The sequence below is a fragment of the Hibiscus syriacus genome, unplaced genomic scaffold (genome assembly GCF_006381635.1).
Source record: "Hibiscus syriacus cultivar Baekdansim isolate YM2019G1 unplaced genomic scaffold, ASM638163v2 tig00112496_pilon, whole genome shotgun sequence".
NCBI lineage: Eukaryota > Viridiplantae > Streptophyta > Magnoliopsida > Malvales > Malvaceae > Hibiscus > Hibiscus syriacus.
This window is the reverse complement of record NW_024063346.1, coordinates 402,246-474,334: the sequence shown is the minus strand read 5'-3', so window position 1 is coordinate 474,334 and position 72,089 is coordinate 402,246. Positions and strand designations below refer to the sequence as shown.

Here is a 72,089-nt window from a genome sequence, read left to right as displayed (position 1 = left end):
TCGTATGACCAAGCAAACACATCTTTGTATTCTTGAAGCAATTCTATCAAATCATATCGACCTCTAACTGACAGAGTGGTACCAATCTTTACTTCTCTCTTATCCTCATCTGTCCCAAAATTCAAAATCTCAGTAGACTCTTTATGAGGCAAAATCTGCTTATCTTCATTCTCCACCATTTTCAGCAATTCAGAAGGTAGTTCACATCCCTCATCATCATCACAATCCTTGATTTCTCCTTGACATATAGGCTTCTCGAAATCAATCTCCGGGTCAGAGTCATTGGCATTCATATTATTGATATCTGAGCTCCTGAAAAAATAATGAAAGAGAATATATATATACATATATACATATGGGAGGATATTTTCCCATATAAATAAATAGAAAGAAATAAATACATACATACATATATACAACATAGAATGAATGAATGAAATGCATGGGAAAATGTTTGCCATTTGGAACTAACAGAATGCATCTTTTATTGAAAGCAAGAAAAAACAAACAGCTTAACCCTTTACATAAAATCACCTATTGCCCCAGGGTATGAACAACAGGGGAAAAGTTCCAGTGCATTACTCTGTAAAAGATTTGTAAACTACAGGCAGTTCTTCCGCGGTCCAATTGTTCAACACGAAGCCCGGTGGTGCAGGATAAATGCCCATAGCTCTCATTTCCTCGGATTCATCATCAGTTATAACATTAATGCCTAAATCTCCCAAGGCATTCTCAACCATCTTCTCAGTGTTCCTTGAATTCCCTTGAAACATATGCCCCCCAGACATGAAAATGCTACTCAACGGCGGGAAAGTCATGGGTTCCCAGCTAAGGTCTTCACCAGCCAATCTGGCCTTTCTGATTTCTTGGACCTTCTTAATTCCCCTCATCTTATCCCTCGAAGTTGGCTGATATCCCAAACCAAATCGATCTTTTTTAGTAATAGGGCATATGAGATTCACCGGTCCTTGCAACTGTCGGCCTAAACCCTTTCCAACTTTTTCTCCTCTTCCAAGAGTCAATTTAAGCCCCATCTTGGTACAGTTTGACAATCGAGGCTTTGGTATCTTCTTGCCTTCGACCATAAACGTAGCATTGACAAACTCCAACGATCTGAAAGAACACTCGACGGCTTGCTCATCAACTTCAATTTACGGAGCAGTAGTAGAAACAGAAGCAATAATGTCCTCTTCAGCATGAATACATACCAACCTTCCATCAATCACAAATTTCAGTCTCTGGTGTAATGTGGACGGAACTGCACCGGCCTGATGAATCCAAGGCCTTCCCAACAAACAATTGTATGTAGGCATAATGTCCATTACCAGAAATTCTACTTCATAAGTTGCTGGACCAATATTCAGAGGAACATCAATCTTGCCCAACACTTCTCTTTTAGTCCCATCGAAAGCTCGAACCACACTTTGACAGGTTCTCATAAGTGTACTATCTAATGGAAGCTTCTTTAGAGTCACTAAAGGCATCACATTCAAAGCTGAACCATTATCAACCAAAACCCGGGACAACACATGCCCTTTACATTTAACTGTAATGTGCAAAGCCTTCTGACTACCCATCATCCCAGAAGGGATTTCATCCTCAGAAAAAGATAAAAAATTATCAGCTTGTACATTGGAAACTAACCGGTCCAACTTTTCAATGGGCAACTCTTTCGGAACAAAAGTCTGGTTCAAAACATTTAACAGAGCATTCCTATGGGCCTCTGAACTCAAAAGTAATGATAAAACAGAAATATGGGCAGGCAACTTGTGTAATTGTTCCACAACACTGTATTCACTATGCTTCAGAAACTTCAAAAATTCTACTGCTTCACTCTCGGTTACTGGTTCATTGATAACAGGCTTATCTTCTTCTATCTGCACATCAACCTTTTTCCCTTTATCAACTGCAACCTTCTTCTCAGACTCTTTAGGTGGATTAAGAGAATAACACCTACCGCTTCTAGTAAAGCGTCCCACCTCATCTATTTCCTCATTCTCTTTTGTTACATCTCCCATCTAGCAATCATATCTCCAAGGCACTTGTTTATTATCCCGATATGGGAATGGAGATGGAGGTGTAATAACCACTTTCGGGGCTACCTTCTCAGCAACTCGATTTTTGGGAGTAATAATTAGGGGACAACTGGCATTGTATACCCCTTTAGACGATCCTTCTGAAGCGCAAACTTCCGCTTCCTCTTCTTCAACAATCTCTCTAAAGAACTCAATTTCTTTATTGTCCATCATGTCTTGTACCAAAGATAGGAAATCAGGACATTGCTGAATACTGTGTCCTTCACTGTTATGATACTGACACACCTCTCCACTGTTAAATTGTTCACCCATCAAACGGGGCTTCAACAATCCTACCTTGACCATCTGGCACCACACCCAACTCATGGGTGATACCACCTCACTAACATTCTTTACAATTCTCTTTCCTTTCTCTTCAGTAATCGCGTTAACTCCTGCCCCTGCATGGCTTGGCAACGGATTCTGAGCTATATTTGGCTGCTCACTGTCACCAAAGTTGATGACATTCCTCGTTCTCAAAGCTTGGACAACCTTCTTAAAAGCAGTACAATTCTCAATGGAATACCCAGGGTTCCCTGCATGGTACTCACACTGAGCACTAGCATCATACCATTTTGGAAAAGGAGGTTGCATTGGTGTCACGTGATATGGTGAAACCACATACCGATCATACAAAATCTGAAACAATTCCTTATAAGTCATCGGAATTGGATCAAATTGAGGCCTCTCTCTCCTCTGGTCCCTTGCCCCTTGCCTATTGGCATTTTGTGTTGATGACCCTGCTCCTTGAGGACGGGAAACAGTAATGTTATTAGAATCGTACTGCCTCACATTACTGACTTCGCTTTCCTTTTTCCTCGTTGGTGGCCTCTTACTGGACTCTCCTCCCTCGAGCTTTCCACTCTTAACAGCCATTTCAATCATTTCTCCCGCCGTAACTACATCAGCAAAACTTCGATAAGGATTACCGATAAGATGCGAGAAAAAAAGAGCCTTTAAGGTGTTGACAAAAAGCATATTTGTTTCCTCCTCTTCCAATGGCGGGTGGACTTGCACTGCTACATCTCTCCATCTTTGAGCATATTGTCTAAAACTCTCGTTAGACTTCTTTTCCATTCCTTGCAACATCATCATATTGGGCCTAACATCTTTCACATGTTTGTATTGCTCAAGAAAGGACTTAGCCAAGTCTTTCCACGATTTAATATTAGCTCTACTCAGCTGGTTATACCACCGGATTGCCGAGCCAGTTAAGCTTTCCTGAAAGCAGTGTATCAACAATTGATCGTCCCCTATGTATCCGGTCATCTTCCTACAAAACATTGTGATATGCGCAGAGGGACACCTAGTACCATCAAACTTCTCAAAGTCAGGAACTTTAAACTTTGGAGGCAAGACCAGATCAGGAACTAGACTTAACTCCTTTGCGTCAAATCCATAGACACTGGTATCTTCCTTCATGGCTCTGACCTCTCTTTCTAACTGCTTCCATTTCTCTTCCAACAGATTGTTTTGGTCCTTCTTGGCTTCTTCATCAAGGTCCGGAACTTGATGATATTGATGTTCTTCCTGATATGAACTAGATCCAGGCTGTACGTTAACAGAAGCACCGACTGGATTAATGTGCACCTTCCCGACATGAACAGGGGTCACTTGAACATTCTGAGATTGTTCTGGGGTTAACCCTGGATGATGAAGTGGGTCTTCAGTTACACCTTCTGGCATAGGGCTTTTCCCATGTTCTGGATTTCTTCCTTCCAACATACTCGCAAACTTGGCAAACATCTCCTTTTGGGCATTCATCATATCTTCTTGCATTTTCTTGATATTATCTTGTAACTCCGACTGAGCTTTCTCAATTTGGGCAAGTTTGTCTTCCATAACTTTCTTCCTGGTTCTGTAGATATGCTTGGGATTTTCCAGTATTACTCTGTCACAGAGTCATTTTGTTATCACTGATATTTATTATTGAATATGAGATATATGATTATGAATGAATAAAATGCGATGCAAAAATTAAATGCATTAAAAAATGCATATGCAAAATGCAGGGTGTTGATCCTGGAACGACTCCTTAGAACAACTCTTTATATTAGAACGACGTTCAATTACAAAGTTGAAAAACATCACAAATAAATCTGCACCATATCTCCTATTTGCTGTACATGTGCTAGCAACTCCACGATCTTTTGGTTTTCTTCAGCCTCGGGATCCAGTTCTTCAGTCACATCAGCAGCTTCCTCAGATAGAATGACCAAATATTGAGCTATCCCCCGCGCGTGGTCTAAGTAACAAGCAATAAAGTCCTCTCTTTGCTTAACTCTCGCCTGAGCTCGCTCCCATTGAAAACGCCACTGTATATCCCCCTCATAAGGAACTATCGATAACTCAGTTGCTTGCCTATGAAAATCTTGAACCACGGCTTCAAGCTCACTCACTTGTTTTTTTAGACTTTCAACCTCTCCCTGGCTCGAACTACCTTCTTTGTTTCGGTATCGTCGTAATGCAGTCTCTAAACTTGAAATTTTCTCCTTCAACTTCTCATTCTGGGCTTGACTCTTTTGTAATCGCTGCTCTAAAGAATCCTTTTCTTTCGATAAAATCTTCACTTGGTATCTGCTTTGTTTGAGCTCTTCTTGACTCTCTCCGGCTATTCTTTTGAGGCTTGCCACCTCTTGCCTCAATTCGACAGACTTACTCGAGCTAGAACCTGCCTGAGTTTTTACCATTCGCTGATAAGTTGACCCAAGATCGTCAAAATCCAGCCGAAGTTGCTTCTCCACTTTTTCAATTCGATCTGCCCTACTCTTCTGAATGTCGATCTCCAATCCCTTTTGATACATTTCATCTTCCAATTTCTGCAAAGTCATTCTCTATTGTCTCCGTTCTGCTTCAAAATCGCGCTTGGCTAACTCTAATGGAGATGGCACCACTCTCAACTGTTCTTCCACCGGCTGAATATTTTCAGGATTCACTATCGGGATGTTATCGTTTACTCGACCGCTTCTCTACTGCTCATACTCTTGAGATAACTCGAGATCATAGGTGAACAAATTCACGCGACGAGTTTGCTTCCAGGCCTCAGCAACCCCTTTAACTTTACCCTTATACTGATCTCCTTTGAATACAAAATCCGACCCTACCAAGTCCCACGTGGTTGGAATGAACTGCCTCGATCCATACTATCTGGAAACTAGTAGCGGAGCATACCCAACAGAACCCCATATACCTCGCAAAGGAACCCAATCTCGCTCTCCACATCGGTAAAGTATATCCGAAGAGGTATTCCACGAAGCTCGCCATAAAATATCTCCATCCTTGATATCCTTGAAGATGACCATCCATTTTTCTTCGGTAAAACCCCCAGGCCACTCTTTAGAAAGAAAATCCTTCAAATGTGAGAAACCGTCTAGAAATACTCGTCCTGGTGCTCTTTCAACATGTTTGAAATGACTCAAAATCCACACTAGCAGCAAAGGCGCACATCCTATAAAGCGTCCTTCTCCCTCGCGCCTACAAGAACTCAAAGACCGGAACGTCTCAGCTAGAATAGCTGGAACATGATCCACGCGCTTGTCTAATCTTTCAAACAGGTCAACAACTGATACGTCTACATATCCTAACACTTTTGGAAAAATAACAAGCCCATAAATCCCTAAATCAAACAAGTCAAGCTTCTTTCTCTTATCAGGATGATGAGCAATTACTTCTTTCAGAGCAGCCCAAGAGATGCACTCACTGTCTCCCTTCTTCTTAATGTTTCTAATTACCCAATCTTCACTCATTCCGGTCATCAATAGTAATTTCTTCTTAAATGAAGGAGTGACTGGCAGCTTGGTATATATTCTATCTATCTGGGACCTCGGACAACAGACCAATGCTTGATACTCCTCTATTGTTGGTGTCAGGTCTACTCTACCAAATGTGAAACAGCTATAAGCCGGATTCCAGAACTGCGCCAATGCTCTAAATAGATTTCGGTCAATAGGAACATCCAGAAGATAAGGAATATCGCCGTACAACTGATAAAACATCTCCTTATCGGCTGCTTCCCATCTTCCCCATATCTCCTTTAGCTCACTTAGATCATTCTGACGCACGTTGATGTGAGTATAACCAAATAACTCCGATAAGTATCCAGGCATCACGCTGTCTCCATTGGTCAATTGGGACTGTTCCGACCACCTCAGAACATCTTCATTGTCCTCAACCTCTTTCTGAACCGTTCGTTCCATATTACTGGCCTTCTATATGGACATCTACCCCAAATCAACACCATGTAATGGACAATGCAATGCAAAACAGAAAAGAAACAAGGCAAAAACAACAAAAGATCGGTTAGTAAACATGGAGCAATTAATTCAGGATAATAATTTGTTCAAAAATCCTACCCACATATGCTGACTACCCAATCATGCTTTATCAGATTCTACCCAACATGATATCTACCCCATGCCTCGTTATTCACAAAAAGAAAACCTAACCGCATGATATCTAATTCGCATGCATTTATTCGAAAAAACGAAAATAAATGACTCGAAAAAAGCTTTTCCTTGTGTACCCTCCTCACGGGATTCTTAAGGCTCGGGTTTGGCTCAACCTAAGTTCGGGCTCTATATTCACTATATGCTGGGTTCGGTTCTAAAGTAATAGGTTCTCGAATTGTCCTTGTCGGTGCCCCTTAGGCTGCCAAACCCTTAATCCTGACCCATCATAGGCTTTAGGGGATCGAGTTCAATTTCGAGGGAACACACCTCCTTATGTCCATGCGGAGGTGATTACTATCACGAGGACCATAAGCCGTGAGCTCCAGGAGCGATCCACTATCCCATGCGGAGGTGAAAACCACACGAGGGCATAGTCTCTCACTCCTACTTAAATAGGACAGAGCGGGGTTTTAGCTCATGTTATGATAATGCAATTGTGCAGTGTGTGAGGAAAAGAAAAAAAAACACAATAAAAACACTCAAAATTTCCTAAATTCACACAATTAATCTGAAACCATTAGCAAACAAATTAGTACAACTATTTAATTGTCAATCGAATTAAATTAAAGAAATCAAAATACAAATAAACAAAAATTATTAAAAACCAAACAATGGATCAAAAATCAAATTAAAACGAATTTGTAATTTTCAATTGCAAAGACAATTAATTAATCGACTATCGGCTTGACTCTCTAAAAAAAAGGTCCCCAGCGGAGTCGCCAAGCTGTCGAAACGATTTTTTTTTTTAAATTTGCAAAAGTGAGATTTTGAAAACCACATTAATTTTTAATTTACCTCTTTCAATTGAGTTTTAATTTAAAAACAAATGTGATTTGAAAACCTCTCGTTTCGAAAAATTTTGGATTTCCTTTATGATAAAAAAAATACAGTTTAAAGAGTCGCCACCAATCTTTGATTAGGGTGTGATTGGGCACCCAAAAATGCTTGTTATTTTAAATAAAAATTAATTTTAATTAAAACAACAAATTAAGGTCTGCGTTACCAAAATCTGAGTTCGGGAGTCGATTACGTGCAAGGAAGGATTAGCACCCCCACAACGCCCTAAAACGGTACCTAGTCGATTAATTGTCGTCTTTGTAATGAACTTTACAAATTCGAATTCAATTTGATTTTTGATCCCATAAAATAAAAATGTAAATTTAAAACATTCAAAAGCACTCAAATAAATTAAATTAAATTTACCGAATCGTTTTAGAAAGATAAAGAATGTTCGATTATTTACAAATATCGAGACCAGATCTTAAAAGTTATAACAACCTTTTCTCGATGAATTTAAATAAACGAACATTTCCTTTTCTTTCGTTCCCAAATTTTAGGTGACGAACCAATTTTTGGTTTCACTTTCGGGATACACTTTTATTTTAAAATCATTAAAAGCGGACCTCAAATCAATTATGACTGCCCACTTAAAATAATTTTAAATTAAAGGTATATTACCCTTAATCCAATTATGTAATATGTCGAGTTATGCAAATAAGGCTATCATGCAAATTGTGCAAAAACAATATCATGCAAAACTTAATTAAAGAAGGATATATTACATCTAATTACTAAATAATATATGGAATTATACATTTAAATAAAAAATATATGCATACTTTTAAAATAAAAATTATAAACTATACACATATTAACACAAATAACTAGATATGACTAAAATAAAAAAAACGAATCATAACACTAAAAAAAAAATTCAGAAATCAAGTAAAATGTTTAACCTAGATGCTAAATACTCCATAACAGAAATTTACCATCTTAATTATAGAAATAACAATAATTGAGATAAAACAAATATTAAACCATTTTAAGTATTGAAATAAAAAAGAAACCCTTGTTGTCCTAATGGACTAAAAACAAAATAAACCATACACATACAATTGACTAAAATTAAATGTGCATGAAACAAAGTAACAAGATTATAAACATGAAAATTTTGACCTAGGACTAAAATGTCAACTAACAAAATTACAGATTAAATACAAAAATAATGTAAAACTCAAAACAACATAAGGGCGAACCAAAATGAAAGACACATAAAATATAAAGAAACAAATAGAAGCCTGAAAAAAATTTAATCTGGGGACCAAATTGCATCAACCCGAGAACTCTAATGACTTGTATCATAGATATACCATGCAAACCGGCCACCCAAAACGCTGCCGTTTTGGCAGTGTTATACCTAAGTAAAAATCAAACCCTAACCTCATTTCTCCTTCCCTAGCTTCAGTCGCATTCTATCTCACTCTCAATGTCTCTTCCCTCGTCTTCTCAAACAGAGAGTTATGCAACTCTCTATGCCGACCACTGTAAAACAAGGACCCTCTCTCCCGTTTCAAGACCCATCGACTGAAGCTTGGCCATCAATCTCCAATGGCCTTTTCACTCTAAACCTATGCTAACTCCTACAGAAGAAACACCTAAGCTAACCCTCACAAACCATGATTCTCTGTTCCTCTTCCCTCTCACTTTTTCTTTCACCCAAGGCTCTTACTTTCAACATCGATTGGACCCCATACGACAATAAGATGGAGCCGTTGAGATTCTATCGACGTTCGCACTACTCAGGTAAATCAACCCCAAATCCTTTTCTTTATCTCTGGTTTTGTATTTATATGGAAATTACTAAAACGAAGGAAGAAAAATGAAACTGCAAATGATAAATGGAGAAAAAAAAACCTTTGCAAGAATTCGATTTCCTTTGCACTGCTTTCTCGGTTTCTTATACAATGGTAGAGTTGTGTTTTATTTCCCTCTTTTACATTGATTTTTCTCTGTAAATTCAAATGAAAGATCGACACCGCCTCCCTCTGTTACAACGAAAAGCCCCCTGTCTCTTTTTTTTGTGTTTTCTTTTGCTAGTCAATGGCTTCTGATGATTCTCCTGCTCGAAAATGGTTCTTGATGACCCCTGAATTGTTGTTCTCCTTTTTTTTTTTAATTTTTGCTCGTCCCCCCTTTCTTTGTTGTGTGATCCCGCCTCCTTTAGTTTCCTGTCTGTGCCCCACGTTCTTGGTGGTTAATGGCTAAACATAAACCGATCTTTTACGGTTTTCTTGAATGCTCAAAATATCTCTCTATTGCTAACGACCCACGTTTTTTTCTGGTTTTTAAACTTCCCAGACAAATTAAGCATCTACAATGTCGTCATCTGAATTCCCAGTGATTACTATGTCATCAACATAGACTAAAAGATATGCGCAAGAGCCATTCATGATGCGAACAAACAAGGAAGCATCCGTTCGTGAAACCGTAAAACCTAACTCAAGCATACTATTTTTAAGTTTTTCATTCCAGTTCCGCGGAGCTTGTCGAAACCCATGCAAGGCTTTATTCAGCTTACACACTAAAGAAGATCCATCACAATCAAATTGTTCAAAACCTGGGGGTTGTTGCATATAAACATCTTCAACCAAATCACCATCGAGAAAGGCGTTATCAATATCTATCTGTCTTAGGGACCAGCCCTTAGCAACCGCAACCGTAACCGCAAGAACCACATACACTATTGCAAATTTAACAACTGGACTGAACTTATCGATAAAGTCATGACCAGGGACTTGTGAAAACCCCTTAGCAACTAACCGAGCTTTATAACGATGGACAGAACCATCAACATTCCTCTTAAGTTTAAACAGCCATTTGCAACCGACAAGACCCTTATCACTTGGCATCTCAACTAGACTCCAGGTTTTGTTCTGAACCAAGGTTGAGTATTCAGCATTAACCGCTGCTGCCCAGTTGGGTGACATTAAGGCCTCATGAACATTAGTTGGAACACCATCACTAACAAAGCTGGAATATACTTTAGGCTTGTAAACTCCACATTTACTACGAGTCAACATGGTATGATGATTGTCATTAGACTCATGCGCAGACTCATTAGGTGCAACAACCTCTTATAGAGATTAGGAATTAACTTCATTATCATCAAGTGATGCAGATGAATCTTCAAGACCATTAGACGAACCAACAAAATCTTCATGATCACACACCGGAGCCTGCTGATCTCCAAGCATCTCAGGAGCTACATCACCCAACCTACGAATATCCATGACAACATCAAGAGGTCGACTAGTCATACCAAAAGACTCGTACGTACCAACGTTATTTTCAGCTGCAAAAGAAAACTGCCACTCGTCAAATTTGACATGTCAAGACACATAAACTCGGCCATTTGCCCCAAGGCACAAAAAACCTCTATGTTGAGGACTCACACCCAGAAATGTACACAAATGCGATCTAAACTCCAATTTATGACGATTAAAAGGGCGTAGATACAAAAAACATCTGCACCCAAATACTCTGAGCAAAGCATAGTCGGGTTTCTTATGAAACAACGATTCAAACGGAGACATTCCTTGCAAGACTCGAGTTGGCAGCCTGTTAATAAGATAAATTGACATTACTGCAGCATAAGCCCAAAACTTAAGAGGCATAGATGCTTGAGCAAGAAGTACGAGAGAAAGTTCAATGACATATCTATACTTTCTTTCTACGACTCCATTTTGCTCAGACGTGTGTGAGCAAGTTAACCGATGCGAAATACCAGCTGTTAGAAGCACACGAGACAGACAGCGAAACTCTCCTCCCCAATCACTCTGCACAGCTTGTATTTTCGAATATAGAAACAAGCTGCTGAAATAATTGAAACGCATAAACTGCATGTGACTTATCCTTTAGAAAGTACAACCACGTATGACGTGTGCACGCGTCTACAAAGGTCACATTGTACTTGTAACCATTTGAAACCACAGGTGACGGTCCCCATAAATCAGTGTAGATTAATTGAAATGAAACATAATAGATTGTATCTGAATCAGTAAAAGGGAGCCTATGGTTTTTGCCCATGTGACAAGCAACACATTGTTCATTCAATTTCTTATCAACAACTACATGAAGTGATATGCCATAGTTCATACAATTTATTTGAAGTAAGAACAGTATAAGCTATTGCCTGACTACTACTTGCAGCATCAACATCCACTTGAAAGAAGTAGAGACCACCTCGTTCTTCACCTTGCAACAAAAGCTCACAAGACCGTTCATCTCGAACACATAAACTTGTAGCTCGAAACTCAAAGTAAACACCGTTGTCCCTAGCAAGCTTAGACACCGATAACAAATTCTTTGTAATCTTAGGCACATGCAATAAGTCGTTTAACATAAGCGCTCGAGAATTAGAACATAAATCAGATTTACCTGTAGCATGAATCGAAAGAGGTATACCATTGCCAACTAGTAATTTACCTGGACTAGAAAAATCAGATTTGAGATCAATGGTCGATGTATCAGGTGTCACATGGTGTGACGCGCCAGAGTCAACCACCCAGGAGTCACGATGTGCAGCATGAGCTTCAGCATGTTGTTTTGTGTAGCAAGAACACGCATCACCATCTACTTGCAAAGCTTCAGCACTTGAGTAATTAACACTGCCAGTGTTGTTTCTAGCAGAACCACGACCAGAACTCCTACCTCAAAAATTCTGATCAAACCGATGCCAACAATCAACCACAAGGTGGTCATTCTTACCACATAACTGGCACTGAACCATGGGCCTGCTACGACCTCATCCTCGAGCAGCATAGCCAGAGTCATTGCGATAATTAGTCCGATTGTAAGAGCTCGCAATACTAGACTTGGAGTTATTACTCATATTAGTGACATGAGCACCATAGGAAATTGATCATCTCGAGCGTCAAAACCAACAATCTGAGTTTTGGCATCGATCAACAACGAACATAACTTATCAAGAGACAATGAGTCTTTCATTGTAGTAATGAAAGCAACATATGGTTGATACTCCCTCGAGAGACCCTTTAAGATAATCGCAACTTGTTATGCGGTGGAGATGACACTATCACACGATGCCAACGCATCACAAACTTCCTTGATCCGGGTCAAGTACGTCCGCATGTTGTTATCTCCTTTCCTGAGTGACTGAAGCTTATAATGGAGGCTAATGACTGCCGTGGTAGAGCGGTTTGCAAAGAACTGCATGATCTTGTTCCAAACAGCCACCGCAGTCTCTGCCCCAACAAATTGAGAGAACATATGCGAGCTGATTGTTGACAGCAGCCACGACCCCAATGCACTATCTTGTGCGACAAATTCATCATACAGTTCATTTGGCACCGATTCACCATTTGCACCAGCTACAAAGGCAGTCGGAGGCTGCAACGAACCAGTCAGTAACCGCTAGAGCCTATGACTGCGAACAATCAATAAAACTTGCTGCTTTCATAGTAAGAAATTCGATTCATCAAGAATGACATTCACCTTCTTGTGAGTGAAGGTCTTGGCAGCCAACGAATCCATGTCTTTCAACAACTGAAGCAGTGAAGCGAATCACCTCAAGAATAGACGGAGAATGATACCATGATGGATTACTGGTTTAAAGAAACTAACAACAATAATAAAGAAGCAATTCCATGCATTTCATTGAGGGCTTAATACCCTTTTATACAACTTGTTATCTAACAAACTCATGACAGCTCAACTAACAAACTCAACAGACGGTTATGTGTTCACACACACACACTCACTTACTCACAACACTCAACAACCTCACACACATCATAACCACTCAGTCACCATTCTAGCTTCATTCACACTCAACCTTGTTTGCTAACACCCTAGACAAAGAAAAATAAAAGATATTGAAGGTTATCAATGTTATGATCTAATTATGGTGCCTTTGCTATAAATTGTTAAAAGAGTTTGCTGAGACTACAAATGTTGTTGCTTTTCTTGTTCGAGTTCCAACAGATTAGTTTCACTTATTTCTCACCATTCAGTTAAGTCTCTCCAGCTCGTTGTACGCTTTCCAGGTTGTTTAGCAAATGATGCAAACAATTTGCTTCTCTTTTATGTACTTTGTTTTGTTCTATCTTCATTATTGTTTTCCGTCCTTTTTTCTCTTTGATCGTGGAGAGCATAGGCGGACCATAATGGGCCAGAGAAGGCCCTGGCTCCACAAATATTATGGAAAACTAGCATCTGGGCACTCGATTTTAAAGTTACTTTTAATTAAGTTCCCTTTTCAAATTAAGTTACTATTTATTTGGAACATTTAAAAAATGTAATACTCTTAATTAAGTCCCCTTTTAAATTTATCCAACTTGTCATCTTTTACTTCATAGTAGGTTTTAGTTAATTCTTTTGGGTAAACCACCTATTTAGTCACTCACATATTACTTAGTTTCTATTTTGGTTATCACATTTTTTTTAAAATCATACCTAACGTTACGTTTTATTTTTGTTGTGTCCACTCAACCCAAATATCATGCCTAGTCTAATGGCTAGGCACCTACCACTATGCTTAGAGGCTAGAGTTTGATTCCCCTTAGTAGCATATGAATATTTTGTTGATTTTATTCTCTAAACGAGTCATTATCTTATTGGTAGTATAAATCAATTAAAAAATAATTGTTGAAGATGTCTAAATAAAAATAATAATGGTAAATTTACATTTTATCGTTGTCTTTTATTTTTTAACGACATGTGACTAAAATAAAATAAAATATAATAATGAGTATGATTTTGAAAATTTAATAATTATATGACCAATACATAAACAAAATAACATATGGTGACTAAATATATAATTTATCCTGATCTTTTTGTAGTGCTATACAATGGCCATAATTTTAATTTTATTATTTTGATTTACAAAGAGCCAACCTAAACACGTCATCACTGAATCTCTGCGACTCCAGACACATTGATGCGATGTATGCATGCGTGCATGTGCATGGGGAATGGAAAAGAAAACAAAATGGCATTGGCATTCATAAATCATAGCCTGTGCAAGGGACCCACAAGATAAAAGAAGGCTGGCGAAGGAAGAAATGGAATGAGAGCACGTCATTCTGCCACGTGTATATATCTATTGCTATGCCCTCATTGGCTTGATCTGAAATAGCAAGCCAAAATATCTAAACCTGGTGTCTCTACCAGCCAGATATTTTGGAACCTGCCCGTGAAGGTGCCCCCGAATCCTCATCCACCTAACGTTACACGTGGCTTATTCATAATGGTCGAATACTTTCGGGCAATAGCTACCTCACAGAGCGTTCGATTTTCGGGCCCCACCGTCGAAGCATCAGATCTGATGCTCTGTTTGCCGTTGGTTAGATCCTTGTCCATCTAAATGACCATATAAAACGGATGCATGGGATATTTGTCGAATATATTAGGTTTTAAATTTTATTGTTATTTTATTTTATATATCATTGTTATATTATAAAGATAGTTTTCGTAAATCTCTAAGTTTTCGTTATACTATATTCATTATAATTATTAACACTCCGATAGTCAAGGTCTTTAGTTATATATCTTTGTTTATTGGAGGATGAATATTTTCTAATTCAATTATAATACATAGATAAAACATTTGATATATTCATATTACTTATTATAACATAGTTTAAGGTTTAAAAATCGAATTTCTTTAGTTGTTAGTATGCAAATAGTCACAATGACCCTACTATTAACTCACATACTCAAATACATTATAAATATTCTAAATCAAAATCGAAAGAAAAAAAGGATGGCCATTTACAATTACAAGTGACATTCCTTGAACCTACATGCTGACACTTTCTTTCCCGGCTTCTTTTTCAACAAAGTATTAATCAATAGTTGTTCGTTCATTGTCATGACTTTTCATCTAAATAAAAAATGTATATCGTCAACTGTGAATAGATAAATCTATTATCATCAACAATTAAAATAATTAATTTAAATTATACAAAAATATATTAATTATAATTGTAATTTATTAGTATATTATATAAATTGATTCTAATTTTATAGTATATTATTATTATTATTATTATTATTATATGTTGTGGTGTTATAAAATAATTTGGGTGCAGTTCCAACTAGAGAGTGTTTTCTCCGTGTTTTTAGCATTTGAAGAAAGTCAACTAACCTTCACTATCATAGAAATTGAACCCGCGGTTCATTTTCCCCTTTTATTTGATTTAACTTTTATGGAATTATTGAAGAAAAACATGCAAATTATCATTTTTGTAAAAAGAATAATTAAGATTTTTTATAATTATTAAGATAAAACTAATCACTTAAGATCATATAATGATCATGCAAAGAAAATATTAAAAACATATAAAAATAACTCAAACATTACATACAAAATAAATGTGGTTTAAATTGTAAAGTCACATTTTTTAAAGTCGTTCAAATATTACAATATATATTTTTCGTCTTCCATGCATGTACGATAGAAGAAATAACTAATAGCGTTACATAAATCGTGGGTGATCGAAATAACTTTTAGTGGATATTATAGCAAACATCTTATTTAAAAATTAATTTTCTTTACATTATGTGGTCAATTTTTTCAACATATTATTGAAGTAAATTTTTATTTTAAAAAGACTTAGTTTTTATGTTTAAATTAAAAAACACAAAATAACATTTCCAATTATAATTATGTAATTCTCATTTTATATATTTTATGTCAAACTATTTTATAATATAATATAAATAATCAAATAAATATTTATACAATCTAAATTTGGCTATATCAGTCAACACCACTAAATCAAACTCAATTTAATCTATAAAATATGTTTTTAACATCATAAATTTGTTTTTACTTTTTGAAGTTACACCATTTATTATTTTTAAAAGGTTTAATAATTTTACTTATTTACCCATTTAGACACCTAAAGTTTTTTTTTATCAATTTATATGCCAAACGTTTTTAATGTTATCATTTAGGTTCCTATACCGTAATAACTATTAAAAATCCATATAAATAAGTCATCAAACAGTATTTTACACGTGGTTTATTATTATTATTTTCTTGACTTTTTTTTAAAAAATCATACTTTAAAAAAAACCTAAACTTTTCTTATTTTTCTTAAAATATCTTAAGACTTTCAATTTTGGCGCTGACCACTACCACCGTCGGCAATCATCGGCTCATCTACCAGCCTGTAAATCACTCGTTAACCATCCATTCACCAATTGGGATGGATGTGTGTTAGAAATTAGGGATTTAGAGTTTGGATTTAGAGATTTGAGTTTAGAGATTTTTGGGGTTTAAAGTCACGATTGACGGTGGTCGATGGGTAGGCTGTCGGTGGGGTAGCAACAGTGGTAGACGGTTGACGGGTGCGACGAATGCTTTGAGATTAAGGATTTTGAGATTTTTTTTAGATTTTTTTGAGTAATAATAATAATTATAAGTTTTTTAAATAAAGTTTAAAAATTTATAAAGGAACAACATGTCACATTCTGAGTTGTTGACGATTTTTTTTAACATCTGTTACAGTCGAAACACATAAATGATAACATTAAAAATGTTAAGAACTTAAATTGACAAAAAATTTAAGCACCTAAATAAAAGAAATATAATTTTAAGATTTTTTTATATTAAACCCTTTTAAAATACTAAAACATGCAATATTTATTTATTATTTTTTTAAACACGATATTTTATTTAGAAAAGAGTTTTTATTTACCGACCACCACAACAACACATCTCATCATCAAGGGAGATCTCCAATGGCAGACGTACACCACAACAACACACGTCACCTCCTCCCAAAATATCTTCCGACCAAACCGTTTTAATAATCAAAGCTTTCAAGCAAAATATTAAGTAGAATTTAAAACCCAAGTGCTGTCCCTTCTCTTTTCTTGTAATTAAACTTTTTTAATTATTATTATTTTATGATATGTACCATGCATGTATGTATGATGCCAGCATAAATGGTGTCATGACATAGGAGTTTGCGAGACCAGAGGAAAATATCATTGCCAAGTCATCACCAATCTTAAGCGAACAGGCTTCTAAAGATCTCCTCTTTCTCTCTATAACTCTCTCTCTCTCACACCAAAACGCTGTACCACCTCTTAAATTTTTCCAAAAAAAATTGTATTTTTTCCTTTTAATTTACAGTCATACTTGTTTATATCAGAGCGTTAAATCGAAACTACTTCGGGAAAAATATTTAGCTTCTGGTAACCGTAGCCAAGGTACTTATTGAGTTTCCAACTATTTTTTAAAATATATATTTATTTCCAAGTTTGGATTTTTTTATTCTGTTTATGTTTACAATATTTTTCTTTTAAATGTGTCTTGGGATCTAATCTGAGTTTTTGTTGTTGTTGATTTAGTGTGTTTTTATTTTATTTATTCTATTTTTTATCTTTAAATAATATTTTGCTCTTTCAATTTTTTTCTATTATCTGTGAAGTTTGAAGATTTTATTCTTTTTGGTACTAACCATCAATTTAATGTTTTTATCTGAATCTTTAGGTAGGTGTATCGTATAGACAATGTTCTTAGCTTTCTTATTAATCCATGTTCAAGCGATTTGATTTTCATTCATATAATTTTTTCAAAAACCTGCTTATTGTTTTTCCCTTTGCTTTTGCTTTATGGTTACAGATTCTGATTTTAAGTTAAACTATACTTTTATTACAAGGCTTTAGGTAGCTAAAGGCTGAAACTTTGTGGAGATTATTAATACTGTTGTAAAATCCTAGTCTTTTTAGAGAGAGATGCTATAGTTTCTCTCGTTGAATTTTTTCTGCGAGTTCAATTCTTTTCTATTTTCTTCTATTTGATATGTATATTTGTGGCAATCTGAGGGTTGCACAGGGTTGTGATGTTGAATTACGAAATCTTGATTCTTGACAGGTAGCAGTTGCAGAGTGGAAAAGCATAGGTTCTGGTGATTGATTCAAAAGAGTACGTTTGGAGGACAAATCCTTATTTAGTCTAAATGGCTAATCCATCTAAGAGGTGGATTGATGGTCTTCAGTTTTCATCGCTGTTCTGGTCGCCGCCGCAAGACCCTCAAGAACGAAAGGTACTGCATGGTTCTCATCGTGTTTGTTTTCGTTGCATTCTTATTCGATTTTCAAAAGATGCATTTAAGTGAAAATTGCATTAAATTTGGAATCCGAATTCTGAAATGAGAAGATAAGAGTTGTTTGTTACTGCTTTAATTCATAGGAATTGTTTGCTGCTTAAAATTTATGGCATGGTCGAGGTAGATACTCGAGTCATTTTACAAATCTATCATGTGTAAAGCGTTGGATCTGTATTCAGATGTGGTATGAGTTCGGATCATTTGGTGTCCAGATTATTGTTGGACGTGGCTAACACTATAAATCATGTTAATTCTGTATTCAGATGTGGTTTGAGTTTTATTTCGAGTAATTTTACAAAAGGACCATGTGCATGACCTTTTTTTTTCTTTTTAAAATTTTGTGTTGATCCATCCATGTCTTTCTGGTTCTTTGAATTTACATGATTATCTCTTGCTAATTTAAATTCATATTCTTTATTATGTTTCCCCTTGTTTAGGTTCAAATTACTGCATACGTTGAGTATTTTGGTCAATTCACATCAGAACAGTTCCCTGAGGATATTGCCGAGGTATATTTGTTTTGTACAACCATTTCACACTTGCAGAGGATGAAGGGAAAGATGCTTAACTAATTTGTTTATCATCATTATTTCAATTGAGGAAAGTCTTCGATGGTTAAGGATTTATATATCTAACAAAATTTGTTTGTTGTTGTAATAGCTTATTCGCAGCCGCTATCCATCTAAGGAGCAACGCCTTTTTGATGATGTTCTGGGTATTGGCTCTTTCTTCTTCTGTACTAAGCACAATCCATTATGATTAAACCTTTAAATTAATATATTCAAACAATTTATTTATATAACCGAGAATGATCGATACTTTAAAATAATTGGTTTGCAGCTACTTTTGTCCTTCACCATCCCGAACATGGGCATGCAGTTGTTCTTCCAATTATTTCAGGCATCATTGATGGTACGCTGGTTTATGATAAGAGTACTGCTCCTTTTGCGTCATTCATCTCCTTAGTCTGCCCAAGTAGCGAGGTATTATACTAAATTTTTTCATTCAACAAAGAAGATGGTCTTTGCTTCACATTCTTTTTTTTCCTTTTGGATGTTAGATTCTCAATGCTCTCTTTTTTCACAGAATGAGTATTCTGAACAGTGGGCTCTTGCATGCGGGGAGATCTTGCGAATTCTGACTCATTACAACCGCCCAATATATAAAATGGAACCACAAAATAGTGAACTGGATAGAAGCCACAGCAGCAGCCAAGCTACGACAAGTGAATCTGTAGATGGGGAACCATCCTGTCGTATACCTTTGAAGCAACAGGAGAGGAAGCCTTTAAGGCCTTTGTCTCCTTGGATTACTGATATATTGCTTGCAGCGCCTTTGGGCATCAGAAGCGATTACTTCCGTTGGTGAGTGCATTTTACTATGCTTTATATTGTCCTTTCTAAGTAGCTTGAAACATTAGTTGATCTCTATAAACATCAGTTCTCTTTCTTGTTTGTTTGTTTGTTTGTTTTTTTTATTTGTAAGTTCTTTCTTAATTTTATAGTGCAAATGATGGGTGTGTTTGAGCCTCTTAGGTTAAAAAAAGTAAGGAAAAGAAGATGAAAATTTGTTCTTTTATGAGGGTAAAATATAAAACAAAATTTATTTAACAAAATTATGTTATGAAATTTTTAAAGACGTATTTGCATACCCTATCTTATTATTGGACACGTTTTTATTGAACTCTGAGAGTCCAAAAGTTCAGAAAAGAGCATGTATGACAGTTAGACACATACTAATATGAGATACCCGTACTGGAGTCCATTTAAAATAGCGGGAAAGGACTTTTATCTGCTCATCTACAGAAGATTTACTTCTGAGTTTCAAGGTCGCTCTCAAGTAATTACATACTAGCTCAATTTATCATATACCTGTCATTGACTTTAAATGCCCTTGTATGTTTCATCCTACGATTAGGCTCACTGCATAGAACACTATGTGCTTAATTCTGAAGCCCACAATCATTTATATGGGTTAACAGGTGCAGTGGTGTTATGGGAAAATATGCAGCTGGAGACCTCAAGCCACCTACAACTGGTTAGTTAGATATTTTTTTTGCTCAAATTCATGACATGATTATAACTCTGTTTGTGTCCGTTAAGTGAAGTAGTTATTGTTTCACATGCTTGCATGTAAGCTTTTCTCCAAACTATAAATTTAGTTTTAGGCATTGACATTTTGTACCATGGACTCGTTCTTTAATTGGAAAATGCAAGGTTTTTTTTTAATATTGAAGTCTTCTAGATTTTATCATGATAGACTATTTTTTTATGAGCAATAGATGAAGATATCAGTAAATAAGTAAAGCCTTCAATTATTAAGTTGAAAAAGTTCTAACAGATATGGACAATCAGAAGAGATAGAAATACAAGATTAAGGGTAGCATAAGAGTAATACATGCTTTTCTGCAAATCATACATAATACATATGTATGTTGCAAAAATCATCACTACGAACAAGAATATAAATGTTATTCTAGTTATGGCCAACCAACATTTGGGTATAAGTGATAGGATACATCTCACTTCTTAATTGATCAAATATAGCTTTACTGCAACTGATTTTATGAACTATATTTGTGGTAATCTCTAGAGGGGCTCATCTAAAGAAATAAGTTTTCTAGACAAGACGTGGTTTAGAAAACTCTGTAAGGCAGTAAAGGGTTATATAAACTTTTTTGTAAAGAGTGCTTTGCATGTGACTTGTTGATAAGTTGAAAATTTTTGTCGTCTCTTTTTTGGCAGTAAATACGTCGTCTCTTGACCTATTGATGCCAGTCCGGGCAACATTCTGCATTAAAATGACTAAATAAATATTCTTAATGTAGTTGAAAATATCATGTATAGAAGATTTATTTTGATGTGCTTATTGCTTAGTAGGATCACTCTTTGTTACCTTGCTGCTTAAGGCATGAGTGAGAATGCATTGTGTGGTAAAATTATCACGGGAATGTCATTAGTGGCCTTACTAGTTACTGTCTTGTTATGATATAATTTGATGATAATTGTGTGGTAATAATTAGTAAATGCATGTGTGGATGTATATTAAGATATGAAAATAAAAATGGCCTAAAGTTATTTTTTTCATAACCACAAATAATAAGATATGTTAGCCTCGAGGACTCATCACCTGACTGCCGTTTATCCATAGCTTCTTCACGTGGATCTGGAAAGCATCCTCAGCTCATGCCATCAACTCCAAGATGGGCCGTCGCAAATGGTGCTGGTGTCATTTTAAGCGTGTGTGATGAAGAGGTTACACGCTACGAGACTGCTAGTTTAACTGCTGCAGCAGTCCCTGCCCTTCTACTTCCTCCCCCTACAACAGCTTTGGATGAGCATCTAGTTGCTGGGCTACCAGCCCTTGAACCATATGCACGTTTATTTCATCGGTAAATTGCTGAAACTTTTCTCTTGAACAACGTATGCTCAGATATTTTTCCTTGGATACCATGAGCTGCGCAAAGAACTTCCAAATTTGTATAGGCAATCTGGATGTTTGAATAACAGTTTCTTCGTGTTTTTCTAAGCAAGGGTAGGGTTTAGGTTGCATAAAGACTGCAATGTCAGTGCGCTTTTGTATATATGCACCTTCTTGCCGAAATTGCCTTCAACATGGTTTCTTCAAATACCTTAAGACTTCTTAAATTTTAAGATTTTCCTGTAATCCAAAGTTCTGATGTTCTTAAAGCAAATATATATCACATATCTTGAAAAGCTGAGAAGTTTCTAAGTGCATTCTGGACATTTTATTTGAGATAGAAGTGTTTTACAAATGCAATGGCAAGAGTCTGAATATTAACATTGATTAAAATACGGTCTTTATATGATATAGTTTTTTTCCCCTTCATTTTTCCTGATCAGGTACTATGCCATTGCAACTCCAAGTGCCACCCAAAGACTTCTTCTTGGGCTTTTAGAAGCACCTCCATCATGGGCTCCAGATGCACTTGATGCTGCTGTGCAGCTTGTGGAACTCCTTCGGGCTGCTGAAGATTATGCAACTGGTATAAGGGTGAGTTAAATGCTTTTCAGTGCATACATTTGAATATAAATCAATACTTTCTGGTATCAAACTTGAATTTCATGTGGATCTCACCTTCATCATCTTGAATGTTAGCTTAATGAAATTGCAAAATTTGTCAACATAGATTGTTCAACCACATGCTAAACAGAATTACGTGAAGGTGCTAGCTAATCCTTAATGAGATCAATAAGAAGGATACGGTCCTTAATAACAAAAATTGGCGGTTGCATCAAGGACGCTGAATAGGTATTTCTAGATGCATGTGAACTATGTTGTGAGCATCCCGTTCATGAAAGTGTTTTCATTAGAGGTGCATTTACATAATTATATATTGCGTGGTGGTTGCTTGGATCCAACTTAAAAGCTATTGGCTGTGGGTTTAGGCACAACCCTGAATAAAAGGTCTTACAAGAAACTCTTCACGAAAGTGTTTTCATTAAAAGTGGCTGCATTTATAAAATTATGTATTGGCATGGTGGTTGCTCTGATCCAACTTAAAAGCTGCTGGCTGTGGATTTAGACACAACCCTGAATAAAAGGTCTTACAAGAAACTCTTAACTTGACCAATACACGTTACCTCCAGTTGACATTTGTGAACCTTGTTGTTTTTGGTGTATTATCAGTCAATGTGGTGGAGTGCGATCTTGCGTGAATATCAGTAAAGCGTGCGCCGGCATATGCCTTAATATGGAGTTGTTTATGAGGAAGCATTCCACTCTAGGACCTAACATTCATTAGGGAAAAACATATAATTATATTTCTTCAAAAAGATGCATTAGTGCTTTAAGTTATCACCATTCTATTTGTCTTAGCAAGTTGCTTTTATGGATGTTGCTGTAGCTTCCTCGAAATTGGATGCATTTGCATTTTTTGCGGGCAATTGGGACTGCAATGTCTATGAGAGCAGGCATTGCTGCTGATGCTGCCGCAGCTTTACTTTTCCGCGTACTTTCACAGCCTGCACTGCTCTTTCCTCCAATCAGACAAGTTGAGGGAGTAGAAGTTCAACATGAACCTTCTGGTGGTTATATCTCGTGTTATAGAAAGCAGGTATTGCTGGTCAGCTTCAAAATTTTGCATGTTATCTTCAATTCTTTAACCTTTTGGGTTTTCTTTGTGGACAAGTAGTTAATAAGCATGGGTCTATACATACAATGATACTTGTTCACAAGAACTGAAAAAACATCTCAAAACACTGTTCATCAGATTGAGGTGCCTGCAGCTGAAGCAACAATTGAAGCTACTGCTCAAGGGATTGCGTCAATGCTTTGTGCTCATGGACCAGAGGTGGAATGGAGAATATGCACCATATGGGAAGCTGCTTATGGCCTGATTCCCTTGAGCTCATCGGCTGTTGATCTTCCAGAAATCATTGTTTCAACCCCATTACAACCTCCCATACTATCATGGAACCTATATATACCACTTCTCAAGGTCCTTGAATACCTTCCACGTGGAAGTCCTTCTGAAGCATGTCTCATGAAGATATTTGTGGCGACTGTTGAAGCAATTCTTCAGAGAACTTTTCCACCTGAATCCTCCAGGGAGCAATCCAGAAAAACAAGATACAGCATAGGCTCTGCCTCAAAGAATCTTGCTGTGGCTGAGCTTCGTACAATGGTGCATTCCCTCTTTTTAGAATCATGTGCTTCTATAGAGCTCGCTTCTCGCCTACTTTTTGTTGTCTTGACTGTGTGCGTTAGCCATGAAGCTCAGTTCAATGGGAGTAAGAGACGAAGAGGTGAAGAAAGTTATCCTCCTGGTGAGGGCATTAAGGAATCACAGGCACAAGATGAAAAGCTGAAAGATATTAAACCCAGAAAAGAAAAGAACCAAGGGCCTGTAGCTGCATTTGATTCTTATGTGTTGGCTGCTGTTTGTGCTCTTGCCTGTGAGCTTCAGTTGTTCCCTTTGGTTACAAGAGGAAATAATCATTCAACTTCTATAGATGTTCAAGCTACGGTCAACCCTGTAAAAGTAAATGGATCTTCTATTCAATGTGGACATGGCATTGACTCTGCTATCCATCATACTCACAGAATCCTGGCAATTTTAGAGGCACTTTTTTCGCTGAAGCCATCTTCTGTTGGCACCTCATGGAGTTATAGTTCAAATGAAATAGTTGCTGCAGCTATGGTTGCTGCTCATGTTTCTGAACTATTTAGACGGTCAAAGGCTTGCATGTATGCACTCTCTGTCCTAATGCGATGCAAGTGGGACAATGAAATTTACACCAGGGCATCATCGTTATATAATCTCATTGATATTCACAGCAAGGCTGTTGCATCCATTGTTAACAAGGCTGAACCATTAGAAGCACAACTGATATATGCACCTGTTGGGAAATATTCCGCTTGTTTAGATGGCAGAAAAGAAAACAATTGTTCAAGTGCCACTTGCTTTGGTCCCGGGGAGTCTTCTTCAGAATTTGAAGATTCGACTCATTCAGACAATAATATCAGATGTGAGGGAATGATAGCATCAAATGAAGGCTCGAGAAATTCCTTGGGCAAAGGCATAACAAGTTTCCCACTAGATGCCTCAGATTTGGCCAATTTTCTCACAAGGGACAGACACATAGGATTCAATTGCAGTGCACAAATTCTTCTGAGATCAGTGCTTGTGGAGAAACAAGAGTTATGTTTCTCTGTGGTTTCACTACTGTGGCACAAGTTGATAGCAGCCCCTGAAACACAGCTCAGTGCCGAAAGCACATCTGCCCAGCAAGGATGGAGACAGGTAATCTTCACGTCAAAAACTATAAAAAAGATTCACCTTAACTGATCCCTTATATATTTATATTTATTTTCTAAACAGATGAGGTTTGTTATACTTGTGTGGATCGGAAACATCGGGCAATTCATATAATTGCCCTATCTTTCATCAATAAATTCATCATTATTATTTCATAGAAATATATTTGTCTTACTACCCTACTTGGATGGAATTAGGTGGTTGATGCATTGTGCAATGTTGTATCAGCTTCACCGACAAAAGCAGCTACAGCCGTTGTACTTCAGGTCCAAATTTTGTTTATCTTGTGGGTTTTAGTCTAAAATTAGAAAAACGGAATCATGGGCTTTTCTTTATGGCTGCTGATTTGAACACCATGTGTTTTGTGAAAGATGATATCAATTTGTAATTATGGTAATAAAATCAAGAGCTACCATTTGTCATAAATGGTATAACAGGATGAACCGTCATCTGCATGGTGTCCAAACCAGCAGCCATAAAATGCCTTGTTTTAGCTTTTGCGTTTTTTTAACTTTATTTACTCTTAATCTGTTTGGTGACTTTCATGGCTTTGTGTTGTTGTCAGGCGGATAGGGAATTGCAGCCTTGGATTGCCAAAGATGATGGTCAAGGTCAGAAGATGTGGCGAATCAACCAGCGGATTGTAAAGTTGATCGTGGAGCTGATGAGAAATCATGATTGCCCAGAATCATTGGTAATAGTGGCAAGTGCTTCTGATCTACTACTTCGTGCCACAGACGGGATGCTTGTTGACGGGGAAGCTTGTACTTTACCACAACTTGAGGTATTTTATCTAATTATTGATGCTTATAGATGGTCATTTTCCAATCAATGCATCTTTCTAATTGGACATTTGGGTGAAGTTGAGTGATATTATCCCACATTTGTTAAGTTTTGGGTTTCATATAATCGTAATATATTCAAGTTAAGCCTCTTCACTTGTATCAACCGATTTTGGACTGGATGCTTAATATGGTATTAGAGCTCAGGTATATTATATTTTTCTTCCCTTGTAAAGCTAGATTTGTTGGACTGTTAAGTTGCCTCATGTTTTCCCACCTTTGTGAGGTTGAACATGTGTAATCCCTTGCTGAAGTTCACTGTTTGGAGTGTTTTATTCATTTTGTTGTCATTATATTCAAAACTGGCAGCTGTTGGAAGCAACGGCTAGAGCAGTTCAGCCGGTATTTGAGTGGGGAGAATCGGGACTGGCTGTAGCAGATGGACTTTCAAACCTGTTAAAGGTGAGCAAAATGCCCTTTATTGGCACAGTGAATTCAATATATTCTTAAGCTTAAAGTTGAAAAATGCTTTGAACCTGTTCATTGTAAATACCACTGCCCATTATTGTGGAGCACGTATGATGTTACTGCAAGATATTTGCTGATTTGATCCTTAATCTCCCTATCCGTGCAGTGTCGTCTACCAGCTACAACTCGATGCCTTTCTCATACAAGTGCACATGTTCGAGCTCTGAGCACTTCAGTCCTTCGCAACATTTTGCACATCGGTTCAATCAATTCTAAATCTAAGGTGGAAATAAGCGGTATGCATGATCCATCTTATCATTACTTCAATATAGGTGCCATTGACTGGCAAACTGATATCGAAAAGTGCTTAACATGGGAAGCTTATAGTCAGCTCGCAAGAGGAATGCATATACAATTTCTCGACACCGCTGCCAAAGAATTAGGTTGTAATATTTCTATATAACATCGATTAACTTTCGGAATACCAGTATAAAATACCCTTCTCTTTTAAAACTGAGAATACAAGGAAGAGTTGGACTTTCTTCAAATTGCTTGAGCCACATGGTTGGGGAAGAAAATGCATCTCCTAGTGGGGGTGGATGAAGGCTTGGAATGCCATGGAAGATGAAACTCATGAAGCAAGGTTAGTGTTATGATAAAGACGACACACTGAGGTTTCATTTCATGTATCTAAAGCTTAGCTATGTATGATATTAGACCCAGGTTTCAATTTGTATGTCGGATTACGAAATATAATTTCGGTTTAACTTAGAAAGTTATTCCATTAGAATGATGAACTGATTGTATGATTCAGTTTCTTTGAGCATATCAGTACATAAAATGTTTAGTGCTTCTTCTTGGCTTATTTGATTTTCTTCACGATATACATGGACCCTATGGTATTCTTTATAAAATAAAAATACTCAAAAGTCTTTAATATAACGTACTATATTTTTAATATTAATATCAATAAAACACATTAGTTTGATAATAAATATTTCAATAATAATATGTAATCTTTAAACTCTTGAGTATTACATTTTGAAAAAAGGGTAAAATCTTCAAACAAAATAATAAAATTATTTTTTATCGTGTCATTCAAACATTATACAATTTCTGATTTTTAGAAAACATTTTACATTTTCAAAATGATTTTTAAGTAACAATCAATAAAACGAAAGAACAATTAACTTTAAAACCAAGAAAAATAAAGTAAGAAAATATATAAAAAAGAAAATAATAGGTCAAATTTTATGGTTAATACTTTTACTAAAGATCAATTCTAGATTTAGTTTATATATTCTAATTTGATTAATTTTATATGTATAATTTTTAAAATGAAAATTTTTAATTCTAACTCCAATAATAAATTATAAATAATTAAAATTACATATAACTGTAGAATAATTTAGTTTAGTAAATTTCAGACGAAAATTTTAAAATATGAAGAAAATAGAGTTAAAATATATGAACAAATATTACATATTACAAGTACTGATCACAGAATTTAACCAAATAATAAAACGCAAAACGAATTACCCTAAAACCTAGAATCGTGAATATATATATATAAAACCGTAGTTTGCCTCCTTTCGTTCCCTTCAGCTAACCAGTAGCACAGAGCTTCTTCTTTTCTGTCCCCAGTTCTCCTCGTCCTCGCAAAATGGTAATTGGTTTTTTATTTTTCTCTTTTAAATTCATAATCTTTACAATTTTTCCACGTGAATTGATTTACTCCTCTTTTCGAAGCTTTTTAAATGCTTTATTTTTCTTACCTGACTCAGTTTCCGATCTAAATTTATTTCATTTGTTCTATTTTGGGGTGGAAGGAGGTTGTTATTAGCGTTCATCAAACGTCTTTTACTTGATTTAAGTTCGGATTTTAAGTTTTCTTGCCTAAACATTGCTGATTTTAACTTGATTTTAATGTTTGCCTGTGTAGTCTCTGGTGGCCAATGAAGATTTTCAGCACATTTTGCGTGTGCTGAACACCAACGTTGATGGAAAGCAGAAGATAATGTTCGCAATGACCTTCATCAAGGGTATTGGAAGGCGTTTCGCTAACATCGTTTGCAAGAAAGCCGATGTCGATATGAACAAGAGGTTTCTTTTTTATTCTGAAAGTTTGGAAGAACACAATGCAATTTTATCTCAATTTTAGGCTTAATTGGGGATAAATATGATGTTTTCTGCCACTAAGATTAGACAATGATGCATGTTTTGCTTTTAGGTGCTTTTTTTTTTTATAAGATTTGAAGGTGCTTTTAGGTGCTTCATGTTGAGATGATTGTGCAAAGGTGTGAATTGTAACCCCAGACCGATGCGGGTAATCAGATCTGAAGTGTCACATTAAGGCCACCATAGCGACCCAAGGTAAAAATAGCGAAAAATTTAAATTTTTTTATTTAAAACATGTAAATTCATAAAATCATTGATCAGAAAGATGAATTAAAACAGATTTTCAGACTCACATATAAAACAAAATACAATTACATGCCCCCTAATCACATGTATCGTACTCTGCAAACAGAACCGGAAGAACTCTATTACTGATGACGATAGTTGCACTGGTACAATTCTTTTAACCTGAAAAATGAATAACAGAGTGAGTTTTAGAAAGCTCAACAATACAGAACTACCAAATGATGCTGAAGAACGTGCAAATACAGATAAACATATCTTTCCTTATTGGTTCCGAAAATTTTTAGATTTTTATGCTGATCGGAGATCTTACTGATATTTCAGATGTTAACGGACAATGAACTTTTAGTTCAAATAAATACTTTGAATGCTTGAGTTCAGGAGATCGGAATAGGTTGTCTAGTGTGTTCCCGTAAAACCAGTAAAAAGATATAGATCTTTTAAAACATATATATACCTCCATCCCATCACATCAGAATGTGTAGGTTCTCAGAACCATACACCCAACCCAACACATCATATAAGGCCCTGAGCACAAAGTCGAGGAACCTGCGGAAATTCTTCCTTCAACAATACCCCCAATTAAAACATTTTTCCGTCATTAAACGGAGATATCAGAAATTAAAACATAATTCAGAACAGATATCAGAACAGAATCCAGATCAGAAATCAGAACAAAATTCAGGTCATGTATCAGAGCATAATTCAAGTCGGAAATTAGATAAAATAATTATATGATTAGGGGACACATCAGAGTTTACAAATATTATTCAGAGGTATTGGATAATCTTAGCAAGTAGAGAAACACGGATCTTCAGTATACCGATAGAATGTCGGAATTTAGAATCAATATTGTAAAAAGTTTAATAACTGACGGAATCATCAGTTATTCAGAATGTGAATTATCAGGATCATATCTTATTCGGACAATTTTCAGAAGTTGTACGTAATCATAAGGGTATTCATAATCTTTTACATCCATGTCAATTGATCGGATAATCGAACAATTTGAGAACGAAGATTCAAAACCTTAACAATTTATGTCCACTGGTCAATTCATTTTCCTTCCAGGATATTTACTTTTTAATACCACAAATTCTTGTTCATAGATCATCTTCAGAATTATCGCTGAATAGATATTCCAATGATCTTTTTTTTCATTTCCAAGATTCCACGATATCATGAAATACTGACGTGCTTGAGTTGTAGTTCATGTTCCATAAGGACAGTACATCTTATAAACTCATCAGAATTTCCAGACTTATCCAATTCGCTTATTTAATCCTCAATCATTGAGATTACATAGCTTATTTAGCAGTCAAGTCCATTCCAATTACTTCGGGGTTTTTCAGAGTAATTTAGACGTTATTGAATTTTAGATACATGTTGTACTTCCGTTCCATTCAATTTGGTCTTCATGGTTGATTTGTCGAACAAACGTCAAATTCCTAGTACTGAATGCGATCTAGAGTTGAGCTGAGCTGAGCTGAATACTTACAAAATTTCTCATCGAGCCAAACTTGAGAGGACGAATACGTATTCCAGTAATATATATGCCATTCAGGTATTGACATAGCTTTAGGGTTGATCTTCTCACTTAAATTGTTTTCTATTACTTTTAAAGGTAGTCCAACACCCATGCTTATTTGGATTTCTTAATTAATCCAAGACATTTACTTGGTATAGGTCATAAGGTTATTTTGGTAATTTGGGTGTTCAATTTTATTTCATTCATTTCAGAGCTCAAGGATATCCAATCATTCCTGAGCTTGGTGGTATTCTTGGGTCATTCCTAATACAGGGGTATTTTGGTCATTTTACATATTCAACGTATTTCAATCATTTCCTTTCGTCCGATCTTACTATTAAATTCAATCTTATCATTTATTTCAGTCCTTTCGAATAATTATGACAATAGAACACCCCGACAAATTATTCTTCAGGTATTTACTCATAACTCAGATATTTCTGGGTCAAGTGTCTTCTCAGATTTTACAAACGGAAAATCAGGAATTTTCCTGAACTAAGTCAGGATCTTAACAATCAAATTCGTACTTAATCGAGTTAAGTACGAATCCTCAAAGTATTTTCTCATTCAGGGTCAACTCAAACTATTTTACCTTTTCAAGGGCATTTTTGTAATTTCTTAACCAGATAATTTCGATATTAGTTCTTAACGAAAATAATATAATATAGATATCCTATGATTAACTGCTTCCTCGAACATTCTTTGATCTTGAAATGATTCCTTAAAAGACTTCTAGTATCAAGCATAAACCTTCTTGGGGTTAAAAACCGTTATCCATAATTTCCAAGTAAAACTAACATTTCTTATGCACATCAATAGTTTTAGCAGATTAATAATTCTTTTCAGATTTATTAATCCATTTCCAGGGATAATTCTTGTCATTTTCCAACATAAGAGTAATTTCGTAATTTTACCTAATCGAAATATTTTCATAATTTATCATCTAAGTATTTTTAATGAAATAAATTATAATCTATATATCTATGGCTGATTCTTTTATCACTTAATTCCAGAACTTGTAATTTAATTCCAACTGTCCTCCGATTTCTTATAATAGTCATCTGAGCCATATTCAGTTACCTACTTTCTACCGTATTCGTATCTAGGGTAGATCTTCATTAATTACACATATGAGACCAAACATTTCCATTCATGCATTTACCAATACCAACATGTTCTATAATGCATAAAGAGGTAGTAAAGTATTACCTCGATTTTTGTGTAATACTGATCGACTATAAAAATTCCATTCGAACGTCTTTGATCTTCAATTCAACTTCCAATAATTCCTCAGATACATATTAACATAAATTATATAAAAAACGAAGCTTAATTACGATAAACGGATCGAATCGGGTAATAAATCAGTGAAAATCAGCTTACCGGGTTCGAATTTGGCGAAACAGACTTCGGATTCGGATTCAAGATGTCGAAAGCATAAAATATGACATTTCAGAAATTTGGAATTTTCGGTCAAAATCAAAGTCAACGGGTTTGACTGGCAATTTCGAAGTCTTCGGGTTCGAATTTTGAAAAACGGACAGCGGAATTGGATTTGGAACGTCAAAAAATGTCAGGATAGGTATACTCGGTCAAAGTCAAAGGTCGTTTAATACCCGGTCAAAGCCGGTCAAAGTTTTAGTCAACAGTGGTCAACGGTCAACGGGTCAGGTCGGGTTATGACCGGTCAAACCGGTCATTTTTTTCTTCCTCACGCGCAGTGACGGCGCGTGAACAGCACCCTGATGTCGGAAAATTCCCGGAAAAATTCCTAAAATTTATTTTAAGCGATTTCGAGATACTTACAAAGCTCGGTTCAAATTTTGAACGGCGGAGAGCTCGATTTCAACAAATCGAAAACTTTGACCGCTTCACCTCTTCATGCGCCGCCGTCGACGGAGACCAAGGATGACACCGGCAGACTCGGAACAATGCAAGGAACACGATGGTGCGGGAGGTGTCGTAAACGGATCATCGGATCGTCGTGAATCAACGAAAAATCAATTGAAATCGAGTTATTACCGACGATATTTCCGACTGAAATTAACGACGAACGGAGACGATTCACGACGAAAGGTTTGAGGGGTTTTGTTCCTCGGTTGACAATGAACACGATGGTGGTTTCGGTTCGTCGATCGGAGGTCGGACGACGAGTAGAACGAAGTTGAAAGAGGGGTTGACGGGAGAGGAAAATCTGCAGAAAAACATATGGGAATGGGTGTTATAATTTATCCCAAAAGAAAAATGGTCAAATCATGAATCTAGCCACTGAATTTCCTGCCTTATAAAACCTTCTGTCAACTTTGAAATTTTACAATTTAATCCACCGTTTCTTTCAAAAATACCAATTAAATCCACCATTTTATAATTTCTTAAATTTAGCCCCTAAATTGGGGTGTTACATGAATGGTGATTAATTTACTTTAGATTAACTAGTTTTCTAGGCTTCTTTCATGTATATAGTAAAGTATAAGTTGTGGACTTTGTGGCATGTGGATCTTTTTAATGTTATTTGGTTTACTACTTGTTACCAGGGCTGGTGAATTGACCGCACAGGAGCTGGACAATCTCATGACTATTGTTGCGAACCCGAGACAGTTTAAAATCCCTGACTGGTTTTTGAATAGACAGAAGGATTATAAGGACGGAAAGTATTCCCAAGTTGTATCTAACGCTCTTGACATGAAGTTGAGAGATGATTTGGAGCGCCTGAAGAAGATCAGGTTACTTCTTTATTCTTACTGATTTGAGCTAGAGTTGATCTTTTAACTTGTTTTGTATGTGCCAACTATGTGATGATTTAAAAGATACCATCGAATCAACTCTGTCTAAGCATGAGTTTTACTGTTCTATTTGAGTTATGATCAGTGTCATAACATATCCTTTCACTATTAGCATTTTCAAACATATGAATTAATAAGTTGGACTGTTTATTTGAGGCACTCTCTTCTACAGCACTTGTATAATTGTATTTGAATTATGTCTTGTGATGTTTCCTTTGGGTTGTCATGCAAGTGGGTTAGTTGTTGGTGGACAGGTTAACCTTTGTTTTACCTTGATGTTGTTAGTGATGAGCATTTGATCGACTCAAGTCAAACAATTTTGAGTTAGTCGAGTTAATGAGTCATATTTTATAACTTAAACTTTATTTAGAAAATTATCAAGTCGAGCATATAAAATTTGAGGTGAGTCGAGTTGTTTGAGTTTTTGTTTAAATTTAATTGTAAATGTTTATAATGTTATGGTACTAATTGATTCCAATTTAAACGATTATCTATAATGTCTGACATACATATATATATTTCTGCATATTTTTTCATGTGATGTACATATATCATGCAAAGTTGAGAGATTTGACCCAAAATTGAAAACTAATCCACAAATTATTAAAATTTTCATATTATTTTAGTCTTATTTTATAATTCATACTTTATTTTAAAAAAATTGAGTTGAGTTGAAAATTTTGATTTTTTTTAGTCGAGTTTTGCTTACCCTAGTTTTTGTATAGATGAGAGGAGAGAGTTACCAACAAATGGTTAGAAATCTGGAAGTCACAACGTATTTTGACATTTCTACCTATGTAATTGACATAATGGAACAAAGAACCATAGAAAATGAAAAATAATATTCATGATTTACCAACATTAGTCGTGGTGGAATGAGATGTATAAATGTTCCTTAGCTAAAATTGTTTATCTTTGTTTCATTTGGAAAAGTATGTTAATTTCTGCGTCTTGTAGAATGAGATGAGACAGCAGCTAACTGTTTATACACTGATGCAGGAACCACCGTGGCCTGAGGCACTACTGGGGCCTTCGTGTCCGTGGTCAGCACACCAAGACTACTGGTCGCAGAGGCAAGACTGTTGGTGTGTCCAAGAAGCGTTAAAGGATTCATATTTATTTTGAAGAAATATATATCTCTCAGAGAATGTGGGTTTTCTTGTTTCTAGACAAATAGTAATAGTGTAGCGGCGTTTCAATTAAATGTTTGTTTGAATAATCAGTGTCTTGCATTTGTGTCACATTTGGCCCTTAAACATGGTTTGCAATATTTTCAGCTCCATTGATTTTCCAATTAAACTCTAAAAATGCATCAAATAAGCGTTGTAAATTTTGGGAGCTTGAACTATTATAGTTCCATCCATGCCCTTTTAGATGTGAGTAGTATCATTCCTCTCACACACTAGACTATAGCTATAGGAGATGTGGATTCTTTCAAAATATATCATAACCATGCGTGGATAGATTTGGTATTTGGAGAGTATAGGATGTGGATGCGCACCACTCAAGCTGGTCTTTGGTGTCTACATACAATTATTTAATCAACTCAAATTACCTCTTCATCTATTTTTATATTAGTAAGGTTTAAATGCATATATTTGGAATTTGGATTAAGCATCTTTTCTCAAATAATTAAGTTGATGCTTAAATTGGACATTTCTTCTTAAGTTAGTTCTTAAATTTATGTTCTCAAGTTAATATTCAAACTTTAATTTTATTTATTGTTTTGATACTTTTATTGGTGATATTAGATTTTGAAGATTTGATAATACGATTCCAGTGGGTGCCAATGATGACAGGAGTCGTACTCTTTGTAATTTATATCTCATTGTGTCGTCCGAATACTGATTTGAACCTCTCAAGAGAAGGTAAGGTTTTGAAGTAATTGAATAGAAGGCACGGAAAAAATGTAAATAAATTATATTCCTGAAATGGAAAAAATAAAACCGCCAAACCCACCCCCCCCAAAAAAAGTATCTAATCCTATTTGTAAGTGACCTCAGAGAAAACCCAATATGCTTAAATTATCCTACATGGAGAACTAGACTTTATCTTCGTGTTCATTAGAATCCGAGAAACTGCCGTGCTTTTGTTGTCTGCTGGTAGGGAGAGTAAGGCTCCGCCGCTCCTTCCCACCAGGTTTAAATGAAGCTCTTCCATACCAAATCATTCCAGCCACAGCTATGATCATGCCCAGAACCACATGAAGGTTGAGACCCTCTTTTCCAAAGAAAATGAATCCCATAATCAACATGAGGATTGTCTTCATATGGCCGAGTACTTGAAAGGGCACTGCAGTAAATCTGCCAATGCAGATGAACTGGCTGAGGTTTGTTCCTACTGCTATAGTACATGAAAGAATTATGAACATCTGCAAAGACCAAAAAGTAAAACAGCCGTGAGCAACTATTTCCTGGAACATGCTTTAATTGGGATCAAGTGCATCGTTATAAATAATAGGCATATGCATAATTGCTGCATCCGGGAAAGAGACCGGCACCAAAGATGGCACGTTGCAAGAAAGTAATTCAACATTTTATCAAGGTGGGTCAATGTTAATACAGCACCCAAAGAGAGAAAGGAGTGTATATCTCTGTTGATATGCGCTACATATTATAAATCACACTAAAATTGATTTCTCCAACAATGAACTCATTTCCACTACACATGCCTAAATTCATTTAGTGGATAGATGTTTCCGGAGACTTAAGACACAGATACGGCATTAAGTGGTATGGGGAGATGCATGCAGATATGAAAGCAATGGTAACACCATATGCGACACAAATTAAATATATCCGTAAGTCACAAGCCAGAGACATAACTGATGAATTTAGTTATGCACATTCATGAATATGAGCAAGTCCGAAAGTAAATCTAGCCTATCCTTGTTCTATAATGAAAGGAACAACAAGTACAATCACCAAGCACAAAAACTCATAAAGCAAAGAGAACAAATGGATAGAATACTTACCACAGATGTTAGGTTATAACTATAGGCATCAACTCTCTTTTGTCAACCAATAATCCACAAATGGACCTAATAGCAACAGTGTTCCAGCCTGTGCAGGAGCAGTATGTCCTAGTAGGTTGAAGGAACTAAGATTATACCTTCTTTGAAGGTGAAGAACATACTGTAGAAATACACAACAATATACAAGTAACTACCTTGTAAAAAGTAGATCAATTTGGAACAATAGAAGAATAAATTTATATGCAAAGGATCAACAACTTACATACTGTTGCAGAGAAGTACTCCAAACTGCAATGAAGGCAGATATGAAACCTTTGGTATTAACACTGACATCAGTGACAGTACAAACCCCAACTCCCAAAAGAACAACAACTATGCTCAGCTTTGTATCTCTGGAGTATCGAAACTTGTCCATCACAACTTCAAAAAAGCAGGATACAGGAATCATACTCAGTTTTGCTATCTGTCATTTAATTAGAGAATCTGTGATTTCCAAATCATCTCAAAAGCACAACTAGTTAAACTTTTCAAACGCTGAAGTTTACCTGATAAAATCCCACAGAGTTCCACATCAGACTAACATTCATTCCAACTATAGAGAAGTTCGCAAACAAGACAAATTTCAAAAGCTCTGACAAGGGGAGATGAGAGGGTTGAATGTATCCTAACCATCTTAGAACAGCCGTCATCAAGGTTGTGGTAGCAAAATGTAAACCAGTTAATGTTGTGGCTGGAACAATTTGCAAACAAACACAAAGGAATTAATGTAGTTTATTACATCCTTATTGCAGTAAGCATAATCAGAATACTTATGAGGTAACAAAAACCAGCATAACAATCATCCTACATTTAGTCCCTGGCTCCCCCCCTCCTTCCAACTTCCAGGTCATGGCTTCCTCTTCATCTCTACTTTTGATAATGCTTTCTTTTTTGAATTGTTTTCCACAATTTCAATCTATTTCTTATTCCAGAACATGTTAAACGGAGAGGGACGGGTGGAGAAGGTCATCATACCTCAAGCTATTGACCTTCTCCACCATTTACAACCCCGACAAACCTACAAATATATTTTATGCTTGAACATCATGTTCATTTCACTGTATCATAAGGCCAGTCCTAAAGCTTTTTTTTTCTGCAAGATCACTCATCTTATCTCCAGCTTTATTACTCCACAAACTCAATTTTCAAAATTTTAAAACCATTCCACTATAATACTCAGAACCGTTACAGCATCACTCAACTAAGCGAACTATTCTCAACTGTTTTTCATTTCATGGCAGATTTCACTGTAGCTTACCACTCTGATTCTATATAGTTTAGAGAATTTGACAGACCTTTCCAAATTCAACTGAACTAGAACTGGACACAGCATGACTAGTTGTTTATAGCATAAAAGGAGAAAAGGAGAGCAATTAAAAAGTGTTTAAAAGGAATTTACCATAGCTGAAACCATAAGTAGCCATTAAGGCTTTATTGACAATAATAACTCCAACAGAAGTGACAACATTGAACGTCCATGCAGCCATATCTACAACTGCTTTTCTATCTGCCTTATTAGTTGGAGCCATCTTATAATTTTTTGCAAGAGATAACCCCAAATCATATATCACTCAACGTTTTTCAAGTAATCCATCCATGTTCAAATATTGTCCAAGAGTTTCCAACAATGCAGCAACAAATCCTACAAAACAATAGCAACAGATAAGAAAAAACCCGAAGAACTGCAAATCTATTGAAACCACAATTAAAAATGCTAGTATGAAAAGTCCAAAAGGACATGCTGAAAAGAAACTCCTATTCTAACATGAATGTAACAAAGATACGTTTGTTCGCAGACCTACTTCATATTTTTGTGACGATGGTGGCGCAACACGAATTCAACTCAACTCCAACTAATGATTTTGAGTTCTACAATAATGTTTGTTTTCCCTATCTGGATCAACTTATGAACACATTTAATGCAGAAAAACAATTTACATTAAAATTACTAGATTTCTTTTATCCCCTCATTAATGATAATTGTAAAATTCTACATTAATAAACATTCAAGAGTGAAAAAAGGGGCAAACTACCAGAGTTAATTCAACAAATATTTTACTTCAGATTCCCCTAACTGATAGATAAGAAAAAGAAAAGGAAAGCGAATCACATTGAACTGTCTCCTCGATGTCGACGAGACAGATCTAAATATAGTGTTGAAGAAAAACAATGATAGAATTGGAAATTAGATATAATAAAAAAACAGTGGTAGATCGCAAAACTGCAATGAATGAAGAAAGCAAATAACAAATCTAACGCATCGGAAAGGTAAACGAAAACGATGGGCCACCGTACCGTTTGGGAAAGGCAGTCGATGAGAGAGAAACGAAGAGAAAATGAATGTTTGGAAGATGGAAAGAAAGGCAGGTGAGCGGGGCTATATTTGTTGGTAACGCAAGGAGGTCAATATTTAAAAAATCAATATTATATATATATATATATTAATCTAATATGATTATGAGATATTATGTATTCTAAAGATACTAAATTATTTGACAATGAAATTCGATCACTTTTACGATCTCTAGTGCTATACTTTTAAAAATAACTATTATTCATTTTATTACTGAAGTAATTTGGTTTGTACAATATATTATATCAATTAGATATTAATTTTCATAAAGAGTCAAAATATAATTAGTTATGTTTCATTGAATAACTAAAATTAAAATTCATTATACATACATCCGTTTGTTCAATTTGTTTTGTTAATATATATTTATAATATGTAAATATGTTTATCTTTTAAGATATTATTTTTATAATTTTTATAATTTATTAAATAATCTGAGATAATTTTTTATATACATATATTTAAATTTACTGTTTAATTTATATATTTTTATTTATTTAAACTTTAAAATTTAAATCTTTAATTATATTATTTTATTTATTTGAACTTTAAACTCTAAAATTTAAATTCACAAATTTTATACTTTAAATAAAAGACATATCATTAAAATAAATAAATGTATAATATATATATATATATTTCTTTTTGAATAAAAATCTGAAATAAATATTTAAGTTAAAATTTATACATATTTGCAAAATCTTCAGCTTGTAGGTGGAATGCAATGCCAGCCATAGCTAGACCGAATATATGAAGCGGCCAAACGGGCTTTTTAAACAGTGGCCCAACTGCAATGCCGGGAAGTGTCCCTCAATCCTCCGGCTTCAACTTTCCGCTTTAGAACAAGTATAAAAAAGAAGCGACCTCTCTCAATTCTTCTCAAGAAACAAGAAAGCTAAAATATTTATAGGAAATGAAAAGGTGAAAATTCTCTCTTTTATCGATCGCAGGAGAGAGAGAATCGAGAAATATGGGGAAGAAAAGGAAATCGATAGCCACGAGCCTCGATGAGGTGGATCGAACTATGTACGCCTCGTTTTCCAGCGCCGCTAACTCCTTGTCTCAGCTTTATACTCAGGCTATGAATCAGCAAAAACTCTCCTTCCAAGCTGGCAAACGCCATGGCCTTGTATTCTCTCTCTTCATCTCCACACACACGCACGCACAACACATTCTTTTATTTTTGGGTTTTTATTAGCATAGAATCTTAGCTTTATGAATCTTTACATCTGTTCTTGCATCTGGGTTCTGTGTCTTATTTCGTATCTATTTTTGAGTGTTTCAAAGTTAAATGATTTTGATCAATCAAGCCTGATTTTATTCTTATATTCTATGTTTAAATTTTAGTAAAAATATCATTGATGACTCTACGCTTAGGTCTATACTGGTTTGGATTAACTTTATTAGGTCATTGTTTGCTTGTGTTCTCTGGAAATATTGCATTTGCGCGTGTGCGTTTTTCCTTTAAGATAGTGTGGTGCATTTTGGTTTTGATGAAAAAACCTAAATGATAATAATATTTATTTAAAGAAGAAATTGTTTTTCCCTTTTTTCAGCCCGAAACTCGCTAATTGCAATGCCCTGACTGCGAAAAATGTAGGGTTGTGCCAATCAGATCATATTTTCTTCCATGCTTAGGGATAAGATTATAGTCTCCGCTTCCGTAGGCACCATAATTGTGAGGATAATGAATTCCTGATGTTTCTTCCTTAAGCATATTCCTTTTAACGCTTGAAACTTGTTAGCCACTCAGTCATGCAACCAACTTATTTAGAACCCTTACCGGGGATTTTTAATGAGGCCTTCCTTATTATAAAAAAAGTGTTAACGAACTTGAATGAAAATTGGAGGGGTGTACTGGCAGCTTGACAGGAGCTAATAAATCTTGGTAAAGTCAACTCACTCAATTTTCTCCGACATGCTTTAGAATCATGATTTGATTTGGAAATTTATCTTCCTACAAGGACTTCTGATTTCTTATAAATTTTACTATTTCTTTTCTTAAGAGCATTGGTCTTTGCTTAGTTCACACAAAATTGAGTGTAAAATCTTCAGCTGTAAAATTATTCTTTGGTTCTATATGGCTGAATTCCAGCCTTCATTTGTCAACTTGCTCAACTAGTCATCTGTAAAGTGCTTCTACTTGCGAGTTAGGAGTTTTGCTAATACGTTTATTTCAACTTGTTTCCAGGAAAAACTTTATCAGTGGATTTGTAGACAACAAGAGGGAGGATCGAGAGTAACAACAATGGATATCCTCAGTTACCTTCAGGTTCATTCTTCTTTGAATATTTTATCATCTTTACTCTTTGAGTGTGTATAAGCCAACTGTAATGTATCTCATGAAAATTTAATCCAAGTCTTCCTCTCAAGGTTGAATGACATATTTCTTTTTCTTGGTTGTTCTTTAATGACGTTGAATGGCAAGGTTCTTCCTCCTTTCTGTGCTCATTATGATTTTACAGAATTTACCATGTACAAACCTGTGATATATTAGATCTCTCTGGTTATTATTCTATCTAAGACTATTATCAGAATATAAACAAAATTGAATCAATTCGTGCATGCATGCATGTGTGCTTCTTTTTTTCTTTTCCAAATTATTTTGCAACTGATTTTGAGTTTTGACCAATAGTAACAACTAAGCGTACTTGAAAGTTGGAAACTAAACCTTGTGCATTGCACAGTACTGCTGTTTAGACATTTAACTTTTTTTGAAGAGATGAGAATTGTACCATGCAGAGGTTGTTCCTTGTTTTTTTGTTTTACATGAAAGAAAATTATAAGCAAGGAGCGAAGAAAGTTACCTAGATTTACATGTTTAGAATCTTGTTGTTCCCACTTCCCATTGCTCAGAGGTGATGGTTTAATTTAGTTGTTTAGAAGTTAGTCTATGCCGAAAGTATGCAAGTCTTTCTTGTTGCAAAAGGGTACTAACGTGGAGCCGAATAGTTTAGGAAACATTGGATCCCATTTTGCATGTTTTTATGATTAATTATTCAAGCTTCAAATTTATTTCATTGATTTGTGAAATTTGAATATATCTGCATATGATTAAAATAAAATGAACAGCCCTTGTATCTTTGTAATAAGATTTGGTTGATTTCTTGGGTCTTTGTAATTTGGTGAATTCATCATTTTCTCTGTTTTTGGTTCTTAGCACATCAATACAAATTCATTACACCACTTTGCTTTAGTAATCCAACCAACTCGACCATTGAAATCCTTGTTAGGACTTGTCTTAGGAAAATGCCACAAGCAGCATGCTGATTCTCAGCTTTTTAACTTAGAATGATAATGTTGGCTGGGTAAAGGTCTTCTTTTGCACTAAGAGCACCTATGGATCAATGATTCACGAAGAGCTGCCATTACAGCTGCAAACACAGAATATGGGCATGCAGGGGCATCCTCTTCTTGGTCTTTTCCCGTTAATTCTCTCTCCTTTACATCACGATAGACACTACTGTATTACCCTAAAATGTAGTAGGCAGTCGTAGTTGTCCAAGTGTATAAAATCACTATATAAATAGCATAAGACAAATAAACAAGTTACAAAATAAAGTTCACTGATATGAACAGTAACTTTAATATATCTACTGCATGTCTCTTGATACAAATCTTTCTTGTTTAATTCCCGTATTTTGCATCAGAGAGTGAGACTTACAAGAGGGGTTATGTTCCTCAGTAGTTGAGTAGTGCACACTAATCAGCTGGCTTCCAACTATCCTCAAGTGACATCATTATCATAATGGTGAAAATTAATGTTTGCTCTTGTAATCAGGCAATTGTTAGTTTTATAGTCTTCTAGTTTTGGCCATTAAAAGGCTTGTGCAACCGCAAGTATGTTTGCTGCAAAGATTGCAAGGGTAGGTCCTTCCTTCATAAGAATATGGGAATCTTCTTATGATACTTTTAGCATGACTTGCACTTTGTGTTTTTTCTGGTCCATTCTTTTTGTGATAAAGGATAATTGTCTTTATTATATTCTGAAAATCTGAACATTGTGTGATCTCGTAGAATGAACTAGACTATGGTGAAGAGCCATTAATGTCACCTAGAGCACCAAGCCAACAGCAGCATCCCCAACCTACAATGCAGTTCATGAATACCAATTTCATGGTCTCTTCAGGCTCATCTGGCCAAACTGCTGGGCAGGAACACGCCTCGACCATAGTGATCAACAGTCCAAGAATTTAGTTTTCTCAAATGCTTTATCAAGTCCTGTTCTTCGGAGCCTCCAGCATTATCACATCGCTCAAGATGGCTACTGTCCTAACGGTGGTCTTCCTTCTGGAAATGGAGCCAGGAATAATGAACCTAGCTTTCTCCAGAACCGGACTAGGGATTCCAATCCTCTCAGCTCCAATGACACCTTGATGGACATGCATGCCGATAGTCCATCCCATGAATCTACTTACTGATAATGCAAGGTAACTCTTTTTCGAACCCCCAACAATTAAAAGGGTCCAGAACGGCTGTGTTGGTGCATCACCATTCTGTTGCCGAATTAAAGAAATCACAACATAAAGATGGGTTACATCACACAAAAAATAAAGCCCGGGTGACCAGCCGAACGCATTTCAAGAAGAATAGTGTAGTGTGTTGTGCTTGTGCTGAGTTTGTGTTTTGGTTGTATTTGCTTGGAGGTCTTAAATTTCATGGTAAAGCTTTTTGTCCAATCAAAATCCAGCAACTTTCAAGGAAAAAGAAAATTCGAAGGGCTTGTTAAAATTCTCTAAATTTTTACTTTCTATAGAATTCCTTTTGATTACTCTTCAGAAACTGCTAGTTTTGTTTCTGTGAAGCCTTTGCTCTCCATGCTGCAGCATCTATATAGATTCTGGTCTGATTTTCTCAGAAAGTATGTTGAAAAAATGAAAATATGCTTTCTTCCTTTTATTGCTTGATACCATGTCTGCCTATACCATTATTAAAACCAATCTAATCAGGAACCTGATACGTGGCATCATTCCACCAACTGTAATCTTAAATAAATTAATCTAAAACACTATAAAATTGTTCCAAAATGAATGAAAATTTTCAATTAGAAAATACAACCTTTAACACTACAAAAGCAGTATTAGCTGCCAACGAAACAATGCGTGATACAAAGTAGGGGTCTGCAAAACTACCTGACCAGGTTGACCCATCCCGTCAACCTGGGTCACAAAATATAGTTTTTTCGGGTATCCGGTTATCCGAGTATTTGGTTAGTTTTTGTTTTTTATTTTATATATATATATATATAATGAATTTTTTATATTATGAATTATTAGATTTTGTATTTCAAACTTTTAAATTTTATGTTAGGATATTAGAGTATGTAATTCGAAGTTTCGAACATTTAAATTTGTGTATATTTTTAAATTAATAATTTAAAAATTAAAAATAAAAAACCGGGTACCCGTAACATCCGGGTCGGGACACGAGCCGAGAAATCACTGACCTAGATGTTGTTGATACCCGATAATCGAGTACCCGGATTTGCACACCCCTAATACAAAGTGACAAAAGGTTAAATATGTAATTTTTCAGATACTATAAACAAAGAATATAATAGACAAAATGGGATTACAGTAATAAGCGGCTGTATATTGATTACAATCTGCGAATGATGTGGGTTTTCAATTTGTAGTTCTTGAAGGTGATTCACTGACTAATTAATTTAAACTCAACAGATTCATCAGAGATCAAGGGGCACATGCAATCACAAGAGAATGTCACTCGTGCTTCGTTGATTAGTTATGGATATAAGACAAGTAACGTTTAGTATTTTTCTATATGGTAAGAATAGGGATGAACACATGATTTTATGTTGGAATAACCTTTAAAATTTTAAGAATAAAACCAAGTATAATTGGTCAATTGATTAAACTACTCATTTTTATCTTCTTCATTCTCTTTGTTCATAAATTCTAAACCCATTAGGAACATACAACAATTACCCTTAATTGACTCTCAGTTTATTCCTAATTACTAGTGATTTTATAGTAGATGTTTAGTGTAATTTTAAATTTTAACTGAATTAAATATATTTATATGTTTAGCACTTATAAGAAAATATAAAAAATAAATAAAATTTTAATCTCTGATTAAGACTCAGAAGTAAATCTACAAACAAACAAACTTACACTAAAAATTTGATTTATTTATATTTTAATCGTTTTTTATTACATATTTAACAATGACTAAAATATTTTTCTTTTAAAATTATAAAAAATATATATATTTTTAAAATCATTAGTTCAAATTTCCCCTAATTTCTTAATAATAAATTACCTTCGTTTAAATTTAAACTGTGGTAAGATGAAGAAAGAAAAAGACAAACCAAAATTATTGATTCACGCTGATCGAATAATGAATATTATAGGTCATAATGATTTAAGGTTTTATGAATTTTAGTTTGAGGGTTGAGTTTTATAAAGTGATTTAAGTAAAATCTAAACTGATATATTAATAGAAGATAATATGACGAGTTTGTCGATATTTTGATTGATCGAACCAGACACCAAAGAATGATAATTGCAATATCAAGATGAAATCGTCAAATTTTAATTTTTAAAGGAAAAAGAGAATAAAAAAGAAAGAAAATAACATGAATGACATATGAATTTTATGTCAATAAAAAAATTACTCGTTAACCTATGTTATTGCCATATTAATTTTAGAGAAAATAACTTCAGTGACTAAAAATCCCATATAATATACGATTTTAACCAACTTTTTCCGGATTTGCCAAAATGACCAACAAAATCGCAATGCGATCGCTAATTCGCAACGCGATCTCCATTATCGCAAATCAGTTTCCAGATTCGCAACGCATTATGACTATCGCAATGCGATTTTTCAATTTCGCGTTGCGATTTTCCCAATTCGCAATGCGAATAAGTAAATCGCAATGCGAATTTGGAAAATCGCAACGCGATACTGACTATCGCAACGCGATAATACAAAATCGCAACTCGATACTGACTTTCACAACGCGATACTTAATTTTGCAACGCAATACTGACTTTCGCAACGAGATAATACATAATCGCAATGCGATTTTCAAAGCGCCATTAGTATCGCAAAGCGTATTTTATTTTCAAATTCCAAACACAATATTAATATATTGGAACACTGAACCGTCCACAGTATATCACGTAATCGCAACTCATAACCTAAAACCTAAAATCACAACTCAATCCCATCTCCATCTCTCACTCTCTCACCCATCTCCGACGAAATCCGTCCCCATCTCCGGCGAAATCCGTCTATCTCCATCTCTCAGAGCCACCCTCACAATCAGAAATGGAAAATCAACCAAATCAACCACCAAGGGTTAGTTTTTTTAATTATTTTCTTTTTGAAATTTTTGCATTATTATTAGGTTTTTCATATTAAAATTGATGATAAGTTTACTGGTAATTTCAATAATAGATTAACCATTTCACTTAGATTGCTTATTAAATCAACCGAGAATCGCAACGCGAAATGAAAATCGCAACGACAAAATCGCAACACGATTTTATTCTCTCGTTGCGATAGTCAAATTCGCGTTGCGATTGTCATTTTCGTGTTGCGATTTTCATTTTCAGAAACTATTCTTCTTCTGCAAATTAAAACTTGAATGAATTGCATTACTTCAACAAAAAACAAAGACAAATAAGAAATTCACAGTGTTGCAAATTTAAGTTTGAAGAATAAACTACTACTCTTTATGTTTATTATTGTTTTTGGTATATCTTCACAGTGTAGTTTTTGGTATATCTAACTTAGTATGTTTATTGTTTTTGTAGAACTTTTATTCGGCTCAATTGACCTTAAGAAATAAAGTCAGCCTGGCCAAAACAATTGCGTCGAAGCTTTCACCTGCACAAAGAAAAATGTTTGAGGATACTTGCTTTGAGCCATGGCTGAAAGTACAACATCCCGGTGGAGATGCGATGTTGACACACCTGTTTCTTCAAACCATGACTAGGGATCTACCATATACTATACAACGTCGTGATGAAGATATATGGTTTGATTTTCCACCGGCGTATACGTGTTTTGGGCGGGAGGAGTTTTGCTTAATCACCGGTCTACGCTTCGGACACGATGATGTAGGTCGGTACACTAGACACATTACCCGCCCATCATGGTTATCCCGGGTTTTTCCTGAGCTGGAGAGGCCGAATCTACACGTGGAATACCTGACGATATTATTGAATAAGAAAGATGGTTTTACTCGGATGGATGACGTCGATGTTGTCGGAGTATGCCTTCTAATACTTTTGCATGCCGGCTTTTTAGGCAGAGAGGCCAGACAACCTATTCCAAATGATCTAATCAAATTGGTAGAAGACCTAAATGCGTGGAACCTGTTTCCGTGGGGCTCGTATTTATGGAAACCTACATGGAATAAGTTATCGTCTGCCTTGGATGATCGAAAAAGTTTGCATGGCGATGGTTCCAAATACACTTTGACAGGCTTTATTTGGGCCTTTAAGGTAAGAATTTTTATATAATGTTTCCAAAATTATAAGTAATTATTTAACAATTACTAATGTTTTTTATTATATTGTTTGTAGATTTGGATATTTGAGGCATTTCCCGCCATGAAGACATATGCAATAAAAACTTTAAATGATATTCCCAGGGCTATTTCCTGGAAGAGGAAACTGACCTTGCAATGGGAAGATTTACTACGGTATACGACAATAAATAATGTAAGTTAACATAAATACTACCATATGTTTATAAACAAGTTATTACTAGTACACGTTTAACTTTGTTTGAGCTTTTATATTGTTAGGAGGCCAACACTCCATTACAGAGGCTGACACCCACGGAAGCTGAGCTTGCCACTGATTGGTGGCAAGCTAGTAAGCGTTTTTTTGATGGCACGGATGATGAGCAGCCTCCACTTCGGGAGCCATCACCTCACCCAGAGCTATCACCTCACCCAGAGCCATCACCTGATCGACCCGACTATACACCTCCACAACGACAACCATCACCTATTCTATCACATCATCGAGCCTCTTCTCCACCATCACCGCAAGATAGGCGACCGGCAAAGATGCCACGATGTTTATCTCCCTGATCTCCACCTCCACCTCCACGGGATGAGTTAGGAGAGTTATGTGATGAGGTCAATGCCTTGCGTGAGGAGGTCGGTACTTTATGCAAAGACGATGGTGCATGGCGTGTTGAGGTGTCTACTTTATGCGGTGAGGTAGCCGCTCTACGTGAGATGGTAGCATAGTTGCAGAATGAGGTTCAACGAGGTAAGTTTAAGATTTTTCATATTTAACTTGATGATAAATTTACTCGTAATTTCACTTAGATTAACCATTTCACTTAGATTGCTTAATAAATTCATTCGGTTGCTGCCAATACTGTTAAACTGTTTTTGTTAGTATTTGTTTTTGGTTTTGTTTTTGTCTTTTGATTGAAGTAATGCAATCCATTCAAGTTTCAATTTGCAGAAGAAGAATAGTTTACTTTCGCAACACGAAAATGACTATCGTAACGACAAAATCGCAATGCGAAATGAAAATCGCAACGCGAAATGAAAATCGCAATGCGATTTGTGTTTCGCGTTGCGATTTTGTCGTTGCGATTTTTATTTCGCATTGCGATTTTATCGTTGCGATTTTCATTTCGCATTGCGATAGCCATTTCCGCGTTGCGATAGTCATTTTCGCGTTGCGAAAGTAAGTTTCGTGTTGCGAAAGTAAACTATTCTTCTTCTTGAATGTTTATATATGTTGTCCTTTTAAATGTTTATATAAGTGCTTACTTTTGGAATGTTATCTGATGCATTTTGTGAACTATGATAGAATAATGACTTGGGTGAATACAATGCAAGTTTGAAACATATTTGTCTTTGTTTAATATCATGTCTGTTTATTTACCGATTTATGTATTAATTTTTTTTAGCGGCCCGATAAGGTGGATGCTTTACGTCGGGTTTTCCTTGCACGACAGAGTTCACGCATCAGACGGCGTGCACGTGCTATTACGTCTCCGTTCACCCCAATGGTGCGAAGACTCCGCAAGAAGAAGCCCGACTCACCTGTCATCCCTCAAGAGTCCCCTCCAATCGTTCAAGAGGCCCCTATCATCCCTCAAGAGTCCCCCCACCGTTCAAGAGGCCACTTTCATCGTTGAAGAGGTCCCTCCCACCATTCCAGAGCCCGATTCACATGGGGTAATATATCGAATTATTGAGAAACCCCCACCGTTGCCGGATATGATGGATGAGAGTTGGCTCTCGTATGAGTTACCGACTAGTACCCTTCCGGTATCTGAAGTGGAGAGGAGTTGAAGACAGTGGCTATTTCGATGGGGAGGTAAGTCTTATATTTGTCTTATATATGATTTTGATTAATTTTTTTAAAAATTAATGTAATTCACTAATATATGTCCTTTTTTTTTGTAAAACAGCAGCATATCGATGCGTGGGTGTCACGTCTTCTAATAATAAGGAAGCTTAGGAAAAATAAAAAAAATTCGCGATATACAATAATGCCGGCAGCTTTTCACGCAGTTCACTTGAAGAATCAACGAGATGAATCATTTTCGTTGGGCAATGGACAAGCTAAACTTTATCCTGCATGGTGGGAGGTCGATAAGGTTAGTGTTTATTTTAGATTGAGTTTAAAGGTATTCATAAATAAGTGCGCAAATGAATGAATTATTACTTATGATTGCAGGTGTTTATCCCTGTTTTGGAACGTCGTCATTGGCTTCTCGTCCAACTTCAGCTCCCATCCCTGAAGATAATAGTATATGACAGCATGATAAATTACATATCACTGTCTGATTTGAGAGATATTATCAAGGGATGGAGCTCTCATTTGGCTAAATTCTTGGATGGGATTAATTATTGGACTTATCCTGGACACAAGAAGCCAAAGAAGTTCAATGTCACAGTTGTCAGAGATGAGACCGTGCCACAACAATCGCCGGGAGCCAGAGGGGATTGTGGTCCTCTCGTATGCATGTGCTTGGCGCGTTTGACGACGGGAAGCACAGAGTTTCTACCTCCCACCGATAGAGATAGAGCTGCAGTAGGCTTGTGGTTTCGGCATTATATGGCTAGAGCGATATATTCTAGACGCTGCCTACCTGCATCCGCGTTATGAAAGTATCCATTGTTAATTGGTAAGTCAAATGCAAGTTTTGTTAACATATATACTCCTTTTGGTTTGAAAATGTTTGGTTAAGTACGTAGAATTCAATAATTTGCTGTTTGTAGGTTTTAGATGTGTAGGAAGTCTTGTTTGAGCAAATGTTTGGTTTCTGCAGTTTAATCCTTAAGTGAGCTGCGTGAAATGGATGTACGGGTGAAAAAGTTGATTCATTGATTCAATAATTGATGAGGAAATAAGAATTATTATTATTATTTTTTAATTGTTTAATTGATTTGTAAAAAATGATTTGTAAATGTTGATTTGTTTAATTGATGTGTACATAATTCTTATTTGTGCTTGTTTAATTGATTGAAATGTAATAGTTGATTTGTTAATTTTCAATCTGCATTATGTTGAAGGCAAAACAGACTATCGCAACACGAAACTGATTATCGCAACGAGAAAATCGCAATGCGAAATGAAAATCGCAACGAGAAAATCGCAATGCGATTTTCATTTCGCATTGCGATTTTCTAGTTGCGATAGCCATTTTCGCGTTGCGATTTTCCCCGTTGCGATAGTCAAATGAATTAGATCTAATAAGTGATAACAACTGAACATGTCATAGCAATGTTCAAACTCAAGTTACTAATACATGCCTAACTGAAAATGTTAAAAGTGCACACATAAAATACACATAATACAATGTTTGCATTTAAAAATCACCTAAGTTAACAGTCCCAAAAGGTGAAGCCGGTTGTGATTGGGATTTTGAAGATGATTGCGATTTTCAGAATCTCGTTGCGAAAGTCAGAATCTCGTTGCGAAAGTCAGAATCGCGTTGCGAAAGTCAGAATCTCGTTGCGAAAGTCAGTATCGCGTTGCGATTTTGTATTATCTCATTGCGATAGTCAGTATCGCATTGCGATTTTCCAAATTCGCATTGCGATTTACTTATTCGCATTGCGAATTGGGAAAATCGCAACGCGATACTTACTTTCGCAACGCGATAATACAGAATCGCAATGCGATTTTCAAAGTTCGCAATAGGTTTTAGTTTCGCAACACAATTTTTTTATGTATATATCTACGCATCAGCAATAACTCATAACCTAAATCCCTAAATTGCAACTCATTCCATCTCCATCTATCACTCTCTCCGGCGACATCCGTTCCTACATCTTTCCCCATCCGGCAACAGGTCTTAGTTTCGCAGCTCGTTTGTTTAGTAAATTAATTTACAACCATGAAATCATCTAATGTTGATCATGTTTGGATATATTTGTGTTTTGGAGGGTCATGGGAGAATGTTCATGGTGTTTTACAATATATGCATTTACCCATGAATCTTCAACTAAAACTGTCATTAAAAAAGTTAACTTATGAAACTCTAATGTTACGTGTTTCAAAGAAATTGAATTTAGAGCCCCTAAGTGGATTTAGGCTATCTTATCAGAGAAATGGTAAAGTTTATTTGTTAACCAACAATGAATATGTTGAACGATTCATTGCTTACATTAGTGTTTCAATTGATGATGTTACATTGTATGTTGTTGAACCTAGAAGTAGTATTGTTGGGTCAGTAGTGGGTAGTAATCAACTAAGTTTTTCTCAAAACCCACAACCTTTCTCTAATCCAAATCCCAATAAACTTTCAGCACCAAATTCCGGTTTTCGTATTGACCAATTAGACGATGATGAGCCAACAGAAAAAATTGTGAGTACTAGTCAGTATTCGAAATTTGATCTTGGTCAATACTCGGACTTTGATATTGGTCAATACTCAGATTTTGATGATGTTTCAGAAGAAGAAACAGACCCTGCGTGTAATGATTTTGATATTGGTCAATACCCGAATTTTGATGATGAAACAACCGTTGCCGAGGAAGATGTTGTTGATGATAATGAGGAGGAAGTTACGACTGTGAATGAACATGTTGAACATCCATTCTGTAATTCATATAATCCTGAAGAAAAAGTCCCCGAAGAAAAGAAAATGTCACGGGAGTATAACTGGAATATGCAAGAATTACTTCAGATACCGGAAGAAGAGTTGGTAAAGAAAACAGTTGATTGTTACACAAAAGTTATTCGTATCAAGAAAGATGATTGTTTTGATACAAAGGAAGACTTGAAGATAGCTTTGTATACGAAATGTGTGGAAGATGGCTATCAACTAAAAGTTAACAAATCAAGCAAAGATCGTTTCGAAACAAGGTGTATGATTGACAAAAACTGTACGTGGCGTATGATTGCAAAGAGGATAAAAGATTGCGAAATGTTTCAAGTTAGGACTTTTATTGATAAACATACATGTTCAAGAACCCAAGTTTTTCCTCACCATAGACAGGCAAACAAAAAGGTGTTGGGTGGTTTTCTGGCTGAGTTAATGTTTTTGAATGGCAGGGTATATCGGTGACATGAAATTATGACTGACATGAATGCTCGGTTCAAGATTAGTATATCATATTCTTAAGCTTGGAGAGCCAAATGTTATGCCTTGGAATTGTTGAGGGGGTCGCCAGAAGCATCGTTTGCCCAACTGCCGGCTTATTGTCACAATTTAAAGCTGAAAAATCCTGGGTCGGTAACTCATATCAAAAACAGATAGAGATGGACGCTTTGAGTTTATGTTTATCGCCATTGGTGCTGCGGTTAGTAAATCAATATAATTCTGTTGACTCATTTTTGTTAGTTACATGCATTTCACATTTTAAATGATTATATTTCTTGTGTATATTATTTTGTAGATTCGTTCGTTTATTACTTGCATGCGCCCAGTTATTATAGTTGACGGAGCACATTTGAAAGGTCGATACCTTGGAGTAAACTTATTAGCAATAGCCATGGATGCTAACAATGGGATATTGCCAATAGCTTACGGGGTTGGCAAATCTAAAACCTCTGATTCATGGACATGGTTTATGGGGCATCTTAGGGATTGCATAGGTCCTATTAGCAATCTGACAATCATATCCGATAGGGCAAACTCAATTGACAACGCTGTTAGAAGGTGTTTCCCATATGCTTTTCATGGACTTTGTGGTGTTCATTTGTATAGAAATCTAAAATTAAGGTTTACTGGAATAAAAAAGCACAAATGGACATACTGGAAGGCTGTAAAAATCTTATCGGGAAGTGGATTTCAATAAGCATATAAACTGTTTAAGACGTGTTTTGCCTCAGTGTGCTCAAACACTAGAAGATGTCGGGTTTGAAAGATGGTCAAGAGTACATCAACTTGGAGCAAGATATGGTTTCATGACGTCTAATAGTGCAGAATCAATCAACGCTCTAAGTCGTCATTCCCGGAAATTACCCATTACTATGTTAATGGAGTTTTTTCGAGCCTCTATTCAACAGTGGTACTACAAGAAAAGAAACCATGCAGGTATTATTTCTTTGAATTCGTAACTTATCATATATTTTACTAAGTATTATTTATTTAAATTTACAGGAACATTGGAACATCGTGTTACACCATGGACTGAAAAAAAAGATAACGAAACGTGTTGTGAAGTCAATGTCATGGAGAGTTGAACCATGTTCAAACACTTTGTTTGAAGTACTGGATAATAACTTAAATGGGCTTGTCGATCTAAATGCAAGGACGTGTAGTTGTATGAAATGGAAAACATCTGGTTATCCGTGTGGCCATGTTATAAAAGTTGCTCTTCATTTAAACCAAGATGATTCAAGCACATACGCTATGGATTGCTACACTACAGAAGAATATCGACAGACTTATGCCGAGATTGTCTACCCTATTCCACATCCTTCTGAGTGGGACATACCAGATGACTTACAAACAGTTTTGCCACCAGCCATGGACAGAACGCTACCTGGCCGACCAAAAAGTCACGATCGTATACCGTCTAAGGGTGAAGAGAAGAAGAGATCGACATGTAGTCGGTGCAAGGAAAGTGGTCATACAAGGTTGACATGTGGATCACCAGTGCCATCACAATCATCTTTTCCTCTACCAAAATATGGATCATCATCAAAATCCAAAGCTCATATGGTGTCAAGAAAAAGGTAATCAAAATCGCAATCATCTTTAAAATCCCAATCACAACTGGCTTCACCTTTTGGGACTGTTAACTTAGGTGATTTTTAAATGCAAACGTTGTATTATGTAGATTTTATGTGTGAACTTTTAACATTTTCAGTTAGGCATGTATTAGTAACTTGAGTTTGAAAATTGCTATGATCTGTTCAGTTGTTATCACTTATTAGGCAATCATTTGACTATCGCAACACAGAAATGACGTTCGCAATCATCTTAATGTCTATCGCAACGCGGAAATTACTATCGCAATGCGAAATGAAAATCGCAATGAGACAATCGCAATGCGAAATGAAAATCGCAACGAGACAATCACAATGCGAAATGAAAATCACAACGAGGGAATCGCAAAGCGAAATGAAAATCGCAACGCGAATTTAGTTTCACGTTGCGATTTTGTCGTTGCGATTTTAGTTTCGCGTTGCAATTTTGTCGTTGCGATTTTTATTTCGCATTGCGATTATATCGTTGCGATTTTCATTTCGCATTGCGATAGTAATTTTTGCCTTCAACATAATGCAGATTGAAATCAACAAAATCAACCATTACAGTTCAATCAATTAAACAAGCACAAATAAGAATTATGTTAACATCAATTAAACAAATCAACTTTTACAAATCACCTTTTACAAATCAATTAAACAATCAAAAAATAAGCAATAATTCTTATTTCCTCATCTACTATTGAATCAACTTTTGCAACCATACATCATTTTCATGCAACTCACTTATGAGATTAACCTGCATAAACCAAACATTTGCTCAAACAACACTTTCTACACATCTAAAACCTACAAACAACAAATTATTGAATTCTAGGTACTTAACCAAACATTTTCAAACCACAAGCCTATAAACATACCAATTGTTTATGGACATTTTTATAACACGGATGCAGGTAGGCAGCATCTCGTATATATCGATCTAGCCATATAATGCCGAAACCACAAGCCTACTGCAGCTCTATCTCTATCGGTGGGAGGTAGATACTTTATACTTCCTGTGATCAAACGGTCCAACGCCAAGCATACGAGAGGACCACAATCCCCTATGGGTCCTTTCGTTTGTTGTGATGCGGTCTCGTCTCTGCTAACTGTAATATTGAGCTTCTTTGGCTTCTTGTTTCCAAAACGAGTCCAATAATTTATCGCATCCAAGAATTTAGCCAAATGAGAGCTCCATCCCTTAATAATATCTCTTAAATCAGCCAATGATATGTAATTTATCATGCTGTCATATACTATTGCCTTAAGGGATGGGATCTGAAGCTCGACGAGAAGCCAATGTTTACGTTCCAAAACAGGGATAAACACCTGCAATCATAAGTAATAATTCATTCATTTGCACACTTATTTATGAATACCTTTAAACTCAATCTAAAATAAACACTAACCTTATCGACCTCCCACTATGCAGGATAAAGTTTAGCTTGTCCATTGCCCAACGCAAATGATTCATCTCGTTGATTCTTCAAGTGAACGGCGTTAAAAGACGTCGGCATAATTGTATATCGTGTATTTCTTTTATTTTCCTTAAGTTTCCTAATTATTAGAAGACGTGACACCCACGCATCGATATGTTTGTTTTACAAAAAAATACATATATTAGTAACTTACATAAATTTTAAAAAAAATAATCAAATTAAAATATAAGAAAAATATAAGACTTACCCCTCCATCGAAATAGCCATTGTCTTCGACCCCTAATAATACGCCCCACCAAGACCGATCAAGCAACAAATAGATATCATCATTGAGCTTGCATATGTCAGTGAAACACCCCTGGCTCCGCTCATGTAGATAAAAATCAACTGCGGTCTTAGCCCAAAGGGTGTTATCCAGAATTGTGTCCGGTAGTTGTTTCCTCTCCACTTCAGATACCAGTATGGTACTGGCCGGTAACTCATACGAGAGCCAACTTGAATCCATCATGTCCGGCACGTCAGAGGGTTTCTCAAGAATCCTACATATGACGCCATGTGAATCGGGCTCTTGAATGGTGGGAGGGACCTCTTCAACGATGACAGTGGCCTCTTGAACGGTGGGAGGGGACTCTCAAGGAATGATAGGGGCCTCTTCAACAATAGGAGTGGACTCTTGAGGTATGACAGGCGATTCGGGCTTCTTCTTGCGGTGTCTTCGCACTATTGGGGTGTACGGAGACTTAATAGCACGTGCACGCCGTCTGATGCGTGAACTCTGTCGTGCAAGAAAAACCCGACGTAAAGCATCCACCTTATCGGTCCGCTAAATAATTAAATACAAATATCAGTAAATAAACAGACATGATATTTAAACAGTGAAAACAAAGATAAATATATTTCAAACTTTCAACCAAAAGACAAAACAAAGACAAATACTAACTTCACAGTGTTAAAGAATACACAGTTTAGCAGAATTGGCAGCAACCGAATAAATTTACTTCAACCAAAAGACAAAACAAAAAGACAAATACTAACTTCACAGTGTTAATAAACAGTTTAGCAGTATTGGCAGCAACCGAATAAATTTACTAAGCAATCTAAGTGAAATGGTTAATTTAGTGAAATTACGAGTAAATTTATCATCAAGTTAAATATGGAAAATATTAAACTTACCTCGTTGCGTAGAGTATGAACCTCATTCTGCAACGATACTACCATCTCACGTAGAGCGGCAACCTCACCACGTAAAGTAGACACCTCCACACGCCATGCACCATCGTTATCGCGTAGAGTACCGATCTCCTCACGCAAGGCATTGACCTCATCACGTAACTCCCTTTACTCATCCCGTGGAGGTGGAGAACAGGGAGATAGAAGTCGTGACATCTTTGCCGGTCGCCTATCATGAGGTGATGGTGGAGAAGAGGCTCGATGATGTGACGGGATAGGTGATGGCTCTCATTGTAGAGGTGTATAGTCGGGTCGATCAGGTGATGGCTCTGGGTGAGGTGATGGCTCTCGAAGTGGAGGAAGTGGAGGCTGCTCATCATTCGTTCCATCAAGAAAACGCTGACTAGCTTGCCACCAATCAGTGGCAAGCTCAGCCTCCGTGGGTGTCAGTCTCATTAATGGAATGTTGGCCTCCTAAAAATATAAAAACTCAAACAAAGTTAAACGTCTACTATTAATAACTTGTTTATATATGATAGTATTTGTGTTAACTTACATTATTTATTGTCGCATATGGTATTAAGTGTTCCCAATCCAACAGACGTTTCCTCTTCCAGGAAATAGCCCTAGGAATATCATTTGAGGTTTTTAATGCATATGTCGCATGATGGGGAAAGCCTCGAATATCCAAATCTACAAACAATATAATAACAAACATTAGTAATTGTTAAATAATTAATTATAATTTTGAAAACATTATATAGAAATTCTTACCTTAAAGGCCCAAACAAAGCCTGACAAAGTGTATTTCGACCCATCGCCCCGCAAACTTTTGCGGTCATCAAAGGCAGACGACAACTTAGTCCAGGTAGCTTTCCATATATACGAACCCCACAGAAACATATTTCATGCATTTAGGTCCTCTACCAATAATATTAGCTCCTGAGGAATAGGTTGTCTGGCCTCTCTGCCTAAAAAGCCGGCATACAAAAGTAGTAGAAGGCATACTCGGACAACATCGACGTCATTCATCCGAGTAAAACCATCTTTCTTATTAAACAATTTCTTCATGTCATCGACGTGTAAGTTCGGCTTCTCTATTGACTCATCAGGAAAAACCCTGGATAACCATGATGGGCGGGTGATATGACGAGTGTACCGACCTACATCATCGTGTCCGAATCGTAGACCAGTGATTAAGCAGAACTCCTTCCGCCCAAAACAAGTATACGGCGGTGGAAAATGAAACCATATCTCTTCCTCACCACGTTGTATACTGTCGGGTAGATCGCTAGTCATGGTCTGAAGCCACAAATGGGTCAAATTAGCATCTCCACCCGGATGTTGTACTCTCAACCATGGCCCGAAGCAGGTTTCCTCAAACAATTTTCTTTGTGCAGGTGAAAGCTTCGAAGCAATTGTAGTGGCTAGGCTAACTTTATTCCTTAATGTTAATGAAGCCGAAAAAAATTTCTACAAAAACAATAAACATACCAAGTTAGATATACCAAAAACTACACTGTGAAGATATACCAAAAACAATAAACATAAATAGTAGTTTATTCTTGAAACTAAAATTTGCAACACTGTTTTGTCTTTTGGTTAAAATGAAAATCGCAACGAGATAATGAAAATCGCAACGTGGAAATGACTATCGCAACGCGAAATGAAAATCGCAACGAGAGAATCGCAACGCGAAATGAAAATCGCAATGCGATTTTGGTTTCGCGTTGCGATTCTCTCGTTGCGATAGTTATTTCCGTGTTGCGATTTTCATTCTCGAAACTATTCTTCTTCTGCATTACTTCAACCAAAAGACAAAACAAAGACAAATACTAACTTCACAGGCTAAACAATGAATTTAATAAGAAATCTAAGTGAAATGGTTAATCTATTATTGAAATTACCAGTAAACTTATCTTCAATCTCAATATGAAAAACCTAAAATAATGCAAAAATTTCAACAACAAAAAAACTAACCTCGGAGATTGATTTTCCATTTCTGAATGATTGTGAGGGATTTCTGACCGTGAATGGTTGTGAGGGATTTCGCCGACGATGGGGACGGAAATCTTCGGAGATGGGGACGGATTTCACCGTAGAGAGTGAGAGATGGAGATGGGACTGAGTGTTGTGATTTTAGGTTTGATGTTATGAGTTACGATTACTGTGGACGGTTCAGTTTCCGATATATTAAGAAAAAATTCGTGTTTGGAATTTGAAAAAAAAATACGCGTTAATACGAATGGCGCTATGTAAATCGCATTGCGATAGTAAGATTCGCATTGCGATTTACGTATTCGCATTGCGATTTTCCTAATTCGCATTGCGATTTACTTAATCGCGTTGCGATTTACGTATTCGCATTGCGAATTATGAAAATTGCAACGCGAATACATAAATCGCAATGCGAATTAGGAAAATTGCATTGCGATAGTCAGTATCGCATTAGTGAGAGATGGAGATGGGACTGAGTGTTTTGATTTTAGGTTTGATGTTATGAGTTACGATTACTGTGGACGGTTCAGTTTCCGATATATTAAGAAAAAATCCGTGTTTGGAATTTGAAAAAAAAAATACGCGTTAATACGAATGGCGCTATGTAAATCGCATTGCGATAGTAAGATTCGCATTGCGATTTACGTATTCGCATTGCGATTTTCCTAATTCGTATTGCGATTTACTTAATCGCGTTGCGATTTACGTATTCGCATTGCGAATTATGAAAATCGCAACGCGAATACATAAATCGCAATGCGAATTAGGAAAATTGCATTGCGATAGTCAGTATCGCATTGCGATTTTCCAAATTCGCATTGCGATTTACTTATTCGCATTGTGAATTGGGAAAATCGCAATGCGAAGCAACGCGAAATTGGAAAATCGCATTGCGATAGTCATAATCGCGTTGCGAATCTGGAAACTGATTTGCGATAATGGAGATCGCGTTGCGAATTAGCGATCGCATTTACGATTTGTTGGTCATTTTGGCAAATCCGAAAAAAGTTGGTTAAAATCGTATATTATATGAGATTTTTTGTCACTGAGATTATTTTCTCTTAATTTTATTTATTATTTAATATCCGAGTGATTGAATAAGAATAATCAGAAGTTAAATGAGTAAAATAAATTTTATAAAATTGTAATAATTAAAATAAGAGTAAATTTAATTGATAAAGTTTATAATTTACCTATAATTTCTAGGAGACCCATCTTCGGTAGGTGTCACTGTCCTTATCATTATTGTTTTAATTTATTTGTTCGAATTAATTATTTAATCATTTTGGATTTAATATGAAATATAATAAGATATAAATTTAATATATATTATATTTGTATTTAAAGTTGTTTTAAAACTTAATATTTACAAGGATTAGCAACTAAGCATAGAATTCGCATAAATTCGTTCTTTTTATTTTCCCCACTTTAATATTCCGTATTTTCTTCAGCTTTTATTTTCATTTTCCCATTTCCCTCTCCATTTTTTCCAAATCCTCGCCGATTAATTCGTTCGTTAGCAGCGATCGAACATGCCGGCGCCGGTAATTTTGTCTTTAAGTTTCTTCTAGTCTTGAGATCCGTTTAATAGCCTTCAGGTAAATTCCGAAACTCCTTTTGTGATCTGTTTTCTTGTTTGTTTCCCGAGAAAGTGAAAGGAAAGAAGCATTTTTTGTTCTTTCAATTTCAGATGTTCGCTGTTACTTCTCTTTATTCCATTTTTAATGCTTTCACTTCAATAAAAAAAGAGAGCACTGCTTTGAGCTGATCCCTGTTACATTAAAAGAAAACAGATCTTAAATTACTCTTAAATTTATTTATATTCTCTTCGTCATTGATGTCCTTAATAGTTTCGGTATATTTATTGAGTATTGCTGTGAGCTGGTCGAGTGTATTTAAACAAACTCTTTCTTGATTTTTTTGTTTGTGTTTTAAAATAATAAAATATTAATCTATTAAATTATAATTATTTCTTTAATAAATTTATGACTGTTAATTACGTGTGGCGATAGTAAAATTTTTAATGAGGGTTGACAATGTTGATGATTATCAGTGATTAGGGAATTCAATAGCTATTATGTATGCAATAACTTTTGGTTACCTAGGATTGGACTTTATTAGAAACTATGAGCGGAATTTAACAGCTTTGCCTTTCATTTATTGTTAAATTTTGTTGTTTGGGAAGTTTTGATAACTTCACTACTATGAGCGGAATTTAACAGCTTTGCCTTTCATTTATTGTTAAATTTAGTTGTTTGGGAAGTTTTGATAACTTCACTGACTGTGAGATATGGATGGATGCACGAGTTAGGTCTAGTTTGCTTTAATTTGTTGTAACTTGAAGGTTGTTGACAAGAAAAAACAAATGTGTTATCTGGGTGCCCCAGATGAGAACTGATGTTATTGACAGTAGGAGGAGGAGGGTTTTTCAGATCTTCGGTGTCTGGGTATAGCAAGGGCTTGACCCTTCTCTTGGGTCAGAAGCACAAGGACAGGCCCATGAGAGTTTCGCCGTGGAATCATTACCAGTTGGTGGACCAAGTATCTGACCCTGACCTGAATCAGCTGGCTTCCATCAAGAGCCGACTTTCCCTTGGGTGCGCCTCTTTTGTCTGCTTTGGTCGCACTTCCGCTGAACTTGATGCCCCATCAGCTTTGAAAGTTGGCCCTGTTCAACAGCAGGATGTCTTGCCAGAGCCTCTTGTGTTGGATAAAATGAATGATCACACAACTCAACTTGATGATGGAAATAGTAATGCAGGAGAGATCGCCCTTAAAAGTAGTTTGAAGAAGCGATCAATTAACAGTCATGCTCCTATTGAGGATGTTAATGACCATGAGGCATCAGGAGAAAAGGATGGTGATATCCCTAGACATGCAGAATGAAGAAAGGCACAATGGATGGATGCTTGTGGTAGTGAGCTAGCTGAAATCAGGGAATTTGAGCCCAGGTACAAGAAATTTCTGCTCTAAACTAAAGTTCTGAGTGATGCAGTAACATATTTGTTTTAAGTTAATATGCTATTGTGATACGTTTTGTTTCTCTTAGATTATGTGTATCATGAACTTATGCAATATTATGTCTCCAACAAGACTGGTAAGTATGTCACACTTTTGTCTTGTCCTAAAGCTTGTTATGTAAAGGGGTTTTGAATATTGAATAGAATAGCCCATGAACCTGTGGAGACTCATGCCTCATAGGCAGGGGCAGATCTACTCAACTGCCCACCCTGAAATTTGAATTTTCTTGATGGTGCCTGCCCTTAAATTTTATTTGTGCCCATCCCGTTCAAAAATTTTATGTTGTTAAGATATATATGTGCCCACCCTCAAATATATTTTTGGATCCGCAATTGCTCGTAGGTTTAGTGTTATTATTCAAATAACATGTTCCCTTGCTTAATAAAATAATAAAGCTTTCCTATGAGTCCTGATGACATCCATTGCAATATGTGTTATGATGTAAACAAAAAAGGTTGGTGCAATCTTATTCTGATATATTGGTTTCCTCAATGAATGGTAACCATAGGAAAAATTGAGCTATTTACTTCTTAGTACTGTAAAAGAACATGTAGTAAGGGCTTGAAATCTTGAAATTTGATCTCAGTGATGTGATAGCATGCCACTTAGATATGAACTGAACTCTGTTGATGCTATATTTTGTCAAACTTTGGGCTGATTTCTTAGTTATACATGTATGGGAAGCTTTGCCACTGGTAGCTTGGTTATGGTTCATGATCGAATAGATCTGATTTTAGAGCAGTGGTTCTCAAGATTTGAAACCTGATGCATGCATATGTGATCTTTTGAGGTGATGTCAGAAGCCCATATATTTTTAGGCATTGTTTTTATACTCTAGAAAAATGTGATTAGGCAACAAAATCAAAAGAAAATATGATTGATATGCCCAACTCTTATTTAAGTCGAATAAATTGAGCGGAATCATTATTTCCTAGTAGTTGTAGTATGTGTTATTACTATGAGTTATGATAATTACCCTACGAAATCATATAGATGGAAGTAAAGTTCCTTGGGACTAATATTTTATGAGAAATGCAAAAGGTGCGGGATTACTTCTTAAGACCACTGAGAGTATTCTCTAACGAAAAGGCTCTTGAATGTATCACATGAGTAGCTAATATTTCAGCTTCATTTGTAGAGAAAATATCAGATTTATCACGGATCTAGAAAAGTCGGCTCAAATGTTGAAAGTTTGTAACTTTTTTCAACCATTTTTATATGTTGTTGAAATTTGTTTATATACTTTGTTTTTAAATTTAAGAGGTACGTCTCATAAATTTTACTTGGTTATCACGTGTTGATTAAGAATTATGTAATTTTCGTATCAATTTTACTTGGTCATCACATGAAAAAGCAGCTAACCAGGAAGATAACTGATTATCTTATTTTTCATCCATGCAAAGGGGTGTTTGGTTGGTACAGATTGAACATTAGTTAGATTTTGGAGCTCATGGTTTTCCTTGTGTGTAAAGGCTTTCTTATGTGACACCTTAACTTGGTCAAGGTGTTGTGGTATATGAATGGTGGATCATTATTTGCTTGGCATGGATTAGAGTGATGGCTAAAAGTTTATTTTGTGCCTCATGGATTGCATTTTTATTTGGACTATTAAGGTGTTGCACAAGTAAAATATACGTAAATATATTTTTCCTATCAGGTTTTGGTGTTGCTCTGAAGATAGTGTCTTGGTTTGTGATGCCTTGATTTTCTCGTACCCAACACTTCTTTCTCTCCAAAGGAAACTATAAGGCTCCGATCATATTGAAGAAGCGTATTTTGTACAGAAAAATGAATGAAAAATTTTATGAGTGCTTATCCTTAGGCATGTTTGTTGCTCATCTGTTCGATAAGCTTCAGTGAGACCCCAGCTTGCATACTTGATCTGTTGAATATGTGGTTTGTTTTAGATGCATGTCAGCGTGTATTTTCCAGAATGGTAATATCATCTTCTTATTTAGGGGCCTTTCTCCATCCTCTGTTTTCATGTATTTTTGTCAAAAGACTCGCAAGATGAGTATGGTATGATGTCGGCATGGCTATTTAATTAGTAACCCGTTAGTTGTCCTTTCAATTCCTTGTATCAAAACTGTTAAATATGTTATTAATAGTGTCGATTTGATTGGTTTTGCAGTAATTCCCTTGCTAGATTTCTTGTTTATTGTTATTTAACTGTTCAAATAGCCTCCTTTTTTTTGGGCGCAAACTCATTAATCCACTCTTCTTCTTCTTCCCTTCTTTTTCAAATTACCTAGAATTATGCTGATGAATTGTATCATTTTGTCTATGTCAGTGAAACAGGTGGATCAGATGACGAATTCGATAACAGAAATGAAGGAACTTGTTCATGTACAATTATGTAGTTTGGGTTCATTTCTCGAGTTAAAGGATACATATCAGGTAAAAGAGCTTAATCATGTCATGTTGGAAATGTTCAATTGATTTTGGGCAAAGAAGCGGCAAATGCTGTTTTGTTTTCTTGATTCTACTTAAAAACGGACTGCAACCAATAGAGAGGAGCTTTCTTTCTGGGCCACCTTAGTGGGGGAATTCTACAAAAAGGAACGTAAATTTAAGGTAAAAAAAGGTAAGCTTTCTAATAACTTATAAAATGATACATACAATATTATCAAATATGCATAAATTGTTACAACATTGTAACTTTTTAAGTATATATCCAAAAATGTTATCAATGTTTGTGCATATACATAAATTGTTACAAAGATTATAACATTTTAAGCGTATACTCAAAATAATATCTAGTTTGTAACAATTTATGCATATACACAAAAATTGATAACATTTTGGTTATGTACACAAAATGTCATATTGTTGTAATCATTCATGTATTTTCCGTAACAGTTTATGTATTTTTTTTACAACATTTCAGGTAGTCTACAATTTTTTTTAACTTAAATTAAGGTTTCTCACCCTAGAACTATCGCCTTAGTGTATTGATATTTTTGTGTCAATAGTTAAATAATTTATAATTTCAGGTTTTACTTTTATCACCTTCCCGGGCTTCACTTTGTTTTATTATTTTTACTACTTGTTGCGTGACTTTGTTCTGTTGTTTTGTCCTTTCTTTCTCTATGTATAATAAACGCGAAAATACTATAATGAGCACAGCACGGACATGTTTAAACACAAGAAAAAAACAATAAATCTAACAACACTGTCTACTTTGGCTTGCTTTTCGTTTTGATGGAATACCGAATACTTGAATGTTTTTTTATTCTTCCGAAAACATAACAATTATTGCTACCTCACACTAGCTTTGACTGTCACTATGTTTAATCAATTGATTCCTTCGGCTTACTGACTAATACATGTATTAGTAGAAGAGGATCAATCTGTTTTTCATTTATACTTAAAATGTTATCGGGCAGAGATGGAATCAAAATTAAAGGCCAGTCATTGGTGTTTTTATTTGTTTTTTTAAAATGTAAATATATTGTGAATGCGCCGCAACCAAAGTAACAAGTTTCTTTGAAGAAAAGAAACATTTTTTAAAGGGTAAACTACTCCAAAACATAAATAAGACAAGCTATCCAAAACATTTTTTTAAGGGTAAACTACTCCAATGATCACTAATATTTGGGTAATTTTTTGTTTTCACCACTGATATTTTAAAAATAAATTTAATGAGACAGAAAGAATATTATATTATTTATAAAAGGCATAATTTTCATGAAAGAGTAATCAAAATATAACCAATTGAGAACATTATTAATGAAGTTGAAAGTTTTTCAGTAACCCAAAATTTATGTGACTAAAAAAATGTAATTTACCCAGAAATGTAGTAATTTACCCTGCAAGTTAGGCGTGTTTGCTTGCATTTGGCTGCCGGTCTCTCAAACTCGTACCAAAATGAAAACCACAAGAGAAGTGAAGACGGGGGGAAATGGAGTATTGAATATCGACTCCGTTTCCAACCTCAATTAATCGATTGCTTTCTTCACATCAGTCCACAATGACAAAGCTCACGGTTGCCAGCACAATCTGCAGGGGGGCTCTCTCCATTACCCAGTAAAGCGTCCCGAGGGCAACGACCCCCTCTCCGATCAACTTTTCAACTCAGCTCCCCAATCCGGTTCTTTCAAATTAGGCGATTCCACTTTCTATTCCCTCGTCAACCATTATGCCCATACTGCTGATTTCGCTTCTTTAGACGACGTTTTATGTCGGATGAAGCTCCAAAACCGAGTCTTTATCGGGGAAGTTATGTTGTGAGGCGGTTATAAAACGGTTAAAAAATTGTGTGATCGGTTAAAATTTACACTGGTTATGTTATATCATTTAATCGGAAATATTTTCAAGTACAATAATATATAAGGTAGCGTTTATATAATGTAATAGGTAGCGTTTATATAATAAAATATGTATTTAACTGAAAATATTATCAAATACAATAACATATTAGGTAGCGCTTATATAATGTAATAGGTAGCACTTATATTGACCTATTTTCTAACTATATCGTAACATTGTAAATTTAACTATTACGTTATAATTAACGGTTTCGATGTTTTTTGGGATCGATACAATTTTAAATGTATCGACACTTTATGCGTGCACCTCGTTGGACATTCATTCTGGAAAAAAGTATCGACACAAACTTAAAACGTGTCGATACATTATGTAGACCTATTTTCTCATAAAACCAATATATTTCTACCGGGTACATTGTAAATTTACCTATTATATTGTAATTATCGGTTTCGATGTTTTTGGGATCGATACTTTTAATAAATGTATCGACACTTTATGCGTGCACCTCGTTTGACATTCATTATGGACAAAATATATCGACACTTTTTAAATTTGTGTCGATACATTATGTTGACATATTCTCTCATAAAACCGATATATTTATATTGATTACATTGTAAATTTACCTATTACGTTATAATTATTGGTTTCGATGTAACATATGTGTTGATACTTTTAGAAAATGTATCGACATATATGTTTAACTATTCTCTCATTATAATATAATTAATGATATATTATTCTTATTATAATAAATAATAAATATAATTTATAATAATTTTATTTTAATAAAATATAATAATCATAATTTTTTATTTATAAAATTATAGATATAATATTTTAATAATAATATTGACATAAATAATATTAAATAAATTATTCTAATATTTTAAAAATATTATTATTATTTTATTAATAAATAATATTATTTTATTGTATTTGATGTTTATAATTATATTGTAATTATTATTATTTTTCAACACTTCATTTTGATTATTTTTTAAAATTATATTGTAATTATATATAATTTTTTTTATTTTTTTTTATTAGAAAGCTAATATCTAAATAGAAATATCATGTCCTTTTTTTCATTAGTTATATTGTGACAACTTACAAACTAAAAATTAAAATTAATTTGTATAATTTGTGTTTACTAATTTGATCATTAAAAAGTCTATTTTTATCGGTTTTGTTATTGTTGGACATAACAAAACCGGTAAAAATTACCTAAAACATTATTATTTCTACCTAAAACATTAATATTTTTTAACATTTCCGGTAAAATGTCCAACAATAACAAAACCGGTAAAAAAAAACAACAAAACCAGTAGCGCTTTACCGGTTTTATTAAAATAATGATGTTTTCGGTAATTTTTACCGGTTTTGTTATTGTTGTATATCAGTTACATTGTAAATTTACATATTACATTATAATTATCGGTTTTGATGTAACATATGTGTCGATACTTTTAGAAAATGTATCGACACATATGTTTAACTATTCTCTCATTATAATATAATTAATGATATATTATTCTTATTATAATAAATAATAAATATAATTTATAACAATTTTATTTTAATAAAATATAATAATCATAATTTTTTATTTATAAAATTATAGATATAATATTTTAATAATAATATCGACATAAATAATATTAAATAAAATATTCTAATATTTTAAAAATAATATTATTATTTTGTTAATAAATAATATTATTTTATTGTATTTGATGTTTATAGTTATATTGTAATTATGATTTGTTGAGTTAATCGATTGACTGAATCGGCCAAAAGGGGGGTGAATTGGCAATAAAAATTTTGGTGGAAGCTTTTGCAGAAAATTGAAAGAAATTGCACAGCGATTTAGAGTGGTTCGACTTTATCAACCAAAGTCTACGTCCACTACCTTAGCTATCCACACTAAGGATTTTCCAACAAATTCACTAATTTGTTCTTTCTTTTGAGGCCAAAGAGATAACCTTACAACTCCCTCAAGAATATACCCCAATTCTTGAGAAAACTCTTTTCTCAAAGAGAAATACAAATTTGCAAACTTACAAGAAAAACCTCACAAGGCAAATATGTTTGCACAATTCTAGAACAAAGAAAGAACACTCAAGAATAAATACAATTGAGCACAATAAGTGTTCTTGAAAGCAAAATGAATATTGAATGAAAAATAGGCTTGAAATGCTCAAACTTGAGGTTTGATGCTTTCTCTTTGATTCTCTCTTGATTCTAATTGCTTGATGTTTTTTGTTGTTGATCAATGGCTTCTAACCTTGCTTAAATACACCTTGAATCACTTCTGAACGTTGGGGATGATTAGAGAAAATAATATAGCCGTTTTAGTGTGAAAAAATTAATAAAACAGTTTGGAGCGTGGGGGGAATCGGTTCCCTAAGTGTAAAATTCAAATATTTCGACCGTTATACAAGGGGGGAATCGGTTCCCTCCGAGCATACTGGAATTCTCGGAGCCAAACCATTCAGGGGGGAATCGGTACCCCCTTGGGGGGGAATCGGTTCCCTCTGAGCAATCTAGAATTTTTGGCTTTGAAATGATTCGAAATACTTTGTAGAATTATTTTGAAATTGTTTTAAGATTAAAACTTAATTTTACACTTGAGTAAGGATTAAAAATAATCTTTAAAAGATTTGGAGTAATGTTTTGATATTCAAATAGTTATATTGAATATACTTAGAAAATCATTTGGAAAATCTTAAAATTCATTTAACTTAATTTGTTATATCGAAATATCAAAATGTTTTCAACAATCTCCCCCTTTTTTATATAACAAAACATTTTAGTAATTTTAAGATTTTGAGATTTTGAAATCAAGTTTTGAAATTACTCCCCCTTACTTTAACACTTCTCCCATTTAACACATTTAACACTTCTCCCCCTTTTTGTTAAATCAAAAAGACATTTTAAAGAATTAAACAAGGTTTTGAAATCATTTAGCCAATTGATTATATTTTAAGCTGCTAAGATCACAAGCAAGAGAAACGTTAGCCATTAGTTTCATAATCAATATTCATAGTTAATGTGAAATGGCAAAATTGGTCATATATCTAATCATGAAGTAAATGATGCAATAATGAATAAATTTAATCACACCAAATAGATAATTTCTAACCATTCATAAATCCAAACAAATTCAAAGTCAATCAATCCACAAAATCAAACATTCCAAAATATTCAAAATGTTAAAACAATAAGTTTGGAGTTCAAAGCAAAACATAGAATCACATATCAGGATCAGGAGGAGGAAAACGAGCTCGCATAGCGGCCATTTCGTGAGTGAGGTCATTAATACGCGCGTTGGTTGCTTCATTGTTTGCACGCATCTCCCGAAGAATTTCTAATTGTTGAGCTCCCATTGTGGATAAGTGGGACTCTATAGAAGAAAAGCGTGAATCCATGGTAGCGTATCGGAAATCGAATGTCTCCATAAAGGATTGAAAATATGGAGGCATTTGATGCGTTTGTTGTGCTTGCTCTTCGGGCTGCTCAGGCTCATCTTCGGCTTTATCGATGTCTCGCATTAATTGCTCAAGCTCGAGATCTACGTCAGCTTCGGGTGGAGCTTGTGAAGAACTAGCTCCCGGAGTATTTGCAGAAGATCGAACCCATTCACCGGTTTCCTTATCCTTAATTCATCCCGCTCTCGTTAAGGAGAGAAGGTTAATTTGTTTCTTAAGGGGAAAAACGACATCTAGACTGACTCTAAGCCCAGCTTTGGAAAACAGATTACTCAAAATGCAACCGTAAACTAGGGATGAACATAGTTTCTTGTTAGGAACAGGATTTACGGTTTCAACAATTTCAGCAAAAATAATCTGAGGTAGGTTAATTTTAATATTGTTTTCGAAACAATGTAACCACCAAAGATCTAAGGCTCTAAGAGTAGAATAACGACCTCCGGATGGTCGAAACCACCAAGAAATCATTAGATGAAGAAAACGTTCATGAAGGTCTAAGACACTTGCACTATCCCTTCTTTTATAACGAGATCCTAAAACATGTTTTTCATTTGAAATACCATCATTATCTAATCCGAATGTATTGGCTATGTAAGCCAAGTCAATATATAAGAATTGTCCTAGGAGGTAGGAACGAATTCCTATGGTTTCGGTTTCAGTTTGGTTTTTAACACAAACGATATTAGAATAGAAAATACGAACAAGTTGATGGTAAACGATGGGTTCAAGGTCAAAGAGTTTATCAAATTTCCACTCTTGTAAACGAGGAAGATATTTAAAATTGATAGCTAGCATAGCTTGACGAGAAGGAATACGTTCTTCCCGGATTTTGTAAGAGTCGAAATATTGATAATACCAAAAACGATGATTTCTAGGACCAGGATGATTGAAACATGAATTTTGGATAGTCAAGTTAGGATCAATGGATTAGGATTAGAAATTGGAATAGGAGGAGGATTTGGAGGTGGATTTGGTTGACGGTGTGAGCGACTAGATGATGACCTAGCATGTTTAGGATTGGACATGGTTTAGGAAATCGGAATAGAATTGATAACCTGCAATTTAGAAATCGCATGTATGCAATTCAATCAATCCAAAACTCAATTGAGTCCTCAATATTTCAAGGTTCTCTAAATCAATCCTAATGGGCAAAGTTTTTGAAAAACTTTTGAAAGATATGGTTTTGAGAAACAATATATGTATAGTTTTCATAACAACATAATTTAATCAAAACACAATAATTTGAAAATAAACAATTTTTTTAATTTCGAAAATTTTAAAAAATTTGGAAAATTCTTGTGTTTTTGATGAAATTGATTGTAATATCTAGTTTCTAATCACTAAACAATCAATGTCCGATCTAAAGTTCATCCTAGAGCTAATTAAAACTAGTCCTATGTTCAAAATCAATAAAATAGTGAGTTTAGAAAATTTTACCTTGAAGGATGAGATTGAGTGGATTTTGATGTTGTTTGCACGATTTTAATGATGATTGAAAGTTTAGGAGATAATATTTGAAGTGAATTCCGATTTAAAATCGATGATTTGAGGCAAGAATGGAGATAGGGAGAGAGTTGAGAGGGAACGACGGAAGAGAAAGGAGAGGATTTTTGAGGATTTTGAAGGGTTCTGCCGTGTATAACCAGAACCCCAGGGGGGTATCGATTCCCCTGTGGGGGGAATCGGTTCCCCTTCAAAGGGGGAATCGGTTCCCTAAAGGGGGAATCGATTCCCTCTGCACCAAAATGCTAAAATCCGATTTTAAACACCCAAAATGCTAAATTAATTTCCTCTAGTGGTATTGGCAACTCATATATTGAAAATTAATCATGTTCAAACAATTAAATTAATCTTTAAACAATATTTGAACATAAATTTTTTTTCATCAAGAATCATAAACTCCCCCTAACTAATATCAATGAATGCAATCAAAAATTACTATTATAAGCATTTTCATTTATTCTTAAAAGTGCCAAAATTATTTTAAATACTAAGTGAAGATAGGTTGGTCAAACCTAATTCTCTCCTAAGTGTCCAAAATCTTTCCTTGTCTAAGGGTTTTGTAAAGATATCCACTAATTGGTGCAAAGTATCAACAAATTCTAGAACTACATCTTCCTTAGTGACATGGTCTCTAATGAAGTGATGTCTTATTTCAATGTGCTTAGTTCTAGAGTATTGGATGGGATTTTTAGTGAGACAAATAGCACTAGTATTGTCACACTTGATAGGAATGGTACCTACTTCAATTCCATAATCAAAAAGTTGTTGTTTCATCCATAAAACTTGTGCACAGCAACTACCAGCTGAAATGTATTCGACTTCAGTGGTAGATAATGCAACACAATTTTGTTTCTTTGAAAACTAAGAAATTAGCATATTTCCAAGGAATTGGCAAGTACCGGAGGTGCTTTTCCTATCTAATTTGCATCCTCCATAATCCGCATTAGAAAAAGCATGCAAGCTAAAGCTAGAGTCTCTAGGATACCTGTAACACCCCCAACCCATACCCGACCCGGATATGAGTCAGAGATATTACATTGACTTTAAAACACAACTCTTAATAAATAATAGTAAAATATTCGAACTTGTATTAAGAAAATACAATAATATACATATTGTAATATAAGTTTACCAAAATATTCAGAGCATACACAACTTAACCCTTTAATTACATGCCAACTGCTATTTACATAACAAAATGACCTACTGATTAAGTTGCTTCTGATCTGATGGTTGCAGGAGTAATACTGTCAAGCTGCTTCACCTGTCTCGTCTAATTCCTCGGATCCTACGTGTGAAACACTCACACGCTAAGTCATCGACTTAGTGAGGCAATAATAATAACAAGGCAATGTAATGTAATGAAAATGTCAGGATCATATGAGATGAGATGCAAACATGTACTTAATCAATGTAGTATACTTCATCAATATCCATACCTGTAAGCGTATGACTGTAACA

The 72,089-nt window shown here is 35.3% G+C and overlaps 3 protein-coding genes, 1 long non-coding RNA gene and 2 pseudogenes across 8 annotated transcripts; 4 read left to right on the top strand and 2 right to left on the bottom strand.

Moving 5' to 3' along the window:
- Window positions 1-12,454: 12,454 nt before the first annotated feature.
- On the bottom strand, window positions 12,455-18,052 carry LOC120180457. The gene is made up of 3 exons (XR_005521686.1): window positions 17,925-18,052; window positions 15,054-15,065; window positions 12,455-12,465 (listed from the first exon to the last, which is right to left on the bottom strand). It is a non-coding gene; the product is annotated as an uncharacterized LOC120180457 (long non-coding RNA).
- On the top strand, window positions 17,396-27,340 carry LOC120180453 (protein GIGANTEA-like). 3 transcript variants are annotated; one of them, XR_005521684.1, is made up of 16 exons: window positions 17,396-17,551; window positions 18,180-18,390; window positions 18,891-18,962; window positions 19,114-19,168; window positions 19,294-19,436; window positions 19,540-19,817; window positions 20,435-20,490; window positions 21,604-21,844; window positions 22,317-22,467; window positions 23,321-23,530; window positions 23,687-25,219; window positions 25,432-25,500; window positions 25,800-26,018; window positions 26,386-26,478; window positions 26,651-27,079; window positions 27,133-27,340. XR_005521684.1 is itself a non-coding variant. In XM_039185774.1 (15 exons), the coding sequence occupies exons 2-15, from the start codon at window positions 18,304-18,306 to the stop codon at window positions 26,945-26,947; spliced, it is 3,504 nt and encodes a 1,167-aa protein (XP_039041705.1). In that variant the 5' UTR covers window positions 17,396-17,551; window positions 18,180-18,303; the 3' UTR covers window positions 26,948-27,126. The 3 variants fall into 3 exon arrangements, 1 of the variants encoding a protein (XP_039041705.1); XR_005521685.1 differs by lacking the exon at window positions 27,133-27,340 and having other exon boundaries at window positions 26,382-26,478; window positions 26,651-26,792; XM_039185774.1 differs by lacking the exon at window positions 27,133-27,340 and having other exon boundaries at window positions 26,651-27,126.
- A 699-nt stretch (window positions 27,341-28,039) lies between these two features.
- Window positions 28,040-34,553, top strand: LOC120180456 (40S ribosomal protein S18-like). Its single transcript, XM_039185775.1, has 4 exons — window positions 28,040-28,150; window positions 28,427-28,587; window positions 32,968-33,156; window positions 34,216-34,553. Exons 1-4 carry the CDS (start codon window positions 28,148-28,150, stop codon window positions 34,319-34,321), a joined length of 459 nt encoding a protein of 152 aa, XP_039041706.1. The 5' UTR covers window positions 28,040-28,147; the 3' UTR covers window positions 34,322-34,553.
- Window positions 34,554-35,160: 607 nt separating this feature from the next.
- On the bottom strand, window positions 35,161-38,613 carry LOC120180454 (annotated as a pseudogene).
- Window positions 38,614-39,537: 924 nt separating this feature from the next.
- On the top strand, window positions 39,538-43,316 carry LOC120180455 (annotated as a pseudogene).
- A 16,460-nt stretch (window positions 43,317-59,776) lies between these two features.
- LOC120180463 lies at window positions 59,777-63,923 on the top strand. 3 transcript variants are annotated; one of them, XM_039185782.1, is made up of 3 exons: window positions 59,777-59,942; window positions 60,732-61,295; window positions 63,656-63,923. In XM_039185782.1, the coding sequence occupies exon 2, from the start codon at window positions 60,742-60,744 to the stop codon at window positions 61,228-61,230; it is 489 nt and encodes a 162-aa protein (XP_039041713.1). In that variant the 5' UTR covers window positions 59,777-59,942; window positions 60,732-60,741; the 3' UTR covers window positions 61,231-61,295; window positions 63,656-63,923. The 3 variants fall into 3 exon arrangements, with proteins under 3 accessions (XP_039041713.1, XP_039041712.1, XP_039041711.1); XM_039185781.1 differs by having other exon boundaries at window positions 60,689-61,295; XM_039185780.1 differs by having other exon boundaries at window positions 60,649-61,295.
- Window positions 63,924-72,089: the final 8,166 nt, after the last annotated feature.

Coding starts and splice junctions, on each gene's coding strand:
- LOC120180453 (XM_039185774.1), top strand. CDS start 18,304: ATGGCTAATCCATCTAAGAGGTGGATTGATGGTCTTCAGTTTTCATCG. Junction 18,391..18,890: donor AAGACCCTCAAGAACGAAAG/GTACTGCATGGT, acceptor CCCCTTGTTTAG/GTTCAAATTACTGCATACGT. Junction 23,531..23,686: donor TCTCGTGTTATAGAAAGCAG/GTATTGCTGGTC, acceptor ACTGTTCATCAG/ATTGAGGTGCCTGCAGCTGA.
- LOC120180456 (XM_039185775.1), top strand. Junction 28,588..32,967: donor GATGTCGATATGAACAAGAG/GTTTCTTTTTTA, acceptor ACTTGTTACCAG/GGCTGGTGAATTGACCGCAC. Junction 33,157..34,215: donor GAGCGCCTGAAGAAGATCAG/GTTACTTCTTTA, acceptor ACACTGATGCAG/GAACCACCGTGGCCTGAGGC.
- LOC120180463 (XM_039185782.1), top strand. CDS start 60,742: ATGTTATTGACAGTAGGAGGAGGAGGGTTTTTCAGATCTTCGGTGTCT.